This window comes from Notamacropus eugenii, chromosome 2, assembly GCF_028372415.1.
Source record: "Notamacropus eugenii isolate mMacEug1 chromosome 2, mMacEug1.pri_v2, whole genome shotgun sequence".
NCBI lineage: Eukaryota > Metazoa > Chordata > Mammalia > Diprotodontia > Macropodidae > Notamacropus > Notamacropus eugenii.
Window position 1 is genome coordinate 357276558 of NC_092873.1, and position 72089 is coordinate 357348646.

At 40.2% G+C, this 72089-nt stretch overlaps 3 protein-coding genes across 10 annotated transcripts in view; 2 read left to right on the forward strand and 1 right to left on the reverse strand.

Moving 5' to 3' along the window:
- Window positions 1-22966: 22966 nt before the first annotated feature.
- Window positions 22967-32894, forward strand: LOC140524020 (uncharacterized). 4 transcript variants are annotated; one of them, XM_072638549.1, is made up of 2 exons: window positions 22967-23508; window positions 32405-32894. In XM_072638549.1, the coding sequence occupies exons 1-2, from the start codon at window positions 22967-22969 to the stop codon at window positions 32892-32894; spliced, it is 1032 nt and encodes a 343-aa protein (XP_072494650.1). The 4 variants fall into 4 exon arrangements, with proteins under 4 accessions (XP_072494650.1, XP_072494652.1, XP_072494651.1 ...); XM_072638551.1 differs by lacking the exon at window positions 32405-32894 and having other exon boundaries at window positions 22967-23043; window positions 23125-23596; XM_072638550.1 differs by lacking the exon at window positions 32405-32894 and having other exon boundaries at window positions 22967-23040; window positions 23119-23596.
- Window positions 32895-41570: 8676 nt separating this feature from the next.
- On the forward strand, window positions 41571-51519 carry LOC140528519 (uncharacterized). 5 transcript variants are annotated; one of them, XM_072646418.1, is made up of 2 exons: window positions 41571-42112; window positions 50988-51519. In XM_072646418.1, exons 1-2 carry the CDS (start codon window positions 41571-41573, stop codon window positions 51517-51519), a joined length of 1074 nt encoding a protein of 357 aa, XP_072502519.1. The 5 variants fall into 5 exon arrangements, with proteins under 5 accessions (XP_072502519.1, XP_072502521.1, XP_072502520.1 ...); XM_072646420.1 differs by lacking the exon at window positions 41571-42112 and having other exon boundaries at window positions 50848-51283; window positions 51401-51519; XM_072646419.1 differs by lacking the exon at window positions 41571-42112 and adding an exon at window positions 50848-50921 and having other exon boundaries at window positions 51000-51519.
- Window positions 51520-71767: 20248 nt separating this feature from the next.
- LOC140523061 (uncharacterized) overlaps window positions 71768-72089 on the reverse strand; it is a 9895-nt gene continuing 9573 nt past the window's right edge. The window contains exon 2 of the mRNA XM_072638141.1: window positions 71768-72089. This exon is cut by the window's right edge and continues 406 nt beyond it. Within this exon, the coding sequence (XP_072494242.1) occupies window positions 71768-72089 (322 nt within the window).

Here is a 72089-nt window from a genome sequence, read left to right on the forward strand (position 1 = left end):
TCTCCTACCTTACTCCCTGCCACATACTCTTTGATCCAGTGACACTGGTCCTCTTGCCCTTCTATGAACAAAATACTCCATCTCCCAACTTGAGGTATTTTCACTGGCTGTCCACCATGTCATGAATGCGCTGTTAAGTTCCAGTTAAAAATCTTACCTTCTAATGGAAGTCTTTCCCAATCCCTGTTCAATCTCATGCCTTCCCTATGCTGATTATTTCCCATTTATCCTGTACAAGATTTTTTGTACATAGATGCTTACATGCTGTCTCCCCTATTTGACTGTGATCTCTACAAGGATAAGGACTATCTTTTGCCATTCTTTGTATCCCCAGAATGACAGTGCTTGGAATATAGTAGGCACTTAATAAATGTTTACTTGACTAATTGACTGAAAACTGAGAACATTTTCCATGAATTCCTTCTTCCCATCCCCAAACATTTTGTCATTATCTTCTATTCATTCCTTCTCCCCAGTCTCTAATAATGAAGTCCTTTTCCTTGCCAAGACTAAACATTCTACACAGATTCCTCCCTTAATTTCAGTCCTTCCTACCTTCAACAGCAGATTATTCCCTCAATAATTCCCTGTCACTCACTAACCTTCAACTTTTCCCTATCTACTGGCTCCATCCCTACAGCAGTCAAACATGTCCTAATCTTCCTTGTAAGAGCATTCACTGGATCCTCAAACTATTGTCCCATTTTTCCCTACTTGCTTAGTTAAACTTCTAGAAAAAAGGAGTCTACATATACTGACTCCATTTCTTCTACTGACACTCCTCAATCCTTTGCAATCTGGCTTCAAACTTGACTTTGTGCCTGATTAAATGACAGGATTAAATACAGATTCTTCTGTTTATCTTTTAAAACATTGTCACAACTATTCTCAGTCTGTCTTTCTAGACACTCCTGCTCTAACATCTAGCAAATTGGCCCTGTTTTTGCTGTTCAGACATGGTGCTCTATCTCCCATACACGATCTCCCATCTCCTTGCCTTTACACTCGCTGTTTCCCATGCCTGGAATACACTCCTTCCTTACCACTGCATCACAAAATCCCTTTCTTTTTTCAAGATGTAACTAAAACACTTCCATAACTGATCTCCCCAACCCGCAGTACCCCATTCCCTATCTTATATTTAACTATATTATTCTTATTTGTGTCCCAAGAACTTAATGAATAATACCCACAGTAGGTACTTAATAAAGGATTATGCAGAGACTGATATCAAAGATCTTCAGAAACAATCTTAGATTTTACACATTTTATTTTTGAGCAGCAAGAAGAAAGAAAAGGTGTTCAGGAGACAGTGATATATACCTAGAGTGATTACTTGAAGGTCACAAATTTAGACACCCATTACGCATAGAAACTGGCACTCCGATTTTTTGGCTCTGCTCATCACTTTTTCATCCAGACTAAATCATTTTCCCTCCTGTAAGTGAACACAACCATTCTCAGTAAAACATTTGCTCCTATTGATTTGGTGTACTCTTCAGGAAATATTTTTCCCTTAATTTCTTACTTCTTAATGCTAAACATAATTAGAATTAAAGCAACTATCATGTGGAAAACACAGTCTAGGAGATTTCTTCCAAACTGTTTCAACCAAAAAAATATGTATTTTAATCCCTAGGGTAATTTAATATACTTTTCCTAACACTGTTTTAGATATATTTATTAAGTGCTTGCAATAACTACAATTACAACAATTTTGCCCCAAAGCTCCAAATTAAAATATACATTTTGTAAATACAAAATAAAATTTCATTCCATCTAAAATTATTCAAATTCTAAATATAAAATTTTAAAAAAAGAAAATCTACTAACACTTTTTCAACAGTTGGTAATTTTTAAACATTTTATTGATAGGCCTTATTTTCATATCATCTGCATTTCAAATGTCTCTCCCTACCTATTTGCAGAGAATCATACCTCCTTATAAAGAATAAAGAAGACAGGGAGAGGAATAGTTCAACAAATCTCAGCAATACACTGCAAATATGTGACTATAGGTAGTGTCACACATTAAGTTTATGTCAGAGGTAGAATTTATTAAAGTTTCATAATGAATTACTCAGTCATAGTTTATTAAATTTCCAGTGGAAAATTATTTGGTGAAATAGGGACTTCTATGGAATCTCAATTTATTCTGACTTGTTATTAAAGTCAGTTTTCCTAATCAAAGCCGTGTTTTAATTAGTACATCAGTAAATGGTGACCAAATATCTCATGAAATAATATTTGTTATTATGTTGGAAAGAACAATAAGAAGTGCTCCTTTTATTGCTCCCTTAAGGAAAACTTGTGAACTCTCTCTCTATTCATTTATTTTTCTATTTATTCATCTATATCTCTATTTATTGATTAATTGATGAGGCAATTTGGGGTTAAGTGATTTGCTCAGGGTCACACAGCTATTAAGTGATAAATGACTAAGGTGAGTTTTGAGTTCAGGTCCTCCTGACTCCAGGGCTGATCCTCTATCCACTGTGCCACCTAGCTGCCCTCCTCTTCTTCCCCTATTTTAATGGTGTTTGTCACCAGAATGTTTTGCTTATTCTGGCTGAAAAATCCACCACTAAATGGGTTACCTCCTGCTGCTGAGCTCCTTTCTCTGTAACTACTTTGGCCTGTGGGAAAAAGAAACAATCTAAGTATGGCCAACAAGGCCATTGCTACATGATAGAAACTACCAACGTTGATGCTCCACTGGCCAAGACTTTTTGTATTGAGGATCACCTGCAAACCGTGAGGAGACATCAGAGTAGGACAAGGGGAGAGATTTGAATTATTGTCCAAAAATCTTAGCCCCAGTCTTTGATACCATCTCCTTAATGAAGTGTTCATTTTCATTTTTCCTTCCACCTTCTGAAGTCTCCAGCGTCAATCATTAATAAAACATTGGACTTTTGAAATGAATAAAAATTGCATCTTCCCACACAGAGTCCTCCATCAGTATTCTGGGATTCATGGAAATGCTTTGGAAGTTCCCTTTGGTGATAGGTGTGGGAAGTCACCTAGTGTGGATAATAGGTGACCAGCACTGATAGGTCTCAGGAGGCATTTTGTCCCATTCTAGTTCTGGGTTCTTGGAAGAAAGTGGGTTTTATCATCATTCTTAGCAGACCATAACTTTTTTTGATCTAAAATTTGTTCAACATCATTGGCTTTATGTAATTAATCTTTGGGCACTGTGTAGGCTTCACGGTAGATTCTCCCTTTCCTGCTCCAAGGTTATTTTCATCCCTTGGGAATACTCCCTCTCCATGAGTGATGGAATGTTCCACAGAAAATTGAGATTACAATCAACTGCACCACTGAAGTCAAGATGTAAGAAGATTGACCTGAAGTTGAACAAGGAGGGAAATGGAATTAAGTTCTCACTTCAAGAAGAAAATAGAAAAGATGATGCGAAGAGGAAGAAAAGAAATTAATGAGATGGTGAATCCTAAAAAATCAAAGAGAAAGTAGTTTCTATCCAGTGCAAAACAGATTTAAATGGATATTTACATTTTGATCATAATAAACAAAAATAAGAAACTACTCCAGCAATACTGGCAGCAGCTATTCAGTGGGGTATATAAGAGGCCCATGGGGCAAGAAGTGCTTCAAACACAAGTCAATCCCTGTCTTTGAAAGAAAGGTAGAAGATCCATCTACTCACAACATGGTCAACTCTTGTTGTGGCTCTATCTGCTCTGAGAGCAGCTGTGGCCAGGAAGTCTGTGAGGAGGCATGCTGTGCCCCCAGCTGCTGTAGACCCAGCTGCTGCCACTCTGTGTGCTGCCAGCCAACGTGCTGCCAAACAGCTTGTTGCCGCCCAACTTGCTGCCGCCCAACTTGCTGTGTGACCAGCTGCTGCCAGCCCTGCTGCCTCCCCAGCTGCTATCATCCACTCTGCAGTCATACAACTTGCTGAAGAACCACGTGCTGCTGCCCCAGCTGCTGTCTGTCCAACTGCTGCAGACCAAGGTGCTGCCAGTCCTTTGTTGCCAGCTAACCTGCTGCCACGCTTCCTGCTGTCAGTCTAGTTGCTGCCCACCTTGCTGCTGCCAAACCACTTGTTGCCACACAACTCGCTGCCGCTCCAGCTGCTGTGTGTCTAGCTGCTGCCAGCTCAGCTGCCAGACTACCTGCTGCAGAACCACCTGCTACCACCCAGTCTGCTGTGGCTCCTCCTGCTGCTGAACACCCAGACCACCATCCATTGTCCACACCATCATGCCTTTTCTAAGAAATGTCCCTCTTTCTTATTATCTATGACATCATCTGCAGTGGGAGAACATGTTAACAGCAATCTCTTATAAGACAAGGATCAAAAGTCCATTCTATCGCATGCATATGTCTCCCCTCCCTGTGTTACCTTCCTTTTCACTTCTCTACAAAACGTGAGGTATCTATCAACCTTGAATGTGGTGATTCAAAAAGGAACACATTTCACCAGCTCTAGGACCTCACTGCCATACCAAAGTTAAGACTAAGTATTGTTGGAGAAGATAAGAATCAGAATGTTTCTTCCCAGCATTTCCTAAGTCAGGCACTAAAGCAAGAAACTCAATGAAACAAAAAATATTCTTCCTACATTTACCCAAATCACAATTTTGTCCTGTACTACTTCTTCTGTGATTGCTAATAAAAACATTGCATTTTGAGAGTTTAAATGTATTGAGTTGTGAGTGGGGTTTTTTTTTTTTCAGATTTCATGGAACAATATCATGTCTGAAGTCTTTTCCACAATTCTTCAGAAGCTATTCTGTAATCTGTTTCGTAGGGGGAAACCTAACCATATTTGCTCAATAATTCACTGAGCAGAGATAATGTCTCAATAAAATGTCCTGGTGAAATTTTTTTGAAATTATCATTGCCTGGGGGCGGAGCCAATATGGTGGGGTAGACAGACATACATACGCTAGCTCCGAACCCACCGCCTATAAAATATCTGTAAACAAAGAACTTCCAACAAATTCTGGAGCAGCAGAAGCCACAGAACAACGGAGCGGACGAGATTTCTGTTCCAGAGAGCCTGAAAACCTCTCGCAAAACCTCTCGCTGCGGAACCAGAGCCCAGCCCTGTCTTGGCCCACGCAGTGCCAAGAGGAGCGGATCTGAGCAGGGAGCAGATCTGAGCAGGCTTCAGGGACAGAATCTTCAGTGGCCACTCAGGTCCCTCCACCCACAGGTGACAAGGGTCAGTGAGAGAGTCTCTTTGGCGGGTCAAGAGGGGTGTGGGGTGCCCCCATAACTCAGGCCCCCTCAGGAGGCAGCAGCTGAGACAGGAGCAGACAGGGGGCTCCCTGAGCAGGCAGGAGCCTGGATCCATTGTTGAAGGTCTCTGCATAAACCCCCTGAGGGAACTGAGCCCTGTGTGGCTGCCCTGCCCCCAACTGAGCACCTGAAATTAATCTCACACTGAATAGCAGCCCCTTCCCACCCAAAGCCCTGAGGCTGGAAGCAGCATTTGAATCTCAGACCCCAAGCACTGGCTGGGAGGATCTGGAGGCCAAGTGGGTGTGAAGAGAATAATGAGAAGTCAAGTCACTGGCTGGGAAAATACTCAGAAAAGGGAAAAAATATAAGACTATAGAAGGCTACTTTCTTGGTGAACAGGTATTTCCTCCCTTCCTTTCTGATGAGGAAGAACAATGCTTACCATCAGGGAAAGACACAGAAGTCAAGGTTTCTGTATCCCAGCCCATTCAATGGGCTCAGGCCATGGAAGAGCTCAAAAAGGATTTTGAAAATCAAGTTAGAGAAGTGGAGGAAAAACTGGGAAGAGAAATAAGAAACATACAAGCAAAGCATGAAAAACAAGTAAACACCCTGCTAAAGGAGACCCAAAAAAATGCTGAAGAAAATAACACCTTGAAAAATAGGCTAACTCAATTGGCAAAAGAGGTTCAAAAAGCCAATGAGGAGAAGAATGCTTTCAAAAGCAGAATTAGCCAAATGGAAAAGGAGATTCAAAAGCTCACTGAAGAAAATAGTTCTTTCAAAATTAGAATGGCACAGATGGAGGCTAATGACTTTATGAGAAAGCAAGAAATCACAAAACAAAACCAAAAGAATGGAAAAATGGAAGATAATGTGAAATATCTCATTGGAAAAACAACTGACCTGGAAAATAGATCCAGGAGAGACAATTTAAAAATTGTGGGACTACCTGAAAGCCATGATCAAAAAAAGAGCCTTGACATCATCTTTCATGAAATTATCAAGGAAAACTGCCCTGAGATTCTAGAACCAGAGGGCAAAATAAATATTCAAGGAATCCACAGGACACCACCTGAAAGAGATCCAAAAAGAGAAACTTCTAGGAACATTGTGGCCAAATTCCAGAGTTCCCAGGTCAAGGAGAAAATATTGCAAGCAGCTAGAAAGAAACAATTCAAGTATTGTGGAAATACAATCGGGATAACACAAGATCTAGCAGCCTCTACATTAAGGGATCGAAGGGCATGGAACAGGATATTCCAGAAGTCAAAGGAACTAGGATTAAAACCAAGAATCACCTACCCAGCAAAACTGAGTATAATACTTCAGGGGAAAAATTGGTCTTTCAATGAAATAGAGGACTTTCAAGCATTCTTGATGAAAGACCAGAGCTGAAAAGAAAATTTGACTTTCAAACACAAGAATGAAGAGAACCAGGAAAAGGTGAACAACAAAGAGAAGTCATAAGGGAATTACTAAAGTTGAACTGTTTACATTCTTACATGGAAAGACAATATTTGTAACTCTTGAAACTTTTCAGTATCTGGGTACTGGGTGGGATTACTGGGGGATAAAGGGATAAGCAGGGTGGGGGGGATGATAGAAGGGAGGGAATGGGGAGGAGGGTGCATTTTGAGGTCGACACTCATGGGGAGGGATAGGATCAAAAGTGAATAGAAGTAATGGGGGACAGGATAGGATGGAGGGAAATATAGTTAGTCTTATACAACACAACTATTATGGAAGTGATTTGCAAAACTACACAGATTTGGCCTATATTGAATTGCTTGCCTTCCAAAGGGAAGGGGTGGAGAGGGAGGGAGGTAAAGAAGTTGGAACTCAAAGTGTTAGGATCAACTGTCGAGTAATGTTCTTACCACTAGGAAATAAGAAATACAGGTAAAGGGGTATAGAAAGCTATCTGGCCCTACAGGACAAAAGAGAAGATGGAGACAAGGGCAGAGAGGGATGATAGAAGAGAGAGCAGATTGGTCATAGGGGCAATTAGAATGCTTGGTGTTTGGGGGGGAAGGGGAGAAAAGGGGAGAAAATCTGTAAGCCAAAATTTTGTGAAAATGAATGTTAAAAGTTAAATAAATAAATTTAATTTAAAAAAAAATTAAAGGGGATTTGCAAAGGAAAAAAAAATAATAACTATTCCTTGCCAACATTTTAAAGGCAAGAATAGAAAGAAATTAAAAGGGATGGCTAGTTTGAAATGTACTAAGGATTGTCTTTTCCTGATTTCCTTTGTTGACCATATCTAGAGCTAGACTCTGTTCCATTATTCTTAAGTGAATCATTACAACATGTCTTTTTTTTCCTCTTCTCACATCAGAATCCAGTCACTCTGAAATGATCTTTTTCTTCATTAATCATAGTAAGGATTTTCTTCACATGTTGATCACATTCACCAATTCTATCCTTGATGTAACACAAAGATAGGATAAAGTGGTTCATGGAAGACTTCAAGTAATACAATCATCTCTGCAGAAGAGGGAAGATAATGAGGATATTTATAGGATGCCTTTGTGTATGAATGACTTGGTGGGGAAATAAAAAAAAAATCACTAATTGTTTTTACTTTGTAAAAAAAAAAAAGCACATTATAATGTGCACAGGCTGGATGATGACTTATAAAGTGTAGGGTAGTGAATACTTGTTTGGAGCACTGGTTACCCTAAATGACTGCTGAAGGTGGCATTCTGTTTTCTACAATCACTCAAGCACTGACAAAGAACCTATATAAAAGAAAGAATGAACTAAGTAGTTGGATGTCTTCAATTTACAGGAAATTTTGTTTAGAATTTGACAAACATGAAGATGATGGGAAATGGGATTGACAGGGAATTTGAGAAAGAAAGATCTTTGGACTCTCGGTATTCCAGTCTTGGTGTGAGCTCACAACATGGCCATAAAGATGTGTTGAGTGTAGGTCTGGTGGGAAGATAATTGGGTCTAGGAGAAAGGGTAAGACTTTTAGTTGGGGGATTTAAATTCAACCAATGTTTAGTGTGCATGTAAGAGGCCAAAGGCATTTGAAAAGTGATAATGGGATATTGAATTTGTGGTTGTCAGTTCACAATGGGTCTGATGGCAGTGGGTCTGATGGGGATGAGTTTGTTATTGTTTTCCATGCCCATGATGTTTTTGTAATGACTGGGTGGGGATGGTGGGCAATTGCAGACAGGTGTGAGAGATCAGCAGGAGGATGAGACACAGCAGGCTGGGTGGCAGCATGTGGTTCTGCAGCAAATGGTCCTGCAGCAAGGGTGGTAGCAGTAGGGCTGGCAGCAACAGGGGCGGCAGCAGCTAGAGCCACAGCCTTGGCCATAGCAGCTAGAACCACAACAGGAACCTACCATGGCGTTGGTGGATTGAATTTCTGGAATGATTTCCAAGTGAGTGAGTTTCTGGAAGATGGATGTCTCCAGGCTGCAGAGATCTCTTTTATACCCCACTTCTAAAGTGGTTGCTATTGCTAGGTCCTGTTTATTTCCTTATATTTTCAAGATACAAAAGTGACAATCCAAATAGTCAGTGGGATTTTTAGTTTAAATGTTTGAACGTGGACAGAAAAATGTAATTACTTCTCTACTTAAGACTTTTCCAATATATATTTTTTTATTTTTAAATAACCCCTTGTCTTTTGTCTCATGTTTATGTCCAGCTTACAGAATTTCAACTTTGTTAGGGCAGCTAATGTTGGGAAGTTTTGCCTTACCTGAAGCCCAACTCTGCCTGTCTTCAATATCTTCCCCTTGCTCCTATTTCTGGTCTCTGTGGCCAATTAGAAGAAACCAAATTTCAATATGACAGAACTATGACTGGAAGGCAGTTTTCCTGAATCCCCAGTGTCTACTCCTTGTTAAAGAGTATAATGAATACATTTCTCTTGGACTTTTCTTTTATGTTCTATGCCTGAAAATGCCAGACCTTTTGAGGAAGATTCCTGTCATTTCAATAGAGAAGAGCAAAACTTCCTAGTAAGGGTCCAAGTGGTTGTTGACAAAACAGTTTTGTTCTGCAACCAAGTAAATGGACCTGGTTCTCAGAAAGAATAAACAGTGTTTGGTTACAAATAGAGTTGAGCATAATTGTTCTGGTATTTGTTTTGGAGTCAGAATAAGAGAAGTGAGAGAGATAATGACCCAAAGTCTGATCGTTTTGTTAAGATATACCAAATTAAAGTATTAAGACTCTATGTATAACTACCTTCCTCTGAGGTTTTTGTTCCTAGTGATCTCCACATATACTACAGCGAATTGTCCTCACAGTGACTGGCTCTGGTCTATTGGGTGGGGGTCTTAGATGTATGATTTTTGCTATTGGTGAGAGAAAAGATTGTAAACTTTTGGAGGGGATTTCTCTGTATTTCATTTGAAGGTATCATAAGAAGCTTGCCAAGAAATGGGTACATCCTCCTGTTTGGGGCTACTTGGGTTTTTTTAGACATGGGTGATAATAATAGTAGTGAAAAATTTGATTTTTAATCAAATTACTTTCAATTGTTTTCTATTGGTGAGGATGTCCATTGGTTTCTGGAGATGGAAGAAAGCTTAGAGGCAATATAATCCAATTCTTGCTTTTTATAACTAAGGCAACTGAGCCTTAGGGAAAGGAAATAGTTTTCCTTAGGATACAGTCCCAGAAATGTAGAAGAATTGTGTGGGATACTTCTTCATTAAAGTAACCATGTTTGGTATGAGAGGAGAGGAGAGAAGAGAAAGAAGAAAAGAGAGGATGAAAAGAGACAGGAGGAAAAGGGAGGTGCTGGAAGTGTGACAAGGGAAGGGGAGGGAAGTGAAAGTAAAGGAATAGAAAGGATGTTGAAGACAGACAAGGGAAGAAGAGCTTATGGATGATGAGCTGAGTGGGGGAAGGGAAAGGAATAGGAAGAAATGTGAGGGGACTAAAGTTGTAGGAAAGGAAAGGAAGGTAAGAGAAGGAGAGGGAAGGAAAGACAAAACTGCATCACCCTCCCCTCTTTGTAAATGTGGAGAAATATGACCATGGACCTGAACAATATGTTTGTTAATTTTGAAAAACTGTCTGTTTTTTTCTCCTTGTTTTTCTTCTTTCTTTCTAAGACATGGCCAATTGAGTAGGTAAAGAAGGAAGAGTACATTTCTGAATGATGTTGATAATAAAGACATCAATACAAATTTGGAAAATATTAAGTTCTGGCAAGATAATGGAGAAAAGTTAAGGTCTCTCCTCAGCTTTTCCACAAACCCCTACATACCACTTTATACATTGTTTCAAGACAAATTCTGAAATAACAGAATCCACAACAGAATGGGGAGAAACAACTTTCCCACACAGGACAATTTAGAAGCCTGATATATTGCACCAAGATGAAAGTGGACCTCAGTCCAGTGCAGGCTGTTCCCACCAAAGTTGCAGTAGTTTTGGAGGCAACTGAATCAGTGGTAGCAGTACCAATTTCTGGTCTTCTCAGCCATAGATGGTAAGAGGGATCAGATAATTGGTCAGAAGGAAATAAGAGGGTCCATTTGCTGGTACCAGGGACAGAACTCTTTTGTGTTGACCATATTTGGATCTGGATCACAGCCCTGGGCCTCAGTCTCGGGGTGAAGAGAAAGAGTAGCCTATCATAACTTGGAGCCCAGTTCCAGAGTGGAAAAAACTGCTTGTGGTTCCTCATAGACAAGAGTACAGTCCAGGAGAGTTATAAAGACACCTCTCCTTAGATCATACTGCGTTGGAAAAACAGAAAACTTACAGGTCCCCAGAATTGCCTCTGAAAACAGTTGTATGAAAACCCCTGAAGTTCAGGATGGTGCCTCTGCACCCTAGAAGGAAAGATCTATTTTTAGCATAGTTTAAAAGTTGATAAAAAGGCTGGAAATTGGAAAAACAACATAGTAGAAAAATATACTGATTACAGAAAGTTACTGTGATGGCAGGGAAAATTAAAATACACACTCAGAAGAAAACAACAAAGTCAAGACTACTACCTCCAAAATCTCTATGAAAATACTAATGACTTCCAGCCATGGAAGACCTCTAAAATATTTTTAAAAAACTTTTCAAAGATATAAAAAGAGAGGTAAAAAATTGTGAAGAGAAATGATAATGATGCAAGAAAATTATGAAAAAATGAGTCCATAACTTGGTAAAGGAGGCATGTACAAACAAAACCCCATGCTATATTAAATAGCAAATTTTTTAAAAATAGACTATGTAGCAAAAGACGCACAAAAATACAATAAAGAGAATACTTTGAACAGCAAAATTGACCAACTGAAAAGAAAAGTGTACAAAAATTCACTTCAAGAGAACAATTCCTTAAAAAGCTGAATGGGTCAAATGGGGGAAAAAAGATTTTACAAAAATTCATTAAAGAGAAGCACTCCTTAAAGAAGACAATTGGCCAAACTGAAAAAAAACGTGGTACAAAACCTCATTGAAGGAAATAATTTCTTAAAAATTAGAATTGAGAGAGTGAAAGTTAATGATTTTATAAGACATCAAGAATGAGTCAAACAAAATGAGAAAAATGAAAAATAAAATAGAAGAAAATGAAAAATATCTCAATGGAAAGACAACTGACCTGGAAAATAGATTCAGAAGAGGTAAATGAAAATTACTGGACTAGCGAAAAGCTACAATAAAAAAAGAACCTACACATCATTTTTCAAGAAATCATTATGAAAAACTGCCCCAGTGATCTAGAACCAGAGGATAAAATTGAAATGGAAAGAATCCAACAATCATCTCCTGAAAGAGATACCAAAATGAAAACTTCCATGAATATTATAGCCAAATTCTAGAGCTCCTACGTGAAGGGGAAAATTATTGCAAGCAGCCAAAAAGAAATAATTCCAATGTCCTGGAGCCATGGTCAGGGTAAGACAAGGTTTATCTATTCCTACATTTAAGGATCAGATGTTTTGGAACATGATGTTCCAGAGGGCAAAAGAGCTAAGATTACAACCAAAAATCACCTATACAGAAAAACTAGGTATAAATCTTTTGGGGGAAAATATACATCTCATGGAAAAATAGAATAGAAATAGAAAATTTAGAAATAGAAACAGAAAAAATAGAAAAAGCACACAAAAAGAAAAATAGGAAAGAGAATTCGTACTGTTGAGCTATTTATATTCCTCCATGGGAAAAGTATACTTGTAAGTCCTAAAAACTCTCATTTTTAAGACAATTTTAAAAAGTATACATAGACAGACAGAACGAATATGAGTTGAATATGATGGAATGATTGTCTAAAATGTTAAAATTAAGGGGCAAGAGAAAAAAATGCACTGGGAGAAGTGACCAAAGAGAGATATAATGAGGTAAATTACTAGACATAAGAATTCACAAAAGAGCTTTTACGGTGGAGGGGAAAGATTGGGAAAGTGGGAAGAAGAGTGAGTGAACGATGCTTTCACTGGAATTGTCTTGAAGAGAGAATAAAATACACAATCGAGTGGGTATAGAAATCTATCTTACCAAACAGGAAAGTAGGAGGAAAAATGAATAAGAAAAGAAGGGGTATTGATGGAAGGAAGAGCTCATTAGGGGGAAGTAAAAGTCAGTAGCAAAACACTTTTGATAATGGACGGGAGGAAAGATAGTAGAATAAAAAAGGGGAAAATCAAATACAGTGAAATACATAGCAATCATAATTGTGAAAAAATTTATAGCAAGTTTCTCCAATAAAGACTTCATTTATCAAATATATAGCAGCTGAGTCAAATCTATACAAATAAGAACATTCCTCAATTGATAAATGGTCAGAGGATATAAACAGGCAGTTTTCAGATGGCTTAATTGAAGCTATCAACAATTATATTTTTGAAAAAGTCCTAAATCACTGTTGATTAGAGCAATGCAAAATTAAAACAACTCTGAGGTGCCAAACCATGTCTATCAGATTGCCTAATATGACAGAAAATGAAAATGAGAAATGTTGGAGGGAATGTGGGAGAATGACAAAAGAAAAACACTGTTGAGGAAGTTGTGTAGTGATTCAACCATTCTACAAACAAAATTGGAACTAGGTCAAAGGACCATAAAATTATGTGTACTCTTTGACCAGGTAATACCATTACTAAATTTGTAACCTAAAAAGATTTAAAAAAAAGGAAACGGACCTTTATGTCCAAAAATATTTATAGCAGTTTTGTTGTTGTTTTTTTTACTATTGGCAAATAACTGGGAATTGAGGGGATGTCCATCAATTGGGGAATGGGTTTGAAATGTTATGTATGCTATAATGAACAACAAATATGATGAATACATAGAGCAAGGGAACAGTTTTATGAACTAATGCATAAAATTTCACATGAACTTTCACAGAATCAAGAAAACAATATACCTAATGTTTAGAATGATATATCTACAAATTGCAATAGCTGTAAAAAAAACAAGTAAGTATAAGTGCAAATAATCACTACCACCAAAAAAATCCAATAAAAATTGAATATTGAAAAATTACAAAAGTCAGCTATGGTTCCAATGAAGAGATTTGAGAAGGCATCTCCATACATTCCTTTTCTTCGTAGAATTGAGAGGTGTACAAGTATAGTATGTATGGCCAATGGGGTGGGATACATCAATAAATTTTGTCTTCTTATCTATTTTTTCTCCTTTTTTCATTAAAAATATTTTTTATTATTTTTTATTTTTCATTATTTATATTTATTATTATTATTTATTATTTTATTATTCCTTCTTGGAAGGGCTGAAGGAGAGACCTGGAACAAATTCTGGTGATGTAAAAATAGATACCAAGTAAAATATATTTTTATCAGCTGGTGCTGGTTAATATAATTTATTTGACTAGATAGTAGGAAGAAAAATGACCTAATTGGAGATATGGAAGCAGAGAATATTTCCCCTAAAGTATGAAGGGATAAATTTAATTGCTTTGCTTGAGTTTACCCCACAAATGGATAATGCAACTGCTTAGAATTATGGGATACATAAAGCAAATGGATTGAGTAGGATGACTGATATAATATAAAAGAAATCTAGTGTTGACAATACACTCACCTGGTGCTGGATTAAAAAAAATTCTAACTATATATGTGCATATATATATATATATATATATATATATATATATATATATATATATATATATATATATATATATATATATGAATATGTGTATACTCTACAATAATCTGCATAAAGCACACCACATAGCAATGTATTGTATTAAAGTTCCCACCTAATGAGTATATGAAAAGTCTGTTTGGATTTTATGTTCATTTATTTAGTCAAAAAGTAATATAGACACTCAAAATACATGCCATTGACCTGCAACTTTTCATTTGAATGACTTAATAATACATCTCAGTGGAAAATATTTGGTTACTTAGCTGCTTATCTCAGAAACAAAATTTTGAATACTTTTCCAAATTTGCATACAAATTGCTATCAGAGGCATGAAGCATTCTTGAGGATTCACAATTAGTTTTCACATAAAAATAACAGCGACTCCTGCAAAGTCTCTTTAGGCAACTGACTGAATTCAATCATTTTTGCCCTGGATGCCCTAGAAATGTACAAAAAAGGGGCAGCAAGGTGGCATAGTGGATAGAGAACTGGCCCTGGAATCAGCAGGACCTGAGTTCAAATTCAGCCTCAGACACTTGACACTCACTAGCTGTGTGACCTTGGGAAAGTCACTTCACCCTGACTGTCTTTCAAAACAAACAAAAAGGGAAGAAATGTGAATGAAAAGTGATTTCAGGGAGGCAGAGCCAAGATGGCAGAGTAGAAGCAGAGACTTCATAGTGCTGTCACCCCAGCCCAGCCAAATACCTGTTAAAAATAACTACACAAATTCTGGAGCTGCAGAATCCACAGAATGATGGAGTGATGTATATCTCTAGCCTAAGACAGCATGGAAGGTAGAGGAGAAGTGTGTATTGCACTGTGCTGGGCAGCACCCTGCAAAGATGGCACTAGACCAGGCCTCGGAGGGACTGAATCTCTGACATCTGTGGTGGCCTCCAGACTTCACGTCCAAAATGCTGAGGACAAATTGGAAGGTGAGCGTCTGATCTGTGTGAAAGAGCAGAGTGGTCTGGCCCAAGCCCCAGGCCGTTTGTCAGGGTGGAGGAGCCTGTGGCAGCCCCAGAACCACAATGGCAGCAGCAGGGGCTGCAGCAGCAGCAGCTGCTTCTGGACCTATTTGCCCACAGATTGTGGGGATGCGGGGATCAAGCAGCTGACAGTACACGCCCCAATCCCCAGAGCAAGTAGAGAACTACCTTGACAAAGAGCTTAAAAGTCAAATAAATGACTGGGGAAAAGAGCGAAAAGTGGAAAAAGAATCAGACTATAGAATCTTTCTTTTGTGACAAGAAACATCAGAACAGATAAAAAGAAGACAATGAAGTCAATGCTTCTACATCCAAAGCCTCTCAGGCCATGGAAGAGCTCAAAAAGGATTTTGAAAATCAAGTAAGAGAGGTGGAGCAACAATTGGGAATAGAAATTAAAGTTATATGAGAAAATCATGAAAAATGAGTCATCAGCTTGTTAAAGGGGACCTACAAAATGCTGAAGAAAATAACACCTTAAACAAATAGACTAACCCAAGTGGATAAAGGGATCCAAAAAGTCAATGAAGAGAAGAATGCCTTAAAAAGAAGAACTGACTAGATGGAATAGGAGGTCCAAAAGCTCACTGAAGACAATAATTCCTTGAAGATTAGAATGGAGCAGATGGAAGCTAATGACTTTATGAAAAATCAAGAATGTATAAAACAGAATCAAAGGAATGGAAAAAAAAGCAGAAAATGTTAAATATTTCATTAGAAAAACAACTGACCTGGAAAATAGATGCAGGGGAGACAATTTAAAAATATTGAACTACCTGAAAACCATGATCAAAAAATGAACCTAGAAATCATCTTTCAAGAAAATATCAAGGAAAACTGCCCTGACATTCTAGAACCAGAATGTAAAATGGATATTGAAAGAATCCACCAATCATCTCTGGAAAGAGATCCCAAAAGGAAAACTCCTAGGAATATTGTAGCCAAATTCCAGAGTTCTCAGGTCAAGGAGAAAATATTGCAAACAGTCCGAAAGAAACAATTAGAGTATTGTAGAAACACAATCAGGATAACACAAGATCTAAGAGCTTCTGTTAATGGATCAGAAGGCTTATAATATTAAATTCTAGAGGTCAAAGGAACTTTGATTTAAACCAAGAATCACCTACCCAGCAAAACTTAGTATAGCACTTCAGGGGGGAAATGGTCATTCAATGAAACAGAGGGCTTCCAAGCATTCTTGATAAAGACCAGAGTTGAAGAGAAATTTTTGCTTTCAAACACAAGAATCAAGAGAAGCATGAAAAGGTAAAAAGGAAATAGAAGTAACAAGGAACTTATTGAAATTAGACGATTTACACTCCTGTTAGGGAGTTGGAACAATTATTCATACAAAGGGCACAGGGTGAGTGGAATACAAAGGGATGATATTAAAAAAAAATTTAAGGATTAAGAGAGGAACATATTGAAAGAGGGAAAAAGAGAGAAAGAGAATGAGGGAAGTCATCTCTCACATTAAAGAGGTAAGAAAAAGCTGTGCCAATGAAGGTAAGGGGGGGGGGGGAGTGAGAAGGAAAGAGTGAATCTTATTCTCATAGGATTTAGCTTAAGGAGGGAATAACACAAACACAATTTGGTATGAAAATCTATGTTATGCTACAGGGGATGGGAATGAGTGAGTGGCTGGGAGAGGACAGAAGGGAGGGAAAGTGGGAGGAGGAAGTAATTAGAAATAAATACAATTGAGGTGAGGCAGAGCCAAAAGAGAGAATAAAATAAATGGTGGGCAGGATAGGAAGGAGGGAAATATAGTTCACCTTTCACATCATGACTGTTACAGAATTGTTTAGCATGATTACACAAGTATAGCTTATATCCAATTGCTTGCCTTTTCAGTGGGGATGGGAAGGGAGGGAGGGAGGGAGAGATACCAGAACTCAAAGTTTTGAAAACGAATGGTAAAAATTGTTTTTACATGCAGGAAATGGGGGATATAATTCTATCTTGCAGTACATGAAAATAGAGGGGAAGAGAATGAGAGAGGGAAGAGGTATGATAGAAGGGAGGGCACATAAAGGGAAGGGGTCATTGGAATGCGTGATGTCTTGGGGTGGACAGAGAGGAGAGATGGGGAGAAAATTTGGAACTCAAAATCTTCTGGATGTGAGTATTGAAAACTAAAACTAAATAAATAAATTTGAAAAAAATAAAATAAAAGAGGAAAAGAAGTAATTTCAACCATTTCCCAGGAACTGAATTCAGTCGCAAAATCAAAATGATTTAGATACTGTCTAGGTACCTCTTACTTCCCCCTTTCAAATCACTACAAGTTAAGGAAGAGCGGGAATATGGTACAAGTGAATCTAGAGGATTAACCCCTTAAATATGTAAGAAGATCTTGAGGTCTTGGTATTTCAAGTAAGATTTACCTAAAGACATTTAAGGAGTTATTTGTTGAATTCTGGGAACCCTCTCCCTTATATGATTCAACCATGTTTATGTAAAAAATATTAATTCTCCTGTAGTCCACCCATGCTAAATAATCTCACTAAGGGTAAGTGGTGGGCCACCTTTGATAAACATTGTACAAGTTTACCAGTTCCCTTAGACATGATGTACTTGGAACTAAGCACATGTATTCAAAGGAATGCAATGAATCAGAAGGGAAATAACTAAGTAAATCTTGCCACAAATTCTTATTGCTATTTCATGTTGAGAGATGAGTACTTCCTGTACATTTTGTCGTGTCTTGCAACAAGTAATTTAAAATATCCACTTACCACGGGCACAATTCATCCACAAATTAAAGGCTTTTCAGAAATCTATGGAACAAGTTGTGTTCAAAAGGAGTCCGTTAGAAATGAATCGTGGTCTTCAATGATGGGTTGGGCCCTTAATTCTCGGTGGTAGAGCTGGGGAATGATTTCATTGTTTATTTAATGGCATAAATGAGACTGTTTTCCTGCATACTAAAGGATGAGTGTGTTGCACAGAGTTACCATGATCTTAATTGTCATGAGTAGTTTAGTTTACAGAAGTTCCAGCATATACATGCTATAATCATTCCTTGTGCAAAGTTTAATGAAGGAGACAATAAATTATTTTCCTGGTCAACAATGGCAGTTACTTTCTTTTAAACTCCGTGGGTTTCTAGAATAGCTCCATTATAATTGGCTCAGGTTTGATTTTATTCATTACCGTGAAAACAAAACACTTGATGATGTTAAAACATTTCTTAGGCTTAATGGTATTTCAATTAAAAGAAAAGGGCTACACCTCTCATGAATTTTTCAGGGTGTTTTTTTCAACGTCAATGTCTACATTAAAGGAGTCTCTCAGCAGAGGAAGAGTGCAGAGTGAAAGCAGGGACTTCCTAGAGCTCTCCCTCCAAAACTCCTGAAAATAACTGTAAAAATGACTCCATACAACTTGAAGAGATTAGGGACACAGAAAATGAGGGAATAAAACAAATCTCCAGCCCAAGACATCCTGAAAGGAAAAGAGCAAATGTCTATGGCGCCAGCCTGGAAATGGAATGCAGTCCAGTCCAGCAGGGTCCACATCAGCACAGGAATGGACAAAGCAGACATCCAAGAACTTAATCTCTAACATCTATGAGAGCAATGTAAAAAAACCAAGAAACCAAGGCAAGAACTTGCTTAAGGAGAACCAAAAAGACTGAATGAAAAAAACACCTCAAAAATATACTAATCCAAATGACAAAAGAGGTCCAAAAAGGCAATTGGGAGAATGTGTCAAAAAGCAAAATGGGCCAAATGGAAAAGGAGGTCCAAAAGCTCGCTTGAAGAAAATAATTCTTTCAAAATTAGAATGGAGAAATGGCTGATAATAACTTTATGGGAAATCAGAAAATTTATAACAGAACCAGAAGATTGAAAACATAGAAGACAATGTAAAATATCACATTGGAGAAACAAACGACCTGGAAAAAAGATCCAGGACAAACTACTTAAAAATGATTGGACTACCTAAGAGCCATGATAAAAAAAAATAACCTAGACATCACCATTCAAGTAATTATCAAGTAAAACTGCCCTGATATTTTAGAAACAGAGGTAAAATAGATATTGAAAGAATACACTAATCGCTTTCTGAAAAAGATGTCAAAACAAAAATTTCTAGGAATAACGAATCCAAATTTCAGAGTTCCCAGGTCAAGGAGAAAATCTTCTAAACAGCCAGAAAGAAATAATTCAAGTATTGTGGAAATACAATCAGGATAACACAAGATCTAGCAGCTTCTATATTAAGTGATCAAAGAGCTTGGAATATGATATTCCAGAGGTCAGAGGAGCTAGGATTAAAACCAGGAATCACCTGCCTAGCAAAACTGAGTGTAATACTGCTGGGAAAAAGGGAATTTCAAAGAAATAGAAGACTTACAAGCATTCTTGCTGAAAAGACCGGAGCTGAATAGAAAATTTGACTTTCACACACAAGAATCAAGAAAAGCATGAAAAGGTAAGCAGGAAAGAGAAATCATAAGGGACTTATTAAAATTGACCAGTTTACATTCCTGTATGGAAAGATGATATTTGCAACTCACGAGACCTTGCATAATATGAAGGTAGTTGGAGGAAATATAGGTAGATAGATAGGTACATAGATAGATACATAGATAGATAGATACATAGATAGATGGATAGACAGATAGAGAGATAGATAGATAGATAGATAGATAGGTAGATAGATAGATAGATAGATAGATAGATAGATAGATAGATACATAGATACATAGATACATAGATAGATACATAGATACATAGATAGATACATAGATAGATACATAGATACATAGATGGATAGATAGATAGATAGATAGATAGATAGATAGATAGATAGATGATGGATAGATAGATAGATGGATAGATAGATGGATAGATGGATGGATGGATGGATGGATGGATGGATGGACGGACGGATAGACAGATAGATAGATAGATAGATAGATAGATAGATAGATAGATAGATAGATAGATAGATAGATAGATAGGTAGGTAGGTAGATGATAGATAGATAGGTAGGTAGGTAGATGATAGATAGATAGATAGATAGATAGATAGATAGATAGATAGATAGACAGGTAGATAGATAGATAGGTAGATGATAGATAGATAGATAGATAGATAGATAGATAGATAGATAGATAGATAGATAGATTGATTGATTGATTGATAGACAGATGGCACAGGGTGATTTGAATATGAAGGGAAGACATCTAAAAAATAAAATTAAGGCATGAGAGAGGAATATATTGGAGGATAAAGGGAGAGAAAAGGGGGGTAAATTACCACACATAAAAGGGGCAAGAAAAACGTTTCACAATGGAGGGGAAGAACAGGGACGTGAAAGGGAATGGGTGAACCTGATTCACATAAGATTTGGCTTACGGAGGGGGTAACATATACACTCAAATTGGTATCTTACCCAAGAGGGAAGTAAGGTGGAAGGGGATAAGGGGCTGATAATAGAAGGGAGGGCAGATGAGAGAAGATGATAGTCAGAAGGAAATACTTTTGAGAAGGATCAGGGTCAAAGTTGAAAATAGAATAAGTGGGGGTAGAATAGGTCGAATGAAAAAATGTTTCTCTTCCACAACATGAGTATTGTGGAAGTGTTTTGCATAACTACACACGTATGTAGTCTATATTATGGTGCTTGCCTTCTCAATAACGGTGAGTGGGGAGGGAAGAAAGAAGAGAATTTAGAACTCAACGTTTTAAAAATAAATGTTTAAAAATTGTTTTTATATGCAACTGGGAAATAAGACGCATAGACAATGGGGTATATAAATCTATATTGCCCTACAAGAAATAAGGGGAAAGGGAATAAGGGGATTCATAAAAGGGATGGCAGATTAGAGGAAGGGGGTAATCGGAATGCGTGCCATATTGGGGTGGGGGGAGGGAACAAAATTTGTAGAAAATTTGGAACTCACAATCTTTTGGAAGTGAATGTTGAAAACCAAAAATAAATCAATTGTTTTTTAAAAAAGGAATCTCTCCGTGTAGATAGAGATATATACATACAGACAGACATGGATAGATCCTCCTTGGTTAAAGTCACAGAAGTATTTTGAAAAAGGGTTAAATCTATATCCTTCATATCTGGATCTCTAACAGAGAAAGAGTCTGGAGATGCTGTTCCAGTACCACCGACTTCAGCATCTTCCTCAAACTTCAAATTCTCTCCTTCCCCAGACCCTGAGATTACTGTTCATGGAACATGATGTCCATCAAAGGAGAATTTTCTTTAAAAAGTGAAAATATTCCTTAGAATCTGTGCTAGTTTTTTCAGATAGTCCAGTATAAATTCCTCTTGAGACAGCATGGATTGCAAAGCTGCACTTTGTTATTCTAAGCACCTTGTAATTTTTATCAGTGATCTCCTTTTGATTTTTGTGGATTCATATTTATTTTGTTGAGCATCCTATTTTTTCTAAAGATGTCTTTACTGATTTCTGATCCTCATCTGTCATCTCCACCAGCAGCCTCCATCAGTCAAAGTCAGCAGTCCTTCTGGAGTTGGTGACCCAATGCTGGAAAGGCTTCTGGATCTCCTCTGACACGGCTTCTTTAGTCCTTTCCCAGCCTCACTTTGCCCATACCTGATGTCTCTAAGGGGCCGTCATTATTGGTTTATTCTGTGACATACAAGAAGAACTGCTTCCTTCTCTGTTGCTGCCACCATCACCTCCTCCCGCCCAAGAGCCACTCAAAAACGTATGTTTCACATGAAATAAAGAGAGGAGGTCACATCTTACTTGTTTGTATGACCAACAGAATTCTCACTCAAGTTGAACGCTGTTGTCCATCAATGATCATCAGTGACTCAGAAAGAATCAGAAATATCCAGAACAATCCGCTCCATGCTGATACCCAAACGCTGCTTTGATAGTACATGGAATGTCAGTCAACTAGTCAATATATATTTCTTAGATGACTGCTGTGTTCTGAACACGGTACTATGCTCTGTGGGTACAAATAATGGGGAGACAACATAAAAGCAATTATGCAAAAACAAGCAGCATATAGAACATACTGGAATTAATAGAGAGAGGGTGGGCACTAGAGTTTAGGGGCAACTCAAGTCATTAGAATTGAGCATTAGAAACAAGAGGGCAACTTATCAGGAACATCTGTGTGTTGTCATAAATATTTCCTAAGCTGCCTTCACCGTATATGAACTACATGTCTCCGTGAGTCACAGGATGATACATGGACAAGAGAAAGTGACATGAATGGCTGACCCATGACTGTCTATCACATGAGGACTAGAAGTTGGAAGCAGGAAAAAAATAAGCAGAGGTGATGCTCCTAACTTGATTCCAAAGAAGATGGCACAATATGTTCACGTTGTTCAGACATAAATGGGAAAAATGGCCTCTGAGGTTGCTTCTAATTCTGATATTCTGTGTGACCAAGTCTTACGGATTTAATCAGATGTATAGAAAAGTAGATGAATCCTATCAGGTTAAAGGAAATAAGTTTTTCCATCATTATAGAAATTATCTAATTTAAGGGTCATTTTTTCCCTCTTGCTAAACAGTAATGAGGAAATAAACTATTATTGGTGATGGCTGCCATTCAGGAGGGTATAAAAGAGCCCTGTGGGATCAGGAGACTTTCAAACTGAAGTCATTCACTCACCTGGAAAGAAGTGACCCAGAAACTCAATCCACCAACACCATGGTCAACTCCTGTTGTGGCTCCACCTGCTCTGGCCAGAGCTGTGCCTCTGGCTGCTGCACCCCCTGCTGCTGCCGGACTGCCTGCTGCTTCAGGCCTCCCTGCTACCAGTGCACCTGCTGCAGGACCCACTGCTACAGACCCACCTGCCTTGTGTCCACCTGCTGCCGCCCCAGCTGCTGTGGATCGAGCTGCTGCCAGCCCTGCTGTCGCCCCAGCTGCTGCCTGACCAGCTGCTGCCAGCCCTGCTGCCGCCCCAGCTGCTGCCAGACCAGCTGCTGCCAGCCCTGCTGCCGCCCCAGCTGCGACCAGACCACCTGCTGCAGAACCACCTGCTGCCGCCCCACCTGCTGCCAGACTAGCTGCTGCCAGCCCTGCTGCCACCCCACCTGCTGCCTGACCAGCTGCTGCCAGCCCTGCTGCCGCCCCAGCTGCGGCCAGACCACCTGCTGCAGAACCACCTGCTGCCGCCCCAGCTGCTGCCAGACCAGCTGCTGCCAGCCCTGCTGCCGCCCCACCTGCTGCCAGACCAGCTGCTGCCAGCCCTGCTGCCGCCCCACCTGCTGCCAGACCACCTGCTGCAGAACCACCTGCTGCCGCCCTGCCTGCTGTGGCTCCTCTTGCTGCTGAATGTATGGAACAGTGCATGACTCCTCACCGTTCTCACCCCGTCCCAGGGAGGCATCAGTTCTCTTACTCATGCCACCCAGTATGATTAGAGTTTGTACGGCTCACCAACTTTAAGCTGGCCACAAAAGATCCATTGGGAAACCTCCACCAGTGGCTGCCCACTCAGGTTGCTTCTTCCGTACAAACCATCACCTCTCTGTTGGTCTCTTTCTCTTGTATGTTCAACAACTTTGAATGTCGTTTTAAGCCTCTCAGGTCAAACTCTAACCTGATCTTCCAGCCTTCTCATTCTCCTTTCTGGCTGTCCATCACCAGACTATGCTGTTTAAAAAGAAAATTACCTGCCATATTTTATCTCACCCTAAGATTTCTGTATAGATTCCAAAGACTTTTCCTTCCTAGACTCTCTCTTCTGCTGATTTTCCATTGTCTTCACTTTTGGCAATTTCCCGATAAAACTTGGGTTTCCTGGCAATAAACAAACCAACAACAAAGCAAAGTGGCCTTGCTATTTCTTTCTTTGTCTTCTTCTTTGTTATTGGGGCAATTCGTAGACTCGTATGATCACAGGACTTCCGGTTTCAAAGGATCTTCAGCACCCACCTGGTCCCTCTGCTTAAAGACCTTCAAAAAAGTATAACCGTCCACAGCAGCCCCTTGTACTCTGGGGCAACTCTACTTGTTTGAACAATTTTCCCAAAGTGAGAATTAAATTTTCATCTTTGCAACTTCATCCCATGGCTCTTTGTTCTGCCATTTGGTTTCAACAAGTGTAAGTCTTTTTTTTCCCCACATGACATTATTTTAAATACTTGAAAACAGCTTTTGCGTCCCCCTTGAATCTTCTTTCCTCTAGAACAATCATCCCAATTCTTTCGACCTGTCCTCAAATGACATGGACTTTTGGTCCTTCATCATGCTTGCCTCCCTCCTGTTTGCTCTCCAGTTTAAAAAGGAGAGTATGGACCAAGTCGATTTGCATCACATGGTTATGAAATACATTTTCAGCATTACATGTGCTCTAGCCTAGTACCTAGTACCTATCCCTTATTCTCTTTGAATATGGTTTAAGGAGGGGATAACATATATGCTCAACTGGGTTTGGAAATATTTCTTACCTTACGGAAAAATATTTAGAAAGGGAATAAAGAGAGGGGGAAAATAGAAAGGAGTGCTGATTGGGAGAGGGGGTAATCACAATTAAGCATTTTCAGGGAGGGCAGGGTCAAAAGAGAGAACAGAATAGATGGAAAGCTGGGGTAGAGCAGAGGAAAATATTGTCTCTCAAAACGGGAGTATTATGCAAGTGTTTTGCATGAGAATACATGCATAACGTATCAAATTGCTTGCCCTCTCAATGAGACTTTGTGGAAAGCGAGGAAGGGAGAGAATTTGGAACTCAATGCTTAAAAGAATGAATGTTAAAAATTTGGGAGTATAGACATTCATCTTACCCAACATAGAATCAGGCTGAAGGGCTAAGGGAAAGGAGGGGGGAGGTAAAAAGGAGGGTAGATTAAAGGAAGCCATGATGAGAAGTAAAACAGACTTTTGAGAAGACGATAGGGTAAAAAAAAAGAGAAGGATAAATGTAATTAAATAGGATGGACGGATTTGCACAGTGAACTGTGAACATGAATGAAATTAACTCACCCATAAAAGAGAAGAGAATCATAGAATGGATTAGAAAACAAAATCCAATAAGTTCTTTATCAGAGACACATATAAAATACAAAGATACACAAAGAATTAAAATACAGGGTTAGAACAGAAACTATTATGCTTTAGCTTAAGGTAAAAAGATCGATAGCAATCATGATCTCGGAGCAAAAGCAAAAATAGACTCAATTAAGAGAGATAATTAGAGATACTACATTTTGCTAAAAAAAAGAAAGAAAGAAAGAAAGAAAGAAGAAGAAGAAGAAGAAGAAGAAGAAGAAGAAGAAGAAGAAGAAGAAGAAGAAGAAGAAGAAGAAAAGGTACCTTAGACAATGAATTGGTACCAAAACAGAAAAATATGTTGTTAGTCCTTTGTTTTGGAAGAGGACCGATGCCATCATTGGGTAATGTTGATTCATGCATTAGTTAGATATAAGTGAGTCAGAGTTACACAAAATTATCAGCCTTTCTCTCTCTTTCAGAGTCATCAATGTCCAGTGACAAGACAAAAGCGAAGATGACTGGCAATGGCCCAGAACACAGGGAATGTCCTTGGCATCTTAGATGTGTGATCAAGCTCGAAACACTACAACGCTTGCCTCGCTCACCTTCAAGGTCAGACATTGTTCTCATTTGCCCACTCTGCTGGGGAAAGCCTTCACAGGTTTGGGGTAGACACCTTCCTAATTCAGCAGCAGGTTTAAGGTTCACCAGTTACCATCAACCTATTTTAGTCTACCTGCCAAGATGAGTTACTGAGGTGTGACTGCTGCAGATGCTGCAGCTTCTTGCAGCCATAGGCAAGAGTTGAGTGCCAAGTAAAAACCAAGGGTGGATGAGCAGCTCTGAAAATTGTTTTGCAAACCTTCACACTCAAGGTGCTAGTCCTCCTTGACCACCCCATAGAGTCCATTGAATACATGTACACTGAATGGAATAACAAGTAAATTCTTAAGGGAAAGGTCCTATGCATTACAGAAGAAAATAGATCATGAAACTATACTAATGAGAAACCTCAATGTATCACTCTTAGACCAAGATAATTCAAACCATCAAGTAAATAAGAAAGAAATTAAGGATCAAGGGCAGAGGCAAGAGGGTAGAGAAAGGGCAGGAACTCACTTGAACACTCCTAAATTCTACAGCTTTAAACGATGCCTCAAAATGGATCCTGGAGGAGCAGAACCCACAAAAGGATGCAATGAAACAATTTTCCAGTCCACGACAACTCTGAAGGTTGGCAGGAAAGATTTGTAGCACCAGCAGAAGAGTAGAACACAGTCCAGTGAAAGCCAGGAGGTGACTGTATGAGTGGCAGTAAGAGCAGTTTCCACAGCTCTCAGTCCACTGACAGTAAAGGGGTCAGACAACTGGTCAGAAGAAGATCAAAGAAGTCCCTTTGCTGGAATTTTGTTCAGGACACTGTTGCGTTGAGAATATATAGATCCACGTCATAGTCCTGCATCAGAATACCAGCGCAATGAGCACAAGTACACCAGAGTTTGCAGCCACAGGGGAGTGGGGACCCTGGTCACAGTTTAAGGTGGAAAAGAGTGTCATGCTTGCATGGAACACAGGGCAGGAGAGTAGTAACCACATCTCCCCTCGGTCATATCACCATGAGCTGAATATGATGAGATGATATCTAAAAAAATGAATTAAGAGATGAAAAAGAGGGATGCTCCGAAAGAAGGGGAAAGGGAGAAGTAGAGTGGGGTAAAATATCTCTGATAAAAGATGTTCAAAAGAGCTTTTATAATGGATAAGAGAATGGGGGATATGGAGCGGTTGCACTTGAACCTCACTCTCATTGGAATTGGCTATTAAGAGGGAGTAATATACACACAGTTGGGTATGGAAATCTGTTTTAGCCTACAGGAAAGTAGAAGGTGAGGGGAATATAGAAAGGGGGGCTGATAGAAGGGAGAGGTGGATTGAGGGGAGGTGATCCCAGATCAACACACTTTTGAGGATGAAAAAGATGAAAGGAGAGAGAGAAAAAAGAAGAGGGAGGAGGAAGAGGAGAAGAAGAAAGAGGTGGGGAAGGACTGAGGGAAATACACAGTAATCATAATTGTGAAAAATATTCCAACAAATTTCTCTGATAAAGGCTTCATTTCTCAAATACATAGAAAACTGAATGAAATTTGTGACAATAAAAGCCATTCCTCAATTGATATATAGTCAAAGGATATCAATAGGCAGTTTTTAAATTAACTAAAAATTCCATCTATAGTGATATAAAAAAATACTCTAACTCACTATCGATTGGAGATACGTGAATTAAAACAACTCTGAGATTCAAAGGTTTCCTTTAAAGTAGTAAGCTTTGGAGGGTGGAGCCAAGATGGTGGAGTAGAAGCACAGACCTGCTCGCACTCTCCTCCCCAAAGCCCTTATAATACCTATAAAAAATGCCTCTAAAAAATTCTAGAGCAGCAAAAGTCACCCAGTGACGGAGTGAAACAGATTTCCAGCCCACGATGGCCTGAAAGGCCTACAGAAAGGGTCTATCACACCAGGCTCCGAGTGGAGCCCAGTGTGGGCTGCACTGGCAGAGATGGGGCTGGAGCAGGATTTAGGGTGCTGAATCACAAACAGCTGCTGTGGTTTCCATATTTCCCAATCCACAAACGTCAAAGACAAGCTTCAGAAATCAGTGAGAAAGCTCTCACCTGGGTGAGAGGGGAGTAGAGTTGGGCACCAACCCGAGCCCCAAGCCCTGGGTGTCAACCACGGCTGCATCAGGATCTCTTGGCCTACAGACCCTGGGGGAATCAAGCAGCTCTTCTGGGTCTCAGTCCTGAGTGGTGGTCTTGGGTGGAGGAAGAGCACTGGTGTGGAGGAACTGGTGGTGACTGTGGAGAGGGAATCCCACACCCAGTTCCAAGGCAGAGAAGAATGCTTGTGGTTGCTCACAGACCAGAGCATAGGCCAGGAGAGGAGTAAACGCCTCTCCCATGACTATGTCACTTTGGAGTAACCAAGAACTTACAGGTCTCAAGAGATATCTCAGACAACAGCTGCACAAAACCTCTGAAGCCTGGGGTAGTATATCCTCCACTTGATAAAGGACTCAAAAGTCAGGTAATTGGCTGGAAAAGTGCCCCCAAAAGGCAAAAATAAGACTATAGAAGGTTACTTTCTGGGTGAAGAGGCATTTTCTTCCATCCTTTTAGATGAGGAAGAACAAAACATGCATTCAGGGGAGGACCAAAGCATGCAACCAGATGAAGAGAGCAAGGTCAAGGCTTCTACATCCAAAGCCTTAAAAAATATGCAATGCTCTCAGGGCATGGAAGAGCTCAAAAAGAATTTTGACAGTCAAGTAACAGAGGTGGAGGAAAAATTGGGAAAAGAAAGGAGAGAGATGCAAGAAAATCATGAAAAATGAGTCAACACCTTACTAAAGGAGACCCAAAAATGATGAAGAAAATAACACCTTTAAACTTAGACTGACCCAAATGTCAAAAGAGGGTCAAAAAGCCAATGAGGAGAAGAATGTCTTAAGAAGCAGAATTGACTAAATGGAAAAGGAGGTCCAAAAACTCACTGGAGAAAATAGTTCCTTACCAGTTAGAATGGAGCAGATGGAAGCTAATGACTTTGTGAGAAACCAAGACATTACAAACTGAAAAGAATGAAAAAGTAGAAAATAATGTGAAATATCTCATTGGAAAAATAACTGACCTGGAAAATACGCCCAGGATTTAAAAATTATTGGTCTATCTGAAAACCACTATAAAAAAAAGTGAGCTTAGACAACATCTTCCCAGACATTTTCAAGGAAAACTGCCCTGATAGTCTAGAACCAGAGGTTAAATAGACATCGAAAGAATACACTAATCGCCTTCTAAAAAGGCGCCAAAACAAAAATTTCTAGGAATAATGTATCCAAATTACAGAGTTCCCAGGTCAAGGAGAAAATCTTCTAAACAGCCAGAAAGAAATAATTCAAGTATTGTGGAAATACAATCAGGATAACACAAGATCTAGCAGCTTCTATATTAAGTGATCAAAGAGCTTGGAATATGATATTCCAGAGGTCAGAGGAGCTAGGATTAAAACCAGGAATCACCTGCCTAGCAAAACTGAGTGTAATACTGCTGGGAAAAAGGGAATTTCAAAGAAATAGAAGACTTACAAGCATTCTTGCTGAAAAGACCGGAGCTGAATAGAAAATTTGACTTTCACACACAAGAATCAAGAAAAGCATGAAAAGGTAAGCAGGAAAGAGAAATCATAAGGGACTTATTAAAATTGACCAGTTTACATTCCTGTATGGAAAGATGATATTTGCAACTCACGAGACTTTGCATAATATGAAGGTAGTTGGAGGAAATATAGGTAGATAGATAGATACATAGATACATAGATAGATAGATACATAGGTAGATGGATAGATAGATAGATACATAGATAGATAGATAGATAGATAGATAGATAGATAGATAGATAGATAGATAGATAGATAGATAGATTGATTGATTGATTGATAGACAGATGGCACAGGGTGATTTGAATATGAAGGGAAGACATCTAAAAAATAAAATTAAGGCATGAGAGAGGAATATATTGGAGGATAAAGGGAGAGAAAAGGGGGGTAAATTACCACACATAAAAGGGGCAAGAAAAACGTTTCACAATGGAGGGGAAGAACAGGGACGTGAAAGGGAATGGGTGAACCTGATTCACATAAGATTTGGCTTACGGAGAGGGTAATATATACACTCAAATTGGTATCTTACCCAAGAGGGAAGTAAGGTGGAAGGGGATAAGGGGCTGATGATAGAAGGGAGGGCAGATGAGAGAAGATGATAGTCAGAAGGAAATACTTTTGAGAAGGATCAGGGTCAAAGTTGAAAATAGAATAAGTGGGGGTAGAATAGGTCGAATGAAAAAATGTTTCTCTTCCACAACATGAGTATTGTGGAAGTGTTTTGCATAACTACACACGTATGTAGTCTATATTATGGTGCTTGCCTTCTCAATAACGGTGAGTGGGGAGGGAAGAAAGAAGAGAATTTAGAACTCAACGTTTTAAAAATAAATGTTTAAAAATTGTTTTTATATGCAACTGGGAAATAAGACGCATAGACAATGGGGTATATAAATCTATATTGCCCTACAAGAAATAAGGGGAAAGGGAATAAGGGGATTCATAAAAGGGATGGCAGATTAGAGGAAGGGGGTAATCGGAATGCGTGCCATATTGGGGTGGGGGGAGGGAACAAAATTTGTAGAAAATTTGGAACTCACAGTCTTTTGGAAGTGAATGTTGAAAACCAAAAATAAATCAATTGTTTTTTAAAAAAGGAATCTCTCCGTGTAGATAGAGATATATACATACAGACAGACATGGATAGATCCTCCTTGGTTAAAGTCACAGAAGTATTTTGAAAAAGGGTTAAATCTATATCCTTCATATCTGGATCTCTAACAGAGAAAGAGTCTGGAGATGCTGTTCCAGTACCACCGACTTCAGCATCTTCCTCAAACTTCAAATTCTCTCCTTCCCCAGACCCTGAGATTACTGTTCATGGAACATGATGTCCATCAAAGGAGAATTTTCTTTAAAAAGTGAAAATATTCCTTAGAATCTGTGCTAGTTTTTTCAGATAGTCCAGTATAAATTCCTCTTGAGACAGCATGGATTGCAAAGCTGCACTTTGTTATTCTAAGCACCTTGTAATTTTTATCAGTGATCTCCTTTTGATTTTTGTGGATTCATATTTATTTTGTTGAGCATCCTATTTTTTCTAAAGATGTCTTTACTGATTTCTGATCCTCATCTGTCATCTCCACCAGCAGCCTCCATCAGTCAAAGTCAGCAGTCCTTCTGGAGTTGGTGACCCAATGCTGGAAAGGCTTCTGGATCTCCTCTGACACGGCTTCTTTAGTCCTTTCCCAGCCTCACTTTGCCCATACCTGATGTCTCTAAGGGGCCGTCATTATTGGTTTATTCTGTGACATACAAGAAGAACTGCTTCCTTCTCTGTTGCTGCCACCATCACCTCCTCCCGCCCAAGAGCCACTCAAAAACGTATGTTTCACATGAAATAAAGAGAGGAGGTCACATCTTACTTGTTTGTATGACCAACAGAATTCTCACTCAAGTTGAACGCTGTTGTCCATCAATGATCATCAGTGACTCAGAAAGAATCAGAAATATCCAGAACAATCCGCTCCATGCTGATACCCAAACGCTGCTTTGATAGTACATGGAATGTCAGTCAACTAGTCAATATATATTTCTTAGATGACTGCTGTGTTCTGAACACGGTACTATGCTCTGTGGGTACAAATAATGGGGAGACAACATAAAAGCAATTATGCAAAAACAAGCAGCATATAGAACATACTGGAATTAATAGAGAGAGGGTGGGCACTAGAGTTTAGGGGCAACTCAAGTCATTAGAATTGAGCATTAGAAACAAGAGGGCAACTTATCAGGAACATCTGTGTGTTGTCATAAATATTTCCTAAGCTGCCTTCACCGTATATGAACTACATGTCTCCGTGAGTCACAGGATGATACATGGACAAGAGAAAGTGACATGAATGGCTGACCCATGACTGTCTATCACATGAGGACTAGAAGTTGGAAGCAGGAAAAAAATAAGCAGAGGTGATGCTCCTAACTTGATTCCAAAGAAGATGGCACAATATGTTCACGTTGTTCAGACATAAATGGGAAAAATGGCCTCTGAGGTTGCTTCTAATTCTGATATTCTGTGTGACCAAGTCTTACGGATTTAATCAGATGTATAGAAAAGTAGATGAATCCTATCAGGTTAAAGGAAATAAGTTTTTCCATCATTATAGAAATTATCTAATTTAAGGGTCATTTTTTCCCTCTTGCTAAACAGTAATGAGGAAATAAACTATTATTGGTGATGGCTGCCATTCAGGAGGGTATAAAAGAGCCCTGTGGGATCAGGAGACTTTCAAACTGAAGTCATTCACTCACCTGGAAAGAAGTGACCCAGAAACTCAATCCACCAACACCATGGTCAACTCCTGTTGTGGCTCCACCTGCTCTGGCCAGAGCTGTGCCTCTGGCTGCTGCACCCCCTGCTGCTGCCGGACTGCCTGCTGCTTCAGGCCTCCCTGCTACCAGTGCACCTGCTGCAGGACCCACTGCTACAGACCCACCTGCCTTGTGTCCACCTGCTGCCGCCCCAGCTGCTGTGGATCGAGCTGCTGCCAGCCCTGCTGTCGCCCCAGCTGCTGCCTGACCAGCTGCTGCCAGCCCTGCTGCCGCCCCAGCTGCTGCCAGACCAGCTGCTGCCAGCCCTGCTGCCGCCCCAGCTGCGACCAGACCACCTGCTGCAGAACCACCTGCTGCCGCCCCACCTGCTGCCAGACTAGCTGCTGCCAGCCCTGCTGCCGTCCCAGCTGCTGCCTGACCAGCTGCTGCCAGCCCTGCTGCCGCCCCAGCTGCGGCCAGACCACCTGCTGCAGAACCACCTGCTGCCGCCCCAGCTGCTGCCAGACCAGCTGCTGCCAGCCCTGCTGCCGCCCCACCTGCTGCCAGACCAGCTGCTGCCAGCCCTGCTGCCGCCCCACCTGCTGCCAGACCACCTGCTGCAGAACCACCTGCTGCCGCCCTGCCTGCTGTGGCTCCTCTTGCTGCTGAATGTATGGAACAGTGCATGACTCCTCACCGTTCTCACCCCGTCCCAGGGAGGCATCAGTTCTCTTACTCATGCCACCCAGTATGATTAGAGTTTGTACGGCTCACCAACTTTAAGCTGGCCACAAAAGATCCATTGGGAAACCTCCACCAGTGGCTGCCCACTCAGGTTGCTTCTTCCGTACAAACCATCACCTCTCTGTTGGTCTCTTTCTCTTGTATGTTCAACAACTTTGAATGTCGTTTTAAGCCTCTCAGGTCAAACTCTAACCTGATCTTCCAGCCTTCTCATTCTCCTTTCTGGCTGTCCATCACCAGACTATGCTGTTTAAAAAGAAAATTACCTGCCATATTTTATCTCACCCTAAGATTTCTGTATAGATTCCAAAGACTTTTCCTTCCTAGACTCTCTCTTCTGCTGATTTTCCATTGTCTTCACTTTTGGCAATTTCCCGATAAAACTTGGGTTTCCTGGCAATAAACAAACCAACAACAAAGCAAAGTGGCCTTGCTATTTCTTTCTTTGTCTTCTTCTTTGTTATTGGGGCAATTCGTAGACTCGTATGATCACAGGACTTCCGGTTTCAAAGGATCTTCAGCACCCACCTGGTCCCTCTGCTTAAAGACCTTCAAAAAAGTATAACCGTCCACAGCAGCCCCTTGTACTCTGGGGCAACTCTACTTGTTTGAACAATTTTCCCAAAGTGAGAATTAAATTTTCATCTTTGCAACTTCATCCCATGGCTCTTTGTTCTGCCATTTGGTTTCAACAAGTGTAAGTCTTTTTTTTCCCCACATGACATTATTTTAAATACTTGAAAACAGCTTTTGCGTCCCCCTTGAATCTTCTTTCCTCTAGAACAATCATCCCAATTCTTTCGACCTGTCCTCAAATGACATGGACTTTTGGTCCTTCATCATGCTTGCCTCCCTCCTGTTTGCTCTCCAGTTTAAAAAGGAGAGTATGGACCAAGTCGATTTGCATCACATGGTTATGAAATACATTTTCAGCATTACATGTGCTCTAGCCTAGTACCTAGTACCTATCCCTTATTCTCTTTGAATATGGTTTAAGGAGGGGATAACATATATGCTCAACTGGGTTTGGAAATATTTCTTACCTTACGGAAAAATATTTAGAAAGGGAATAAAGAGAGGGGGAAAATAGAAAGGAGTGCTGATTGGGAGAGGGGGTAATCACAATTAAGCATTTTCAGGGAGGGCAGGGTCAAAAGAGAGAACAGAATAGATGGAAAGCTGGGGTAGAGCAGAGGAAAATATTGTCTCTCAAAACGGGAGTATTATGCAAGTGTTTTGCATGAGAATACATGCATAACGTATCAAATTGCTTGCCCTCTCAATGAGACTTTGTGGAAAGCGAGGAAGGGAGAGAATTTGGAACTCAATGCTTAAAAGAATGAATGTTAAAAATTTGGGAGTATAGACATTCATCTTACCCAACATAGAATCAGGCTGAAGGGCTAAGGGAAAGGAGGGGGGAGGTAAAAAGGAAGGTAGATTAAAGGAAGCCATGATGAGAAGTAAAACAGACTTTTGAGAAGACGATAGGGTAAAAAAAAAGAGAAGGATAAATGTAATTAAATAGGATGGACGGATTTGCACAGTGAACTGTGAACATGAATGAAATTAACTCACCCATAAAAGAGAAGAGAATCATAGAATGGATTAGAAAACAAAATCCAATAAGTTCTTTATCAGAGACACATATAAAATACAAAGATACACAAAGAATTAAAATACAGGGTTAGAACAGAAACTATTATGCTTTAGCTTAAGGTAAAAAGATCGATAGCAATCATGATCTCGGAGCAAAAGCAAAAATAGACTCAATTAAGAGAGATAATTAGAGATACTACATTTTGCTAAAAAAAAGAAAGAAAGAAAGAAAGAAAGAAGAAGAAGAAGAAGAAGAAGAAGAAGAAGAAGAAGAAGAAGAAGAAGAAGAAGAAGAAAAGGTACCTTAGACAATGAATTGGTACCAAAACAGAAAAATATGTTGTTAGTCCTTTGTTTTGGAAGAGGACCGATGCCATCATTGGGTAATGTTGATTCATGCATTAGTTAGATATAAGTGAGTCAGAGTTACACAAAATTATCAGCCTTTCTCTCTCTTTCAGAGTCATCAATGTCCAGTGACAAGACAAAAGCGAAGATGACTGGCAATGGCCCAGAACACAGGGAATGTCCTTGGCATCTTAGATGTGTGATCAAGCTCGAAACACTACAACGCTTGCCTCGCTCACCTTCAAGGTCAGACATTGTTCTCATTTGCCCACTCTGCTGGGGAAAGCCTTCACAGGTTTGGGGTAGACACCTTCCTAATTCAGCAGCAGGTTTAAGGTTCACCAGTTACCATCAACCTATTTTAGTCTACCTGCCAAGATGAGTTACTGAGGTGTGACTGCTGCAGATGCTGCAGCTTCTTGCAGCCATAGGCAAGAGTTGAGTGCCAAGTAAAAACCAAGGGTGGATGAGCAGCTCTGAAAATTGTTTTGCAAACCTTCACACTCAAGGTGCTAGTCCTCCTTGACCACCCCATAGAGTCCATTGAATACATGTACACTGAATGGAATAACAAGTAAATTCTTAAGGGAAAGGTCCTATGCATTACAGAAGAAAATAGATCATGAAACTATACTAATGAGAAACCTCAATGTATCACTCTTAGACCAAGATAATTCAAACCATCAAGTAAATAAGAAAGAAATTAAGGATCAAGGGCAGAGGCAAGAGGGTAGAGAAAGGGCAGGAACTCACTTGAACACTCCTAAATTCTACAGCTTTAAACGATGCCTCAAAATGGATCCTGGAGGAGCAGAACCCACAAAAGGATGCAATGAAACAATTTTCCAGTCCACGACAACTCTGAAGGTTGGCAGGAAAGATTTGTAGCACCAGCAGAAGAGTAGAACACAGTCCAGTGAAAGCCAGGAGGTGACTGTATGAGTGGCAGTAAGAGCAGTTTCCACAGCTCTCAGTCCACTGACAGTAAAGGGGTCAGACAACTGGTCAGAAGAAGATCAAAGAAGTCCCTTTGCTGGAATTTTGTTCAGGACACTGTTGCGTTGAGAATATATAGATCCACGTCATAGTCCTGCATCAGAATACCAGCGCAATGAGCACAAGTACACCAGAGTTTGCAGCCACAGGGGAGTGGGGACCCTGGTCACAGTTTAAGGTGGAAAAGAGTGTCATGCTTGCATGGAACACAGGGCAGGAGAGTAGTAACCACATCTCCCCTCGGTCATATCACCATGAGCTGAATATGATGAGATGATATCTAAAAAAATGAATTAAGAGATGAAAAAGAGGGATGCTCCGAAAGAAGGGGAAAGGGAGAAGTAGAGTGGGGTAAAATATCTCTGATAAAAGATGTTCAAAAGAGCTTTTATAATGGATAAGAGAATGGGGGATATGGAGCGGTTGCACTTGAACCTCACTCTCATTGGAATTGGCTATTAAGAGGGAGTAATATACACACAGTTGGGTATGGAAATCTGTTTTAGCCTACAGGAAAGTAGAAGGTGAGGGGAATATAGAAAGGGGGGCTGATAGAAGGGAGAGGTGGATTGAGGGGAGGTGATCCCAGATCAACACACTTTTGAGGATGAAAAAGATGAAAGGAGAGAGAGAAAAAAGAAGAGGGAGGAGGAAGAGGAGAAGAAGAAAGAGGTGGGGAAGGACTGAGGGAAATACACAGTAATCATAATTGTGAAAAATATTCCAACAAATTTCTCTGATAAAGGCTTCATTTCTCAAATACATAGAAAACTGAATGAAATTTGTGACAATAAAAGCCATTCCTCAATTGATATATAGTCAAAGGATATCAATAGGCAGTTTTTAAATTAATTAAAAATTCCATCTATAGTGATATAAAAAAATACTCTAACTCACTATCGATTGGAGATACGTGAATTAAAACAACTCTGAGATTCAAAGGTTTCCTTTAAAGTAGTAAGCTTTGGAGGGTGGAGCCAAGATGGTGGAGTAGAAGCACAGACCTGCTCGCACTCTCCTCCCCAAAGCCCTTATAATACCTATAAAAAATGCCTCTAAAAAATTCTAGAGCAGCAAAAGTCACCCAGTGACGGAGTGAAACAGATTTCCAGCCCACGATGGCCTGAAAGGCCTACAGAAAGGGTCTATCACACCAGGCTCCGAGTGGAGCCCAGTGTGGGCTGCACTGGCAGAGATGGGGCTGGAGCAGGATTTAGGGTGCTGAATCACAAACAGCTGCTGTGGTTTCCATATTTCCCAATCCACAAACGTCAAAGACAAGCTTCAGAAATCAGTGAGAAAGCTCTCACCTGGGTGAGAGGGGAGTAGAGTTGGGCACCAACCCGAGCCCCAAGCCCTGGGTGTCAACCACGGCTGCATCAGGATCTCTTGGCCTACAGACCCTGGGGGAATCAAGCAGCTCTTCTGGGTCTCAGTCCTGAGTGGTGGTCTTGGGTGGAGGAAGAGCACTGGTGTGGAGGAACTGGTGGTGACTGTGGAGAGGGAATCCCACACCCAGTTCCAAGGCAGAGAAGAATGCTTGTGGTTGCTCACAGACCAGAGCATAGGCCAGGAGAGGAGTAAACGCCTCTCCCATGACTATGTCACTTTGGAGTAACCAAGAACTTACAGGTCTCAAGAGATATCTCAGACAACAGCTGCACAAAACCTCTGAAGCCTGGGGTAGTATATCCTCCACTTGATAAAGGACTCAAAAGTCAGGTAATTGGCTGGAAAAGTGCCCCCAAAAGGCAAAAATAAGACTATAGAAGGTTACTTTCTGGGTGAAGAGGCATTTTCTTCCATCCTTTTAGATGAGGAAGAACAAAACATGCATTCAGGGGAGGACCAAAGCATGCAACCAGATGAAGAGAGCAAGGTCAAGGCTTCTACATCCAAAGCCTTAAAAAATATGCAATGCTCTCAGGGCATGGAAGAGCTCAAAAAGAATTTTGACAGTCAAGTAACAGAGGTGGAGGAAAAATTGGGAAAAGAAAGGAGAGAGATGCAAGAAAATCATGAAAAATGAGTCAACACCTTACTAAAGGAGACCCAAAAATGATGAAGAAAATAACACCTTTAAACTTAGACTGACCCAAATGTCAAAAGAGGGTCAAAAAGCCAATGAGGAGAAGAATGTCTTAAGAAGCAGAATTGACTAAATGGAAAAGGAGGTCCAAAAACTCACTGGAGAAAATAGTTCCTTACCAGTTAGAATGGAGCAGATGGAAGCTAATGACTTTGTGAGAAACCAAGACATTACAAACTGAAAAGAATGAAAAAGTAGAAAATAATGTGAAATATCTCATTGGAAAAATAACTGACCTGGAAAATACGCCCAGGATTTAAAAATTATTGGTCTATCTGAAAACCACTATAAAAAAAAGTGAGCTTAGACAACATCTTCCCAGACATTTTCAAGGAAAACTGCCCTGATAGTCTAGAACCAGAGGTTAAATAGACATCGAAAGAATACACTAATCGCCTTCTAAAAAGGCGCCAAAACAAAAATTTCTAGGAATAATGTATCCAAATTTCAGAGTTCCCAGGTCAAGGAGAAAATCTTCTAAACAGCCAGAAAGAAATAATTCAAGTATTGTGGAAATACAATCAGGATAACACAAGATCTAGCAGCTTCTATATTAAGTGATCAAAGAGCTTGGAATATGATATTCCAGAGGTCAGAGGAGCTAGGATTAAAACCAGGAATCACCTGCCTAGCAAAACTGAGTGTAATACTGCTGGGAAAAAGGGAATTTCAAAGAAATAGAAGACTTACAAGCATTCTTGCTGAAAAGACCGGAGCTGAATAGAAAATTTGACTTTCACACACAAGAATCAAGAAAAGCATGAAAAGGTAAGCAGGAAAGAGAAATCATAAGGGACTTATTAAAATTGACCAGTTTACATTCCTGTATGGAAAGATGATATTTGCAACTCACGAGACTTTGCATAATATGAAGGTAGTTGGAGGAAATATAGGTAGATAGATAGATACATAGATACATAGATAGATAGATACATAGGTAGATGGATAGATAGATAGATACATAGATAGATAGATAGATAGATAGATAGATAGATAGATAGATAGATAGATAGATAGATAGATAGATAGATAGATAGATAGATTGATTGATTGATAGACAGATGGCACAGGGTGATTTGAATATGAAGGGAAGACATCTAAAAAATAAAATTAAGGCATGAGAGAGGAATATATTGGAGGATAAAGGGAGAGAAAAGGGGGGTAAATTACCACACATAAAAGGGGCAAGAAAAACGTTTCACAATGGAGGGGAAGAACAGGGACGTGAAAGGGAATGGGTGAACCTGATTCACATAAGATTTGGCTTACGGAGGGGGTAATATATACACTCAAATTGGTATCTTACCCAAGAGGGAAGTAAGGTGGAAGGGGATAAGGGGCTGATGATAGAAGGGAGGGCAGATGAGAGAAGATGATAGTCAGAAGGAAATACTTTTGAGAAGGATCAGGGTCAAAGTTGAAAATAGAATAAGTGGGGGTAGAATAGGTCGAATGAAAAAATGTTTCTCTTCCACAACATGAGTATTGTGGAAGTGTTTTGCATAACTACACACGTATGTAGTCTATATTATGGTGCTTGCCTTCTCAATAACGGTGAGTGGGGAGGGAAGAAAGAAGAGAATTTAGAACTCAACGTTTTAAAAATAAATGTTTAAAAATTGTTTTTATATGCAACTGGGAAATAAGACGCATAGACAATGGGGTATATAAATCTATATTGCCCTACAAGAAATAAGGGGAAAGGGAATAAGGGGATTCATAAAAGGGATGGCAGATTAGAGGAAGGGGGTAATCGGAATGCGTGCCATATTGGGGTGGGGGGAGGGAACAAAATTTGTAGAAAATTTGGAACTCACAGTCTTTTGGAAGTGAATGTTGAAAACCAAAAATAAATCAATTGTTTTTTAAAAAAAGGAATCTCTCCGTGTAGATAGAGATATATACATACAGACAGACATGGATAGATCCTCCTTGGTTAAAGTCACAGAAGTATTTTGAAAAAGGGTTAAATCTATATCCTTCATATCTGGATCTCTAACAGAGAAAGAGTCTGGAGATGCTGTTCCAGTACCACCGACTTCAGCATCTTCCTCAAACTTCAAATTCTCTCCTTCCCCAGACCCTGAGATTACTGTTCATGGAACATGATGTCCATCAAAGGAGAATTTTCTTTAAAAAGTGAAAATATTCCTTAGAATCTGTGCTAGTTTTTTCAGATAGTCCAGTATAAATTCCTCTTGAGACAGCATGGATTGCAAAGCTGCACTTTGTTATTCTAAGCACCTTGTAATTTTTATCAGTGATCTCCTTTTGATTTTTGTGGATTCATATTTATTTTGTTGAGCATCCTATTTTTTCTAAAGATGTCTTTACTGATTTCTGATCCTCATCTGTCATCTCCACCAGCAGCCTCCATCAGTCAAAGTCAGCAGTCCTTCTGGAGTTGGTGACCCAATGCTGGAAAGGCTTCTGGATCTCCTCTGACACGGCTTCTTTAGTCCTTTCCCAGCCTCACTTTGCCCATACCTGATGTCTCTAAGGGGCCGTCATTATTGGTTTATTCTGTGACATACAAGAAGAACTGCTTCCTTCTCTGTTGCTGCCACCATCACCTCCTCCCGCCCAAGAGCCACTCAAAAACGTATGTTTCACATGAAATAAAGAGAGGAGGTCACATCTTTACTTGTTTGTATGACCAACAGAATTCTCACTCAAGTTGAACGCTGTTGTCCATCAATGATCATCAGTGATTCAGAAAGAATCAGAAATATCCAGAACAATCCGCTCCATGCTGATACCCAAACGCTGCTTTGATAGTACATGGAATGTCAGTCAACTAGTCAATATATATTTCTTAGATGACTGCTGTGTTCTGAACACGGTACTATGCTCTGTGGGTACAAATAATGGGGAGACAACATAAAAGCAATTATGCAAAAACAAGCAGCATATAGAACATACTGGAATTAATAGAGAGAGGGTGGGCACTAGAGTTTAGGGGCAACTCAAGTCATTAGAATTGAGCATTAGAAACAAGAGGGCAACTTATCAGGAACATCTGTGTGTTGTCATAAATATTTCCTAAGCTGCCTTCACCGTATATGAACTACATGTCTCCGTGAGTCACAGGATGATACATGGACAAGAGAAAGTGACATGAATGGCTGACCCATGACTGTCTATCACATGAGGACTAGAAGTTGGAAGCAGGAAAAAAATAAGCAGAGGTGATGCTCCTAACTTGATTCCAAAGAAGATGGCACAATATGTTCACGTTGTTCAGACATAAATGGGAAAAATGGCCTCTGAGGTTGCTTCTAATTCTGATATTCTGTGTGACCAAGTCTTACGGATTTAATCAGATGTATAGAAAAGTAGATGAATCCTATCAGGTTAAAGGAAATAAGTTTTTCCATCATTATAGAAATTATCTAATTTAAGGGTCATTTTTTCCCTCTTGCTAAACAGTAATGAGGAAATAAACTATTATTGGTGATGGCTGCCATTCAGGAGGGTATAAAAGAGCCCTGTGGGATCAGGAGACTTTCAAACTGAAGTCATTCACTCACCTGGAAAGAAGTGACCCAGAAACTCAATCCACCAACACCATGGTCAACTCCTGTTGTGGCTCCACCTGCTCTGGCCAGAGCTGTGCCTCTGGCTGCTGCACCCCCTGCTGCTGCCGGACTGCCTGCTGCTTCAGGCCTCCCTGCTACCAGTGCACCTGCTGCAGGACCCACTGCTACAGACCCACCTGCCTTGTGTCCACCTGCTGCCGCCCCAGCTGCTGTGGATCGAGCTGCTGCCAGCCCTGCTGTCGCCCCAGCTGCTGCCTGACCAGCTGCTGCCAGCCCTGCTGCCGCCCCAGCTGCTGCCAGACCAGCTGCTGCCAGCCCTGCTGCCGCCCCAGCTGCGACCAGACCACCTGCTGCAGAACCACCTGCTGCCGCCCCACCTGCTGCCAGACTAGCTGCTGCCAGCCCTGCTGCCGTCCCAGCTGCTGCCTGACCAGCTGCTGCCAGCCCTGCTGCCGCCCCAGCTGCGGCCAGACCACCTGCTGCAGAACCACCTGCTGCCGCCCCAGCTGCTGCCAGACCAGCTGCTGCCAGCCCTGCTGCCGCCCCACCTGCTGCCAGACCAGCTGCTGCCAGCCCTGCTGCCGCCCCACCTGCTGCCAGACCACCTGCTGCAGAACCACCTGCTGCCGCCCTGCCTGCTGTGGCTCCTCTTGCTGCTGAATGTATGGAACAGTGCATGACTCCTCACCGTTCTCACCCCGTCCCAGGGAGGCATCAGTTCTCTTACTCATGCCACCCAGTATGATTAGAGTTTGTACGGCTCACCAACTTTAAGCTGGCCACAAAAGATCCATTGGGAAACCTCCACCAGTGGCTGCCCACTCAGGTTGCTTCTTCCGTACAAACCATCACCTCTCTGTTGGTCTCTTTCTCTTGTATGTTCAACAACTTTGAATGTCGTTTTAAGCCTCTCAGGTCAAACTCTAACCTGATCTTCCAGCCTTCTCATTCTCCTTTCTGGCTGTCCATCACCAGACTATGCTGTTTAAAAAGAAAATTACCTGCCATATTTTATCTCACCCTAAGATTTCTGTATAGATTCCAAAGACTTTTCCTTCCTAGACTCTCTCTTCTGCTGATTTTCCATTGTCTTCACTTTTGGCAATTTCCCGATAAAACTTGGGTTTCCTGGCAATAAACAAACCAACAACAAAGCAAAGTGGCCTTGCTATTTCTTTCTTTGTCTTCTTCTTTGTTATTGGGGCAATTCGTAGACTCGTATGATCACAGGACTTCCGGTTTCAAAGGATCTTCAGCACCCACCTGGTCCCTCTGCTTAAAGACCTTCAAAAAAGTATAACCGTCCACAGCAGCCCCTTGTACTCTGGGGCAACTCTACTTGTTTGAACAATTTTCCCAAAGTGAGAATTAAATTTTCATCTTTGCAACTTCATCCCATGGCTCTTTGTTCTGCCATTTGGTTTCAACAAGTGTAAGTCTTTTTTTTCCCCACATGACATTATTTTAAATACTTGAAAACAGCTTTTGCGTCCCCCTTGAATCTTCTTTCCTCTAGAACAATCATCCCAATTCTTTCGACCTGTCCTCAAATGACATGGACTTTTGGTCCTTCATCATGCTTGCCTCCCTCCTGTTTGCTCTCCAGTTTAAAAAGGAGAGTATGGACCAAGTCGATTTGCATCACATGGTTATGAAATACATTTTCAGCATTACATGTGCTCTAGCCTAGTACCTAGTACCTATCCCTTATTCTCTTTGAATATGGTTTAAGGAGGGGATAACATATATGCTCAACTGGGTTTGGAAATATTTCTTACCTTACGGAAAAATATTTAGAAAGGGAATAAAGAGAGGGGGAAAATAGAAAGGAGTGCTGATTGGGAGAGGGGGTAATCACAATTAAGCATTTTCAGGGAGGGCAGGGTCAAAAGAGAGAACAGAATAGATGGAAAGCTGGGGTAGAGCAGAGGAAAATATTGTCTCTCAAAACGGGAGTATTATGCAAGTGTTTTGCATGAGAATACATGCATAACGTATCAAATTGCTTGCCCTCTCAATGAGACTTTGTGGAAAGCGAGGAAGGGAGAGAATTTGGAACTCAATGCTTAAAAGAATGAATGTTAAAAATTTGGGAGTATAGACATTCATCTTACCCAACATAGAATCAGGCTGAAGGGCTAAGGGAAAGGAGGGGGGAGGTAAAAAGGAAGGTAGATTAAAGGAAGCCATGATGAGAAGTAAAACAGACTTTTGAGAAGACGATAGGGTAAAAAAAAAGAGAAGGATAAATGTAATTAAATAGGATGGACGGATTTGCACAGTGAACTGTGAACATGAATGAAATTAACTCACCCATAAAAGAGAAGAGAATCATAGAATGGATTAGAAAACAAAATCCAATAAGTTCTTTATCAGAGACACATATAAAATACAAAGATACACAAAGAATTAAAATACAGGGTTAGAACAGAAACTATTATGCTTTAGCTTAAGGTAAAAAGATCGATAGCAATCATGATCTCGGAGCAAAAGCAAAAATAGACTCAATTAAGAGAGATAATTAGAGATACTACATTTTGCTAAAAAAAAGAAAGAAAGAAAGAAAGAAAGAAGAAGAAGAAGAAGAAGAAGAAGAAGAAGAAGAAAAGGTACCTTAGACAATGAATTGGTACCAAAACAGAAAAATATGTTGTTAGTCCTTTGTTTTGGAAGAGGACCGATGCCATCATTGGGTAATGTTGATTCATGCATTAGTTAGATATAAGTGAGTCAGAGTTACACAAAATTATCAGCCTTTCTCTCTCTTTCAGAGTCATCAATGTCCAGTGACAAGACAAAAGCGAAGATGACTGGCAATGGCCCAGAACACAGGGAATGTCCTTGGCATCTTAGATGTGTGATCAAGCTCGAAACACTACAACGCTTGCCTCGCTCACCTTCAAGGTCAGACATTGTTCTCATTTGCCCACTCTGCTGGGGAAAGCCTTCACAGGTTTGGGGTAGACACCTTCCTAATTCAGCAGCAGGTTTAAGGTTCACCAGTTACCATCAACCTATTTTAGTCTACCTGCCAAGATGAGTTACTGAGGTGTGACTGCTGCAGATGCTGCAGCTTCTTGCAGCCATAGGCAAGAGTTGAGTGCCAAGTAAAAACCAAGGGTGGATGAGCAGCTCTGAAAATTGTTTTGCAAACCTTCACACTCAAGGTGCTAGTCCTCCTTGACCACCCCATAGAGTCCATTGAATACATGTACACTGAATGGAATAACAAGTAAATTCTTAAGGGAAAGGTCCTATGCATTACAGAAGAAAATAGATCATGAAACTATACTAATGAGAAACCTCAATGTATCACTCTTAGACCAAGATAATTCAAACCATCAAGTAAATAAGAAAGAAATTAAGGATCAAGGGCAGAGGCAAGAGGGTAGAGAAAGGGCAGGAACTCACTTGAACACTCCTAAATTCTACAGCTTTAAACGATGCCTCAAAATGGATCCTGGAGGAGCAGAACCCACAAAAGGATGCAATGAAACAATTTTCCAGTCCACGACAACTCTGAAGGTTGGCAGGAAAGATTTGTAGCACCAGCAGAAGAGTAGAACACAGTCCAGTGAAAGCCAGGAGGTGACTGTATGAGTGGCAGTAAGAGCAGTTTCCACAGCTCTCAGTCCACTGACAGTAAAGGGGTCAGACAACTGGTCAGAAGAAGATCAAAGAAGTCCCTTTGCTGGAATTTTGTTCAGGACACTGTTGCGTTGAGAATATATAGATCCACGTCATAGTCCTGCATCAGAATACCAGCGCAATGAGCACAAGTACACCAGAGTTTGCAGCCACAGGGGAGTGGGGACCCTGGTCACAGTTTAAGGTGGAAAAGAGTGTCATGCTTGCATGGAACACAGGGCAGGAGAGTAGTAACCACATCTCCCCTCGGTCATATCACCATGAGCTGAATATGATGAGATGATATCTAAAAAAATGAATTAAGAGATGAAAAAGAGGGATGCTCCGAAAGAAGGGGAAAGGGAGAAGTAGAGTGGGGTAAAATATCTCTGATAAAAGATGTTCAAAAGAGCTTTTATAATGGATAAGAGAATGGGGGATATGGAGGGGTTGCACTTGAACCTCACTCTCATTGGAATTGGCTATTAAGAGGGAGTAATATACACACAGTTGGGTATGGAAATCTGTTTTAGCCTACAGGAAAGTAGAAGGTGAGGGGAATATAGAAAGGGGGGCTGATAGAAGGGAGAGGTGGATTGAGGGGAGGTGATCCCAGATCAACACACTTTTGAGGATGAAAAAGATGAAAGGAGAGAGAGAAAAAAGAAGAGGGAGGAGGAAGAGGAGAAGAAGAAAGAGGTGGGGAAGGACTGAGGGAAATACACAGTAATCATAATTGTGAAAAATATTCCAACAAATTTCTCTGATAAAGGCTTCATTTCTCAAATACATAGAAAACTGAATGAAATTTGTGACAATAAAAGCCATTCCTCAATTGATATATAGTCAAAGGATATCAATAGGCAGTTTTTAAATTAATTAAAAATTCCATCTATAGTGATATAAAAAAATACTCTAACTCACTATCGATTGGAGATACGTGAATTAAAACAACTCTGAGATTCAAAGGTTTCCTTTAAAGTAGTAAGCTTTGGAGGGTGGAGCCAAGATGGTGGAGTAGAAGCACAGACCTGCTCGCACTCTCCTCCCCAAAGCCCTTATAATACCTATAAAAAATGCCTCTAAAAAATTCTAGAGCAGCAAAAGTCACCCAGTGACGGAGTGAAACAGATTTCCAGCCCACGATGGCCTGAAAGGCCTACAGAAAGGGTCTATCACACCAGGCTCCGAGTGGAGCCCAGTGTGGGCTGCACTGGCAGAGATGGGGCTGGAGCAGGATTTAGGGTGCTGAATCACAAACAGCTGCTGTGGTTTCCATATTTCCCAATCCACAAACGTCAAAGACAAGCTTCAGAAATCAGTGAGAAAGCTCTCACCTGGGTGAGAGGGGAGTAGAGTTGGGCACCAACCCGAGCCCCAAGCCCTGGGTGTCAACCACGGCTGCATCAGGATCTCTTGGCCTACAGACCCTGGGGGAATCAAGCAGCTCTTCTGGGTCTCAGTCCTGAGTGGTGGTCTTGGGTGGAGGAAGAGCACTGGTGTGGAGGAACTGGTGGTGACTGTGGAGAGGGAATCCCACACCCAGTTCCAAGGCAGAGAAGAATGCTTGTGGTTGCTCACAGACCAGAGCATAGGCCAGGAGAGGAGTAAACGCCTCTCCCATGACTATGTCACTTTGGAGTAACCAAGAACTTACAGGTCTCAAGAGATATCTCAGACAACAGCTGCACAAAACCTCTGAAGCCTGGGGTAGTATATCCTCCACTTGATAAAGGACTCAAAAGTCAGGTAATTGGCTGGAAAAGTGCCCCCAAAAGGCAAAAATAAGACTATAGAAGGTTACTTTCTGGGTGAAGAGGCATTTTCTTCCATCCTTTTAGATGAGGAAGAACAAAACATGCATTCAGGGGAGGACCAAAGCATGCAACCAGATGAAGAGAGCAAGGTCAAGGCTTCTACATCCAAAGCCTTAAAAAATATGCAATGCTCTCAGGGCATGGAAGAGCTCAAAAAGAATTTTGACAGTCAAGTAACAGAGGTGGAGGAAAAATTGGGAAAAGAAAGGAGAGAGATGCAAGAAAATCATGAAAAATGAGTCAACACCTTACTAAAGGAGACCCAAAAATGATGAAGAAAATAACACCTTTAAACTTAGACTGACCCAAATGTCAAAAGAGGGTCAAAAAGCCAATGAGGAGAAGAATGTCTTAAGAAGCAGAATTGACTAAATGGAAAAGGAGGTCCAAAAACTCACTGGAGAAAATAGTTCCTTACCAGTTAGAATGGAGCAGATGGAAGCTAATGACTTTGTGAGAAACCAAGACATTACAAACTGAAAAGAATGAAAAAGTAGAAAATAATGTGAAATATCTCATTGGAAAAATAACTGACCTGGAAAATACGCCCAGGATTTAAAAATTATTGGTCTATCTGAAAACCACTATAAAAAAAAGTGAGCTTAGACAACATCTTCCCAGACATTTTCAAGGAAAACTGCCCTGATAGTCTAGAACCAGAGGTTAAATAGACATCGAAAGAATACACTAATCGCCTTCTAAAAAGGCGCCAAAACAAAAATTTCTAGGAATAATGTATCCAAATTTCAGAGTTCCCAGGTCAAGGAGAAAATCTTCTAAACAGCCAGAAAGAAATAATTCAAGTATTGTGGAAATACAATCAGGATAACACAAGATCTAGCAGCTTCTATATTAAGTGATCAAAGAGCTTGGAATATGATATTCCAGAGGTCAGAGGAGCTAGGATTAAAACCAGGAATCACCTGCCTAGCAAAACTGAGTGTAATACTGCTGGGAAAAAGGGAATTTCAAAGAAATAGAAGACTTACAAGCATTCTTGCTGAAAAGACCGGAGCTGAATAGAAAATTTGACTTTCACACACAAGAATCAAGAAAAGCATGAAAAGGTAAGCAGGAAAGAGAAATCATAAGGGACTTATTAAAATTGACCAGTTTACATTCCTGTATGGAAAGATGATATTTGCAACTCACGAGACTTTGCATAATATGAAGGTAGTTGGAGGAAATATAGGTAGATAGATAGATACATAGATACATAGATAGATAGATACATAGGTAGATGGATAGATAGATAGATACATAGATAGATAGATAGATAGATAGATAGATAGATAGATAGATAGATAGATAGATAGATAGATAGATAGATAGATTGATTGATTGATTGATAGACAGATGGCACAGGGTGATTTGAATATGAAGGGAAGACATCTAAAAAATAAAATTAAGGCATGAGAGAGGAATATATTGGAGGATAAAGGGAGAGAAAAGGGGGGTAAATTACCACACATAAAAGGGGCAAGAAAAACGTTTCACAATGGAGGGGAAGAACAGGGACGTGAAAGGGAATGGGTGAACCTGATTCACATAAGATTTGGCTTACGGAGGGGGTAATATATACACTCAAATTGGTATCTTACCCAAGAGGGAAGTAAGGTGGAAGGGGATAAGGGGCTGATGATAGAAGGGAGGGCAGATGAGAGAAGATGATAGTCAGAAGGAAATACTTTTGAGAAGGATCAGGGTCAAAGTTGAAAATAGAATAAGTGGGGGTAGAATAGGTCGAATGAAAAAATGTTTCTCTTCCACAACATGAGTATTGTGGAAGTGTTTTGCATAACTACACACGTATGTAGTCTATATTATGGTGCTTGCCTTCTCAATAACGGTGAGTGGGGAGGGAAGAAAGAAGAGAATTTAGAACTCAACGTTTTAAAAATAAATGTTTAAAAATTGTTTTTATATGCAACTGGGAAATAAGACGCATAGACAATGGGGTATATAAATCTATATTGCCCTACAAGAAATAAGGGGAAAGGGAATAAGGGGATTCATAAAAGGGATGGCAGATTAGAGGAAGGGGGTAATCGGAATGCGTGCCATATTGGGGTGGGGGGAGGGAACAAAATTTGTAGAAAATTTGGAACTCACAGTCTTTTGGAAGTGAATGTTGAAAACCAAAAATAAATCAATTGTTTTTTAAAAAAGGAATCTCTCCGTGTAGATAGAGATATATACATACAGACAGACATGGATAGATCCTCCTTGGTTAAAGTCACAGAAGTATTTTGCAAAAGGGTTAAATCTATATCCTTCATATCTGGATCTCTAACAGAGAAAGAGTCTGGAGATGCTGTTCCAGTACCACCGACTTCAGCATCTTCCTCAAACTTCAAATTCTCTCCTTCCCCAGACCCTGAGATTACTGTTCATGGAACATGATGTCCATCAAAGGAGAATTTTCTTAAAAAAGTGAAAATATTCCTTAGAATCTGTGCTAGTTTTTTCAGATAGTCCAGTATAAATTCCTCTTGAGACAGCATGGATTGCAAAGCTGCACTTTGTTATTCTAAGCACCTTGTAATTTTTATCAGTGATCTCCTTTTGATTTTTGTGGATTCATATTTATTTTGTTGAGCATCCTATTTTTTCTAAAGATGTCTTTACTGATTTCTGATCCTCATCTGTCATCTCCACCAGCAGCCTCCATCAGTCAAAGTCAGCAGTCCTTCTGGAGTTGGTGACCCAATGCTGGAAAGGCTTCTGGATCTCCTCTGACACGGCTTCTTTAGTCCTTTCCCAGCCTCACTTTGCCCATACCTGATGTCTCTAAGGGGCCGTCATTATTGGTTTATTCTGTGACATACAAGAAGAACTGCTTCCTTCTCTGTTGCTGCCACCATCACCTCCTCCCGCCCAAGAGCCACTCAAAAACGTATGTTTCACATGAAATAAAGAGAGGAGGTCACATCTTTACTTGTTTGTATGACCAACAGAATTCTCACTCAAGTTGAACGCTGTTGTCCATCAATGATCATCAGTGATTCAGAAAGAATCAGAAATATCCAGAACAATCCGCTCCATGCTGATACCCAAACGCTGCTTTGATAGTACATGGAATGTCAGTCAACTAGTCAATATATATTTCTTAGATGACTGCTGTGTTCTGAACACGGTACTATGCTCTGTGGGTACAAATAATGGGGAGACAACATAAAAGCAATTATGCAAAAACAAGCAGCATATAGAACATACTGGAATTAATAGAGAGAGGGTGGGCACTAGAGTTTAGGGCCAACTCAAGTCATTAGAATTGAGCATTAGAAACAAGAGGGCAACTTATCAGGAACATCTGTGTGTTGTCATAAATATTTCCTAAGCTGCCTTCACCGTATATGAACTACATGTCTCCGTGAGTCACAGGATGATACATGGACAAGAGAAAGTGACATGAATGGCTGACCCATGACTGTCTATCACATGAGGACTAGAAGTTGGAAGCAGGAAAAAAATAAGCAGAGGTGATGCTCCTAACTTGATTCCAAAGAAGATGGCACAATATGTTCACGTTGTTCAGACATAAATGGGAAAAATGGCCTCTGAGGTTGCTTCTAATTCTGATATTCTGTGTGACCAAGTCTTACGGATTTAATCAGATGTATAGAAAAGTAGATGAATCCTATCAGGTTAAAGGAAATAAGTTTTTCCATCATTATAGAAATTATCTAATTTAAGGGTCATTTTTTCCCTCTTGCTAAACAGTAATGAGGAAATAAACTATTATTGGTGATGGCTGCCATTCAGGAGGGTATAAAAGAGCCCTGTGGGATCAGGAGACTTTCAAACTGAAGTCATTCACTCACCTGGAAAGAAGTGACCCAGAAACTCAATCCACCAACACCATGGTCAACTCCTGTTGTGGCTCCACCTGCTCTGGCCAGAGCTGTGCCTCTGGCTGCTGCACCCCCTGCTGCTGCCGGACTGCCTGCTGCTTCAGGCCTCCCTGCTACCAGTGCACCTGCTGCAGGACCCACTGCTACAGACCCACCTGCCTTGTGTCCACCTGCTGCCGCCCCAGCTGCTGTGGATCGAGCTGCTGCCAGCCCTGCTGTCGCCCCAGCTGCTGCCTGACCAGCTGCTGCCAGCCCTGCTGCCGCCCCAGCTGCTGCCAGACCAGCTGCTGCCAGCCCTGCTGCCGCCCCAGCTGCTGCCAGACCAGCTGCTGCCAGCCCTGCTGCCGCCCCAGCTGCGACCAGACCACCTGCTGCAGAACCACCTGCTGCCGCCCCACCTGCTGCCAGACTAGCTGCTGCCAGCCCTGCTGCCACCCCACCTGCTGCCTGACCAGCTGCTGCCAGCCCTGCTGCCGCCCCAGCTGCGGCCAGACCACCTGCTGCAGAACCACCTGCTGCCGCCCCAGCTGCTGCCAGACCAGCTGCTGCCAGCCCTGCTGCCGCCCCACCTGCTGCCAGACCAGCTGCTGCCAGCCCTGCTGCCGCCCCACCTGCTGCCAGACCACCTGCTGCAGAACCACCTGCTGCCGCCCTGCCTGCTGTGGCTCCTCTTGCTGCTGAATGTATGGAACAGTGCATGACTCCTCACCGTTCTCACCCCGTCCCAGGGAGGCATCAGTTCTCTTACTCATGCCACCCAGTATGATTAGAGTTTGTACGGCTCACCAACTTTAAGCTGGCCACAAAAGATCCATTGGGAAACCTCCACCAGTGGCTGCCCACTCAGGTTGCTTCTTCCGTACAAACCATCACCTCTCTGTTGGTCTCTTTCTCTTGTATGTTCAACAACTTTGAATGTCGTTTTAAGCCTCTCAGGTCAAACTCTAACCTGATCTTCCAGCCTTCTCATTCTCCTTTCTGGCTGTCCATCACCAGACTATGCTGTTTAAAAAGAAAATTACCTGCCATATTTTATCTCACCCTAAGATTTCTGTATAGATTCCAAAGACTTTTCCTTCCTAGACTCTCTCTTCTGCTGATTTTCCATTGTCTTCACTTTTGGCAATTTCCCGATAAAACTTGGGTTTCCTGGCAATAAACAAACCAACAACAAAGCAAAGTGGCCTTGCTATTTCTTTCTTTGTCTTCTTCTTTGTTATTGGGGCAATTCGTAGACTCGTATGATCACAGGACTTCCGGTTTCAAAGGATCTTCAGCACCCACCTGGTCCCTCTGCTTAAAGACCTTCAAAAAAGTATAACCGTCCACAGCAGCCCCTTGTACTCTGGGGCAACTCTACTTGTTTGAACAATTTTCCCAAAGTGAGAATTAAATTTTCATCTTTGCAACTTCATCCCATGGCTCTTTGTTCTGCCATTTGGTTTCGACAAGTGTAAGTCTTTTTTTTCCCCACATGACATTATTTTAAATACTTGAAAACAGCTTTTGCGTCCCCCTTGAATCTTCTTTCCTCTAGAACAATCATCCCAATTCTTTCGACCTGTCCTCAAATGACATGGACTTTTGGTCCTTCATCATGCTTGCCTCCCTCCTGTTTGCTCTCCAGTTTAAAAAGGAGAGTATGGACCAAGTCGATTTGCATCACATGGTTATGAAATACATTTTCAGCATTACATGTGCTCTAGCCTAGTACCTAGTACCTATCCCTTATTCTCTTTGAATATGGTTTAAGGAGGGGATAACATATATGCTCAACTGGGTTTGGAAATATTTCTTACCTTACGGAAAAATATTTAGAAAGGGAATAAAGAGAGGGGGAAAATAGAAAGGAGTGCTGATTGGGAGAGGGGGTAATCACAATTAAGCATTTTCAGGGAGGGCAGGGTCAAAAGAGAGAACAGAATAGATGGAAAGCTGGGGTAGAGCAGAGGAAAATATTGTCTCTCAAAACGGGAGTATTATGCAAGTGTTTTGCATGAGAATACATGCATAACGTATCAAATTGCTTGCCCTCTCAATGAGAGTTTGTGGAAAGCGAGGAAGGGAGAGAATTTGGAACTCAATGCTTAAAAGAATGAATGTTAAAAATTTGGGAGTATAGACATTCATCTTACCCAACATAGAATCAGGCTGAAGGGCTAAGGGAAAGGAGGGGGGAGGTAAAAAGGAAGGTAGATTAAAGGAAGCCATGATGAGAAGTAAAACAGACTTTTGAGAAGACGATAGGGTAAAAAAAAAGAGAAGGATAAATGTAATTAAATAGGATGGACGGATTTGCACAGTGAACTGTGAACATGAATGAAATTAACTCACCCATAAAAGAGAAGAGAATCATAGAATGGATTAGAAAACAAAATCCAATAAGTTCTTTATCAGAGACACATATAAAATACAAAGATACACAAAGAATTAAAATACAGGGTTAGAACAGAAACTATTATGCTTTAGCTTAAGGTAAAAAGATCGATAGCAATCATGATCTCGGAGCAAAAGCAAAAATAGACTCAATTAAGAGAGATAATTAGAGATACTACATTTTGCTAAAAAAAAGAAAGAAAGAAAGAAAGAAAGAAGAAGAAGAAGAAGAAGAAGAAGAAGAAGAAGAAGAAGAAGAAGAAGAAGAAGAAAAGGTACCTTAGACAATGAATTGGTACCAAAACAGAAAAATATGTTGTTAGTCCTTTGTTTTGGAAGAGGACCGATGCCATCATTGGGTAATGTTGATTCATGCATTAGTTAGATATAAGTGAGTCAGAGTTACACAAAATTATCAGCCTTTCTCTCTCTTTCAGAGTCATCAATGTCCAGTGACAAGACAAAAGCGAAGATGACTGGCAATGGCCCAGAACACAGGGAATGTCCTTGGCATCTTAGATGTGTGATCAAGCTCGAAACACTACAACGCTTGCCTCGCTCACCTTCAAGGTCAGACATTGTTCTCATTTGCCCACTCTGCTGGGGAAAGCCTTCACAGGTTTGGGGTAGACACCTTCCTAATTCAGCAGCAGGTTTAAGGTTCACCAGTTACCATCAACCTATTTTAGTCTACCTGCCAAGATGAGTTACTGAGGTGTGACTGCTGCAGATGCTGCAGCTTCTTGCAGCCATAGGCAAGAGTTGAGTGCCAAGTAAAAACCAAGGGTGGATGAGCAGCTCTGAAAATTGTTTTGCAAACCTTCACACTCAAGGTGCTAGTCCTCCTTGACCACCCCATAGAGTCCATTGAATACATGTACACTGAATGGAATAACAAGTAAATTCTTAAGGGAAAGGTCCTATGCATTACAGAAGAAAATAGATCATGAAACTATACTAATGAGAAACCTCAATGTATCACTCTTAGACCAAGATAATTCAAACCATCAAGTAAATAAGAAAGAAATTAAGGATCAAGGGCAGAGGCAAGAGGGTAGAGAAAGGGCAGGAACTCACTTGAACACTCCTAAATTCTACAGCTTTAAACGATGCCTCAAAATGGATCCTGGAGGAGCAGAACCCACAAAAGGATGCAATGAAACAATTTTCCAGTCCACGACAACTCTGAAGGTTGGCAGGAAAGATTTGTAGCACCAGCAGAAGAGTAGAACACAGTCCAGTGAAAGCCAGGAGGTGACTGTATGAGTGGCAGTAAGAGCAGTTTCCACAGCTCTCAGTCCACTGACAGTAAAGGGGTCAGACAACTGGTCAGAAGAAGATCAAAGAAGTCCCTTTGCTGGAATTTTGTTCAGGACACTGTTGCGTTGAGAATATATAGATCCACGTCATAGTCCTGCATCAGAATACCAGCGCAATGAGCACAAGTACACCAGAGTTTGCAGCCACAGGGGAGTGGGGACCCTGGTCACAGTTTAAGGTGGAAAAGAGTGTCATGCTTGCATGGAACACAGGGCAGGAGAGTAGTAACCACATCTCCCCTCGGTCATATCACCATGAGCTGAATATGATGAGATGATATCTAAAAAAATGAATTAAGAGATGAAAAAGAGGGATGCTCCGAAAGAAGGGGAAAGGGAGAAGTAGAGTGGGGTAAAATATCTCTGATAAAAGATGTTCAAAAGAGCTTTTATAATGGATAAGAGAATGGGGGATATGGAGCGGTTGCACTTGAACCTCACTCTCATTGGAATTGGCTATTAAGAGGGAGTAATATACACACAGTTGGGTATGGAAATCTGTTTTAGCCTACAGGAAAGTAGAAGGTGAGGGGAATATAGAAAGGGGGGCTGATAGAAGGGAGAGGTGGATTGAGGGGAGGTGATCCCAGATCAACACACTTTTGAGGATGAAAAAGATGAAAGGAGAGAGAGAAAAAAGAAGAGGGAGGAGGAAGAGGAGAAGAAGAAAGAGGTGGGGAAGGACTGAGGGAAATACACAGTAATCATAATTGTGAAAAATATTCCAACAAATTTCTCTGATAAAGGCTTCATTTCTCAAATACATAGAAAACTGAATGAAATTTGTGACAATAAAAGCCATTCCTCAATTGATATATAGTCAAAGGATATCAATAGGCAGTTTTTAAATTAACTAAAAATTCCATCTATAGTGATATAAAAAAATACTCTAACTCACTATCGATTGGAGATACGTGAATTAAAACAACTCTGAGATTCAAAGGTTTCCTTTAAAGTAGTAAGCTTTGGAGGGTGGAGCCAAGATGGTGGAGTAGAAGCACAGACCTGCTCGCACTCTCCTCCCCAAAGCCCTTATAATACCTATAAAAAATGCCTCTAAAAAATTCTAGAGCAGCAAAAGTCACCCAGTGACGGAGTGAAACAGATTTCCAGCCCACGATGGCCTGAAAGGCCTACAGAAAGGGTCTATCACACCAGGCTCCGAGTGGAGCCCAGTGTGGGCTGCACTGGCAGAGATGGGGCTGGAGCAGGATTTAGGGTGCTGAATCACAAACAGCTGCTGTGGTTTCCATATTTCCCAATCCACAAACGTCAAAGACAAGCTTCAGAAATCAGTGAGAAAGCTCTCACCTGGGTGAGAGGGGAGTAGAGTTGGGCACCAACCCGAGCCCCAAGCCCTGGGTGTCAACCACGGCTGCATCAGGATCTCTTGGCCTACAGACCCTGGGGGAATCAAGCAGCTCTTCTGGGTCTCAGTCCTGAGTGGTGGTCTTGGGTGGAGGAAGAGCACTGGTGTGGAGGAACTGGTGGTGACTGTGGAGAGGGAATCCCACACCCAGTTCCAAGGCAGAGAAGAATGCTTGTGGTTGCTCACAGACCAGAGCATAGGCCAGGAGAGGAGTAAACGCCTCTCCCATGACTATGTCACTTTGGAGTAACCAAGAACTTACAGGTCTCAAGAGATATCTCAGACAACAGCTGCACAAAACCTCTGAAGCCTGGGGTAGTATATCCTCCACTTGATAAAGGACTCAAAAGTCAGGTAATTGGCTGGAAAAGTGCCCCCAAAAGGCAAAAATAAGACTATAGAAGGTTACTTTCTGGGTGAAGAGGCATTTTCTTCCATCCTTTTAGATGAGGAAGAACAAAACATGCATTCAGGGGAGGACCAAAGCATGCAACCAGATGAAGAGAGCAAGGTCAAGGCTTCTACATCCAAAGCCTTAAAAAATATGCAATGCTCTCAGGGCATGGAAGAGCTCAAAAAGAATTTTGACAGTCAAGTAACAGAGGTGGAGGAAAAATTGGGAAAAGAAAGGAGAGAGATGCAAGAAAATCATGAAAAATGAGTCAACACCTTACTAAAGGAGACCCAAAAATGATGAAGAAAATAACACCTTTAAACTTAGACTGACCCAAATGTCAAAAGAGGGTCAAAAAGCCAATGAGGAGAAGAATGTCTTAAGAAGCAGAATTGACTAAATGGAAAAGGAGGTCCAAAAACTCACTGGAGAAAATAGTTCCTTACCAGTTAGAATGGAGCAGATGGAAGCTAATGACTTTGTGAGAAACCAAGACATTACAAACTGAAAAGAATGAAAAAGTAGAAAATAATGTGAAATATCTCATTGGAAAAATAACTGACCTGGAAAATACGCCCAGGATTTAAAAATTATTGGTCTATCTGAAAACCACTATAAAAAAAGTGAGCTTAGACAACATCTTCCCAGACATTTTCAAGGAAAACTGCCCTGATAGTCTAGAACCAGAGGTTAAATAGACATCGAAAGAATACACTAATCGCCTTCTAAAAAGGCACCAAAACAAAAATTTCTAGGAATAATGTATCCAAATTTCAGAGTTCCCAGGTCAAGGAGAAAATCTTCTAAACAGCCAGAAAGAAATAATTCAAGTATTGTGGAAATACAATCAGGATAACACAAGATCTAGCAGCTTCTATATTAAGTGATCAAAGAGCTTGGAATATGATATTCCAGAGGTCAGAGGAGCTAGGATTAAAACCAGGAATCACCTGCCTAGCAAAACTGAGTGTAATACTGCTGGGAAAAAGGGAATTTCAAAGAAATAGAAGACTTACAAGCATTCTTGCTGAAAAGACCGGAGCTGAATAGAAAATTTGACTTTCACACACAAGAATCAAGAAAAGCATGAAAAGGTAAGCAGGAAAGAGAAATCATAAGGGACTTATTAAAATTGACCAGTTTACATTCCTGTATGGAAAGATGATATTTGCAACTCACGAGACTTTGCATAATATGAAGGTAGTTGGAGGAAATATAGGTAGATAGATAGATAGATAGATAGATAGATAGATAGATAGATAGATAGATAGATAGATAGATACATAGGTAGATGGATAGATAGATAGATAGATAGATAGATAGATAGATAGATAGATAGATAGATAGATAGATAGATAGATAGATAGATAGATAGATAGATAGATGGATGGATGGATGGATGGATGGATGGATGGATGGATGGATGGATGGATGGGTGGATGGATGGATGGATGGATGGATGGATGGATGGATGGATGGATGGATGGATGGATGGATGGACGGCCGGATAGACAGACAGATAGATAGATAGATATATAGATAGATAGATAGATAGATAGATAGATAGATAGATAGATAGATAGATAGATAGGTAGATGATAGATAGATAGATAGATTGATAGATAGATGGATGGATAGATAGATGGATAGATGGATGGATGGATGGATGGATGGATGGATGGACGGATAGCGAGACAGATAGATAGATAGATAGATAGATAGATAGATAGATAGATAGATAGATAGGTAGGTAGATGATAGATAGATAGATAGATTGATAGATAGATGGATGGATAGATAGATGGATAGATGGATGGATGGATGGATGGATGGATGGATGGACGGATAGAGAGACAGATAGATAGATAGATAGATAGATAGATAGATAGATAGATAGATAGATAGATAGATAGATAGATAGGTAGGTAGATACATAGATAGATTGATTGATTGATTGATAGACAGATGGCACAGGGTGATTTGAATATGAAGGGAAGACATCTAAAAAATAAAATTAAGGCATGAGAGAGGAATATATTGGAGGATAAAGGGAGAGAAAAGGGGGGTAAATTACCACACATAAAAGGGGCAAGAAAAACGTTTCACAATGGAGGGGAGGAACAGGGACGTGAAAGGGAATGGGTGAACCTGATTCACATAAGATTTGGCTTACGGAGGGGGTAACATATACACTCAAATTGGTATCTTACCCAAGAGGGAAGTAAGGTGGAAGGGGATAAGGGGCTGATGATAGAAGGGAGGGCAGATGAGAGAAGATGATAGTCAGAAGGAAATACTTTTGAGAAGGATCAGGGTCAAAGTTGAAAATAGAATAAGTGGGGGTAGAATAGGTCGAATGAAAAAATGTTTCTCTTCCACAACATGAGTATTGTGGAAGTGTTTTGCATAACTACACACGTATGTAGTCTATATTATGGTGCTTGCCTTCTCAATAACGGTGAGTGGGGAGGGAAGAAAGAAGAGAATTTAGAACTCAACGTTTTAAAAATAAATGTTTAAAAATTGTTTTTATATGCAACTGGGAAATAAGACGCATAGACAATGGGGTATATAAATCTATATTGCCCTACAAGAAATAAGGGGAAAGGGAATAAGGGGATTCATAAAAGGGATGGCAGATTAGAGGAAGGGGGTAATCGGAATGCGTGCCATATTGGGGTGGGGGGAGGGAACAAAATTTGTAGAAAATTTGGAACTCACAGTCTTTTGGAAGTGAATGTTGAAAACCAAAAATAAATCAATTGTTTTTTAAAAAAGGAATCTCTCCGTGTAGATAGAGATATATACATACAGACAGACATGGATAGATCCTCCTTGGTTAAAGTCACAGAAGTATTTTGAAAAAGGGTTAAATCTATATCCTTCATATCTGGATCTCTAACAGAGAAAGAGTCTGGAGATGCTGTTCCAGTACCACCGACTTCAGCATCTTCCTCAAACTTCAAATTCTCTCCTTCCCCAGACCCTGAGATTACTGTTCATGGAACATGATGTCCATCAAAGGAGAATTTTCTTTAAAAAGTGAAAATATTCCTTAGAATCTGTGCTAGTTTTTTCAGATAGTCCAGTATAAATTCCTCTTGAGACAGCATGGATTGCAAAGCTGCACTTTGTTATTCTAAGCACCTTGTAATTTTTATCAGTGATCTCCTTTTGATTTTTGTGGATTCATATTTATTTTGTTGAGCATCCTATTTTTTCTAAAGATGTCTTTACTGATTTCTGATCCTCATCTGTCATCTCCACCAGCAGCCTCCATCAGTCAAAGTCAGCAGTCCTTCTGGAGTTGGTGACCCAATGCTGGAAAGGCTTCTGGATCTCCTCTGACACGGCTTCTTTAGTCCTTTCCCAGCCTCACTTTGCCCATACCTGATGTCTCTAAGGGGCCGTCATTGTTGGTTTATTCTGTGACATACAAGAAGAACTGCTTCCTTCTCTGTTGCTGCCACCATCACCTCCTCCCGCCCAAGAGCCACTCAAAAACGTATGTTTCACATGAAATAAAGAGAGGAGGTCACATCTTACTTGTTTGTATGACCAACAGAATTCTCACTCAAGTTGAACGCTGTTGTCCATCAATGATCATCAGTGACTCAGAAAGAATCAGAAATATCCAGAACAATCCGCTCCATGCTGATACCCAAACGCTGCTTTGATAGTACATGGAATGTCAGTCAACTAGTCAATATATATTTCTTAGATGACTGCTGTGTTCTGAACACGGTACTATGCTCTGTGGGTACAAATAATGGGGAGACAACATAAAAGCAATTATGCAAAAACAAGCAGCATATAGAACATACTGGAATTAATAGAGAGAGGGTGGGCACTAGAGTTTAGGGCCAACTCAAGTCATTAGAATTGAGCATTAGAAACAAGAGGGCAACTTATCAGGAACATCTGTGTGTTGTCATAAATATTTCCTAAGCTGCCTTCACCGTATATGAACTACATGTCTCCGTGAGTCACAGGATGATACATGGACAAGAGAAAGTGACATGAATGGCTGACCCATGACTGTCTATCACATGAGGACTAGAAGTTAGAAGCAGGAAAAAAATAAGCAGAGGTGATGCTCCTAACTTGATTCCAAAGAAGATGGCACAATATGTTCACGTTGTTCAGACATAAATGGGAAAAATGGCCTCTGAGGTTGCTTCTACTTCTGATATTCTGTGTGACCAAGTCTTACGGATTTAATCAGATGTATAGAAAAGTAGATGAATCCTATCAGGTTAAAGGAAATAAGTTTTTCCATCATTATAGAAATTATCTAATTTAAGGGTCATTTTTTCCCTCTTGCTAAACAGTAATGAGGAAATAAACTATTATTGGTGATGGCTGCCATTCAGGAGGGTATAAAAGAGCCCTGTGGGATCAGGAGACTTTCAAACTGAAGCCACTCACTCACCTGGAAAGAAGTGACCCAGAAACTCAATCCACCAACACCATGGTCAACTCCTGTTGTGGCTCCACCTGCTCTGGCCAGAGCTGTGCCTCTGGCTGCAGCACGCCCTGCTGCTGCCGGACTGCCTGCTGCTTCAGGCCTCCCTGCTACCAGTGCACCTGCTGCAGGACCCACTGCTACAGACCCACCTGCCTTGTGTCCACCTGCTGCCGCCCCAGCTGCTGTGGATCGAGCTGCTGCCAGCCCTGCTGTCGCCCCAGCTGCTGCCAGACCAGCTGCTCCCAGCCCTGCTCCCACCCCAGCTGCTGCCAGACCAGCTGCTGCCAGCCCTGCTGCCGCCCCACCTCCTCCCTGACCAGCTGCTTCCAGCCCTGCTGCCACCCCAGCTGCTGTCTGACCAGCTGCTGCCAGCCCTGCTACCGCCCCACCTGCTGCCTGACCAGCTGCTGTCAGCCCTGCTGCCGCCCCACCTGCTGCCAGACCACCTGCTGCCAGCCCTGCTGCCCCCCCACCTGCTGCCAGACCACCTGCTGCAGAACCACCTGCTGCCGCCCTGCCTGCTGTGGCTCCTCTTGCTGCTGAATGTATGGAACAGTGCATGACTCCTCACCGTTCTCACCCCGTCCCAGGGAGACATCAGTTCTCTTACTCATGCCAATCAGTATGATTAGAGTTTGTATGGCTCACCAACTTTAAGCTGGCCACAAAAGATCCATTGGGAAACCTCCACCAGTGGCTGCCAACTTAGGTTGCTTCTTCCGTACAAACCATCACCTCTCTGTTGGTCTCTTTCTCTTGTATGTTCAACAACTTTGAATTTCGTTTTAAGCCTCTCAAGTCAAACTCTAACCTAATCTTCCAACCTTGTCATTCTCCTTTTTGGCTGTCAATCACCAGACTATGCTGTTTAAAAAGAAAATTACCTGCCATATTTTATCTCACCCTAAGATTTCTGTATAGATTCCAAAGACTTTTCCTTCCTAGACTCTCTCTTCTGCTGATTTTCCATTGTCTTCACTTTTGGCAATTTCCCGATAAAACTTGGGTTTCCTGGCAATAAACAAACCAACAACAAAGCAAAGTGGCCTTGCCCTTTCTTTCTTTGTCTTCTTCTTTGTTATTGAGGCAATTCATAGACTCGTATGATCACAGGACTTCCGGTTTCAAAGGATCTTCAGCACCCACCTGGTCCCTCTGCTTAAAGACCTTCAAAAAAGTATAACTGACCACTGTCCACAGCAGCCCCTTGTACTCTGGGGCAACTCTACTTGTTTGAAAAATTTTCCCCAAGTGAGAATTAAATTTTCATCTTTGCAACTTCATCCCATGGCTCTTTGTTCTACTATTTGGTTTCAACAAGCGTAAGTCTTTTTTTTCCCCCACATGACATTATTTTAAATACTTGAAAACAGCTTTTGCGTCCCCCTTGATTCTTCTTTCGTCTAGAACAATCATCCCAGTTTTTTCGACTTGTCCTCAGATGACATGAGCTTATGATTCTTTATCGTGCTTGCCTCCCTCCTGTTTGCTTTCCAGTTTAAAGAGGAGTGCATGGACCAAGTCAATTTCCATCATGTCGTTATAAAATATATTTTCATCACAACCTGTACTGTAGCCTACTAATGTCTGCCCAGGAAAGTTCATGTTAATTGAAGTTTTATTTCACACCTCCCTAGTCTTTAGTATTCCATTTCCTTCATATGGAACAACTGGCAAGTTTATGTGGAAGCCAGTTGTCCAAATACAGGTGGAATACTTTGGAAAGATCTGGGCTTAATTCATGAATCTCCCAGGGATCCAAGTTGCAGAGTTGCTCCCTAGCAGTGAAAAGAATGCATTCTCTGGGAGAAAATCACCAATCCTTTTGCCCATCCTTTTGGAATAATGGAAGGATATTCATGTCTTTCCCAAGAAGAATAAAAAATGGTCACCTCCTATAAATTACTCTCACAAGCTTCTCTGTGGACATCAGTGTTTTTTGAGGAATTGCATTTGTGAACAATAGAATAAATTCCACCTCAACTTGCCTAAATTCCCTATCTGCGGGCTTCATCTGTTACCTTACTCCATAATGAATCTATCTTTGGTACTTTGTGCTACTGAAGATTAATGCACATATCAATTGTGTTTCAAGCTAAAAGATACATTTTGATGATGAAACATAGGACTACACACTCCTGAAGTATGGCACTCCTGCAATGCAGTTCTTATTTAATAACAGAGCTCCCATGTGTCTAATGATGATTCTCCTAAACCTCTTTTGTATCCCCAGTACTGTGTTATGTAACATTATTATTTACTAGCTTTGTGACCTTGAATATATCACTTCCCTTGATGGGTCATATATTTACTTGCACTAGATAATATGTAAGGTATGGTTTGCCTCTAATCTGTGGACATCCAATGCTTATCAAATATTATCCCTTCACATAAGTCTTCCTCTGATACTTCATGGTGATGAAGACATCACTATGCAATTTTAAGTGCTACACTCACCAATCACAAATTTTGTCAAGCTCTACATGTCTTTTATCCAAGGTCCAGGATAGACACTCTGATGGCCATTATCTGAGTGATGGCATTTCTGAGTACAGAATTACCATATGCCATCTCCTAAGGGATGTAGAGGGAATGAGACTGGCATTGGTGGAACACGTACCCCCCACATAGAAATCACAAATCCATGAAGTAGTAAAGTGAGTATCAATGTCTATTTAAGTATTTCCTCATGGTCAAAGACCAAACCAGAGACTCCGAGTTCAGATCCTGACACTGCTTCTGGCTGGATGGGAAATGTGGGAAATGAAGCCCCACTGTTTTGGATTTTTTTAGAAAAAATAATTCATGCCCTCCCCAACACTTTTCATGAAATAGTCTACTCAAAATTACTTAATTTATATTTTATCTACACCTAACTAGAGTTTATTACCATTTTATAATAGTAAAAATCATACACATATATCAAGGATAATATAGCATACAGAAATAGTTTTTGAATGAGATAATTTTACATTTATTATAAATATATTTACACAAATATTTTAAAATATATAAATATTTTTAACTTTAAAATAATTTATAACTATATCAAATTATTATACTATTACATATTATTATTATATTGAAATAAATTTATATTTATTACTTTAAAAGTAATAACCATCACCACAATTATGATATAATTATGAATAATGTGATGGCTGAGCTTGTCTTTCAGCAGATAGGTTCTCAGAAATATAGAGTCATTGATAAAATTGCCACTTGTATTTCTTTTTCAACCACTGCTTAAAATCAACAACTTATCCTTGCAAGAGTTAAAGCAGATAAAAACTCAACTTGCAAAAATAAGTTTTTAGAAATGGTAGTCAAATATATATTTCTTTGTGTAATGATCCACAAGATTATTTACTTACGTCTAGACAAAACATAATGAAATTCTCATGTTATATCATACTATATATTATTTGGCACACAACAGAAATGCAACAGAAACTGAGTTAAGAAGACATTTTAACAATACTTCTGGGAAGACTAGAAAGAAGTTTAGTGTAAACTAGCTAAAGACCAACATATCACATCATACAACAAGACAGGTTTTTGGATACTAGGACTTGGACACAATTGATGACACTTAAATGCAATAGAAGACCAAAGAAAAAATTAATTTTTAAGTTATATGAATAGGAGAAAAATTAAAGATGAAATAATAAAGTGAATTATGGAAGATAAAATGGATTTTTCTATATAATTAGAAAGTTTTAACACAAACAAAAAGAGTGTAGTTAAAATTGAAAAAGAAACATCTAAATTATAAAAAGAATTATAGAAGAAATTTCTCTGACAAAATTATACTGTATCGCTATCTATCAATATATCTAATGAATTCAAATTTACAAGAATAAGAATCATTTAGACAGATAACTTTTGAAAGAAGTTCATAACATAAATATTTTTGGAGGACATATTCCAAATCACAGGTAATTATAGATATGCAAAGAAAAGCAACTTTGATGTTCTACAACATATCCATAAGATTTTCAAAATTTTTTTTAAAAGTAGAATTATTCATGTCAGAAGGGCTATGGAAAATTTGGAAAATTAAGAAAATCTTACTGGATATATGAATTGGTCTAGTATTTCTGTAAAGCTATTTAGAATTATGTCCAAAATATTACTGAACTAGGCATACTATTTGATGCAATGACACTCACTGATCCTATATCCCCAAAAAAGAATTAAAAGACTTGTTTGTACAAATATAAATATACAAGAAATTTCATAATGGCAAATAACTTGAAGCTGAAAGGATACTCAGTAATTGAAAGTGGTTGAAAAAATTATGGCATTTGCATGTAATGGAAGACTACCGTGCCGTGAGATATTATGAAGGAGTTTGACATAGAAGCATGAGAATACTTATATGAACTGAAATGAAGTTAAATAAGTGGCTGATAATCAAATTTTACAGTAACAAAATTAGTATAAAAACCAAACAACTTTTAAAATCTTGAGAATTGATGTAACTGATGGATATAACAGCCAACTATGATTTTAGAAGACTGATAATGAAACTTACTATTTCCTTCCTTACAGTAAGATGATGGATTTAGGGTGCAGAATGAGAGACTACTTAGAAATGGTCAACTCAGGGATTTGTTTTGCTTAAGTGTATATTTGTTCCAATGGTTTTGTTTTCTTTTTTTTTCCAGTGGGGTTTGGTGGGAGAGCTACAAAGAAAATGTTGTTATTGTTCCGTTGTTTAGTTATGTCAAACTCATGACCTCATTTGAGGTTTCCTTGGCAAAGATACTAGAGTGGTTTGCCATTTCCTTCTCTAGGTCATTTTACAAATGAGGAAACTAAAGCAAACAGGATTAAATGACTTTCCCAGAGTCTCACAGTAAGGCTGGATTTGAACTCAGGTCTTCCTGACTTCAGAACTGATGTTTCATTCACCACACCACCTAGCTGCCCCTGCGAGAAAATAGATATTTGTTAATTTAAAAAAATTAATTAAAATTTAACAAAAACAATGAATTAACATACATTCAATGTTCAATAATATAATAAAATAATATAGTTGTGTTAGCCCCTCCAAATAAAAGGAAGGTGCAGAGGTTATCTGTGCTCATGTCTCTGGTGGATGTTTAGCTGTGTTCCTGGCCATTTCTTACTCAAAGCCTCTCACATTTTTGAGATGGAAATGAGACTATTGAGTTACATCCTTCAGAAACAAAATGACCATCTTAAATTTGAAAGGGGCTTACTCTACAAGGTGCAAATTAAGTCTGAAAGTGATGTAGTTTTAAACATACAATAATATAAAAACAATTAAAACTTTAAACGTCAAAACTTCAAACATTTTTAATAAAGGAAATTATGTGAATGCAGGAGACTATTTTACTTAAATAGTGAACCTAAATTTATGACAAGAAAAAATGAAAGTCTACAAGCAATAGTCTTTTGGTAGGCCAAAAGGGCTATTTGTTTTGCAAATGTGACCCATCATGCAATTTGAACATGTTACTTACTTCAAAATAACAAACACTCGTATAGATAAATATGAGTTGAGTTACATAGAATTTTAACAAGTGTTACAGAAGTAATTAATTGACTTAAAATTAGCAGTCCATTAAGTAAAGATAATTTTTAAAATTATGGGATGATATGGGGAATGTACAGGACACTTTCTTTTGAAGTTTTTAAAGCATATTAGCCATGTTGCTAAACAAACAAGGAAAATAAAGTGAAAAAGTAAAAACTTAGTTTTTTACTGCATCATTTTTTTTCCTGGAGGTGGGTTACATTTTTTCATCATCATAAATCCTTTGTAGTTGTCACAGATCATTGTCAGCTAAGACTTACACTGCTGATTATCATTACAGTACTGTTTTTGCTGTTTACATTTTTATCTGACTTCTGCTCATTTCACTTTGCATCAATTCATATAACTCATCCCAGGTGTCTCTGAAACCACACAGTTATTTAATTTTTAGAGCATTATAATATCATACACCACAACTTATTTGTCCATTCCCTAATTGATCAGATGTTCACAATTTATACTGCATCATTTCTCTCTCTGGGGGTGGTTAGCATTTTTCATCATCAGGAGTCCTTTGGAATACATTACTGTATTGATCAGGTTAGCTAAGACTTTCATTACAGTATTGTTGTTACTGTGTACATTGTTCTCTGAGTTCTGCTCTTTTAACTCTGCATCAGCTCTTATGTCTTCACAGATTTTTTCTGAAACCACTTCTTTAGTTATTTTTCATAACACTATAATATTTCATCCCAGTCATACACTAAACTGTTTTGCCCATTCTCCAATTAATCAAATCCTCACGATTCTTTGTCACCAAAAAATAAAGCTGTTATAAATATTTATGTACATGTAGGTGTTTTTCTTTTTCTTTGATCTCTTTGGAGTATAGACTTGGTAACATTATGTCTGGGTCAAAGGATATACACAGTTTTATAGACTTTGGGGCTTAATTCCAAATTCTTATCCAGAGTGGTTGGACCAGTTCATTGCTTCAACAGCAGTGCATCATCATACCTATTTTTTCACATTCCCTCCAATTTGTCATTTTCCTTTTCTGTCATATTAGCCATTCTGATAGATATGGAATGACACCTCAGAGTTGTTTTATTTTAATTTTTTATATAATTTATTTTTCATTTTTCAACATTAACTTCCAAAAGAATTTGAATACAAAATTTTCTCCCCATCTGTCCTCACTCTCACCCCAGGGCGGCATGCACCCCATCTACCCCGTGCTCTAGTCTGTCCTCCCTTCTATTACTACAGCCTTCTTCCATTCCCCTCACCTCTATTTTCCTGTAGGACAAAATAGATTTCTATACCCCATTGCCTGTACATCTTATTTTCCAGTTGCATGCAAAAACAATTTTTAATATTCATTACTAAAGCTTAGGATTCTGTCTTCTCTCCCTATCTCTCTCCCCACCCACCCTCATTGAGAAAGCAAGCAATTCAATATAGGTCATACATATATAGCCATGTAAAACACTTCCCTAACAGTTAGATTGTGAAAGACTAACCGCATTTCCCTCTGTCTTATTCTGTCCTCCATTTATTCCATTCTTTCTCTTGACCTGTCCCTCTACAATGAGGTTTGCTTCTGATTATCCCCTTTCCCAATTTGTTGTCCCTTTTATTATCTTCCCTCTCCTATCCCCTTCTACCCTGCCTTTCTGCAGGGTAAAATAGATTTCCATATCCAATTGAGTGTGTGTTATTCCCTCCTTAAGCCAAATCCCATGAGAGTAAGACTCACTTATTCCCTTTCGTCTCCCTCTCTTCCCTTCCATTGTGAAAGCTTTCTTCACTCTTGTATGTGAGATGATTTGCTACATTCTAGCTCGCTTTTTGTCTTCTTCCTAGTACATTCCACTCAAGAGCAATTTTTATTTTCTAGGCATTCTCCCTTCATATTCAACTCACCATGTGCCCTCCATCTATGTGTATACACACACACACATACACATACATACATACACATATACCCATGTACTTACACATATGTGCACATATATAACATACACGTGTATACATACCCAAACACACCTACACACATATGCATACATACATACATACATATATATCTATTCCCTCTAACTACCTTAATATTAAAGAAGGTCTCCTGAGTTACAAATATCATCTCTCCATGTAGGAATGTAAACAGTTCAAATTTAATAAGTCCCTTATGGCTTCTCTTTCCCGTTTAACTTTTCATGTTTCTCTTGATTCTTGTTTTGAAAGTTAAATTTTCTGTGATTTCTGGTTCTAGGAGGCAACATGGTGGAGTGATTGGTAATTACTATCTCCCTCCCCTTGTTGACCTTGATGAACCCAGAGAATACCTCCCTGGGGAAAAACCGGAGCAGTGAGAGGAGCCGAAGAGGTAAACACACTTTCAGTCCATGAAACTAGAAAGATCGCTAAGGAGGGTTCTTCTTGCTGTGGCCACAGGCCGTTGCCTGTGCAGGATTAGAGTTGTCCCTGACAGTTCCATCTCAACAAACCGGGAGAAGATGCTGAACCCCACAGGAAGAAAGCCAGCAACTGCCAACACCAGAACCCCAAACGTGCCTCAGCACCCCACTAAAATCGGGAAGACACTAGTGTCTGACAGCTGAGCTTGCTATGCTCTAGCTCAGCAGAGGAGCCTCTGGTGTCCACGCCACCCCTCCTCCGCACTTACTGAGCTAGCTCCAGGGTAACTTCGGGGAAAGTCCCAAAAGGTCTCACTTGATCTTTGCTTTCAAACACCAGTCAGATCAGCACCAGGTAAGGTGTAGCATTTTAGATTCTAGCTGAAAGAACCAGAGACCACAACACACCAAGCCTCAAGTTACAGGCACAAGAAATGTGTGACTGAGCTTCCTGTGCCACAGACTCAGAGATCTACTTTAAAAGCCAGGAAAAGGGTAGTTATCATGAGTAAGAAGCAAAGCAGAAAAGAAAACGTCATAGAATCTTTCTATGGGGACAAGGACCAAAAGAAAAATACAAAAGAGGTCAACGTTGAGACTGTACTCTCATCTGAAACATCAGAAGGAAATAAGCACAAAGAGCATGCTTAGAAGAGCTATGGAAGGATTTAAAACCCAAATTAGAGAAATAGAAGAATAACTGGCCACTGATTTTTAATATTTGAAAAAATAATTCATTGAAGAGAACAACTCCTTAAAAAGGAAAATTGGACAAATGGAAAAAGAAGTTCTAAACCTAACTGGTCAAAATAACCCCTTGAAAGGAACAATTGGACAGATGGAAAAGGGGATGCAAAAATTAACTGAAGAAAACAATTTGATAAAAAATAGAATCTATGGAACATCAAGAATCAGTCAAACAGAATCTAAAGAATGAAAAGATAGAAGAAAATGTAAAATATCTAACTGGAGAAAAATCTGACCTTGAAAATAGATCCAGGAAAGAAAATCATGATGAAAAGGAGAGCCTGGACAATATCATCCAAGTAATCATCAAGGAAAATTGTCCAGAAGTCCTAGATTCAGAATTCAAAATAGTCATCAAAAGAATCCACTGTTCACCTCCTGAAAGGGACCACAAACTAAAAACACCAAGAAATATTGTTGCCAAATTCCAGAACTATCATTTGAAGGAGAAAATACTGCAGGCAGCTAGGAAAAAAGAGTTCAAATATCGAGGAACTACAGTCAGGATAAGACGGGACCTTGCAGCTTCTACATTAAAAGATTAAAGGAATTGGAATACAATATTCCATAAGGCAAAGGGAACTGGGACTTCAACCGAGGAATAATTACCCAGCAAAGTTCAGCATAATATTTCAGTCAAGGAGAAGGATATTCAATGAAATTAGGACTTTCCAGACGTTCCTGATGAAAAGGAGAGAATGCAATAGAAAATTTGACCTTCAAACACAGTTCTCAAGAGTGGCATAAAAAGGTAAACAGGGGAAAAAAACTTGTTACACAATATGGGCAAACTGCTTACATTCCTATAAGGGAAGATGATACTTGTTAATCTTGAGAATTGTATATTTATTATAAAATGTAAAAGGGATATACATAGGAAGAGGAAGTGGGTATAAATTAAATGATGTGATGATAACAAATGTTATTTAAATGTGGGAGTGGATTGTAGTGGGACATGTATAAAGGAGGAGGTAGAAGAAAGTAAATTACATCACAGGAAGAGGCACAAAATTTTATTGCAGTAGAAGGAAAGAGGGCAGGGAGATGAGCACTGCTTGAGAGGTACTCTCATCTGATGAGATCCAAGGAGGGAACAATAATCTCAGTTAAGCATAGAAATACAAATAACTCTATAGGCAGGGAGGAGGAGCCAAGATGGAAGAGTAGAAAGATGCACATGTACTCAGTTATTATCTGACAGCCCATAAAACACCTGTAAAGAAGAACTCTAAACAAATTCTAAAGCTGCAGAAGTCACAGAACAACGAAGTGGAGGAGATTTCTGTCCGAGAGAGACCTGAAAGACCAATGGGAAAGGTCTGTCATGCACCAGACACACATATAATCAACGATGGAAATTGACTTGGTCCATGCACTCCTCTTTAAACTGCAGAGCAAACAGGAGGGAGGCAAGCATGATGAAGAATCAAAAGCTCATGTCATCTGAGGACAAATGGAAAAAACTGGGATGATTCTTCTACAGGAAAGAAGATTCAAGGGGGATGCAAAAGCTGTTTTCAAGTATTTAAAATAATGTCATGTGGGGAAAAAAAAGACTTACACTTGTCGAAACCAAATGGCAGAACAAAGAGCCATGGGATGAAGTTGCAAAGATGAAAATTTAATTCTCACTTTGGGAAAATTGTTCAAACAAGTAGAGTTGCCCCAGAGTACAAGGGGCTGCTGTGGACGGTTATACTTTTTTGAAGGTCTTTAAGCAGAGGGACCAGGTGGGTGCTGAAGATCCTTTGAAACCGGAAGTCCTGTGATCATACGAGTCTACGAATTGCCCCAATAACAAAGAAGAAGACAAAGAAAGAAATAGCAAGGCCACTTTGCTTTGTTGTTGGTTTGTTTATTGCCAGGAAACCCAAGTTTTATCGGGAAATTGCCAAAAGTGAAGACAATGGAAAATCAGCAGAAGAGAGAGTCTAGGAAGGAAAAGTCTTTGGAATCTATACAGAAATCTTAGGGTGAGATAAAATATGGCAGGTAATTTTCTTTTTAAACAGCATAGTCTGGTGATGGACAGCCAGAAAGGAGAATGAGAAGGCTGGAAGATCAGGTTAGAGTTTGACCTGAGAGGCTTAAAACGACATTCAAAGTTGTTGAACATACAAGAGAAAGAGACCAACAGAGAGGTGATGGTTTGTACGGAAGAAGCAACCTGAGTGGGCAGCCACTGGTGGAGGTTTCCCAATGGATCTTTTGTGGCCAGCTTAAAGTTGGTGAGCCGTACAAACTCTAATCATACTGGGTGGCATGAGTAAGAGAACTGATGCCTCCCTGGGACGGGGTGAGAACGGTGAGGAGTCATGCACTGTTCCATACATTCAGCAGCAAGAGGAGCCACAGCAGGCAGGGCGGCAGCAGGTGGTTCTGCAGCAGGTGGTCTGGCAGCAGGTGGGGCGGCAGCAGGGCTGGCAGCAGCTGGTCTGGCAGCAGGTGGGGCGGCAGCAGGGCTGGCAGCAGCTGGTCTGGCAGCAGCTGGGGCGGCAGCAGGTGGTTCTGCAGCAGGTGGTCTGGCCGCAGCTGGGGCGGCAGCAGGGCTGGCAGCAGCTGGTCAGGCAGCAGGTGGGGTGGCAGCAGGGCTGGCAGCAGCTAGTCTGGCAGCAGGTGGGGCGGCAGCAGGTGGTTCTGCAGCAGGTGGTCTGG

Coding starts and splice junctions, on each gene's coding strand:
- LOC140524020 (XM_072638549.1), top strand. CDS start 22,967: ATGGTCAACTCCTGTTGTGGCTCCACCTGCTCTGGCCAGAGCTGTGCC. Junction 23,509..32,404: donor TGCCAGACCAGCTGCTGCCA/GCCCTGCTGCCG, acceptor CCACTGCTACAG/ACCCACCTGCCTTGTGTCCA.
- LOC140528519 (XM_072646418.1), top strand. CDS start 41,571: ATGGTCAACTCCTGTTGTGGCTCCACCTGCTCTGGCCAGAGCTGTGCC. Junction 42,113..50,987: donor TGCCAGACCAGCTGCTGCCA/GCCCTGCTGCCG, acceptor CCACTGCTACAG/ACCCACCTGCCTTGTGTCCA.